The 67,104-nt window shown below is 41.3% G+C and overlaps 1 pseudogene across 1 annotated transcript; it reads right to left on the reverse strand.

The window, feature by feature from the left end:
• Positions 1-7,136: 7,136 nt before the first annotated feature.
• Positions 7,137-41,606, reverse strand: LOC308296519 (peroxisomal carnitine O-octanoyltransferase-like; annotated as a pseudogene). Its single transcript, XR_013963374.1, has 16 exons — positions 41,511-41,606; positions 40,777-40,887; positions 32,877-32,999; positions 27,032-27,213; positions 25,603-25,707; positions 24,801-24,894; positions 24,318-24,410; positions 23,843-23,944; positions 22,121-22,204; positions 20,694-20,801; positions 17,906-18,036; positions 17,101-17,224; positions 15,762-15,840; positions 10,944-11,037; positions 10,337-10,456; positions 7,137-8,151 (listed from the first exon to the last, which is right to left on the reverse strand). The product of XR_013963374.1 is annotated as a peroxisomal carnitine O-octanoyltransferase-like (transcript).
• Between the last annotated feature and the right edge of the window lie 25,498 nt (positions 41,607-67,104).

Below are 67,104 nucleotides of genomic sequence, written 5' to 3' on the forward strand. Positions count from 1 at the left end.
GTGAATGTAATGCACAATCTATGTAAAGCGCTTTGGATTAAAAGCGCTATATAAATGCACCATTTACCATTTACCATTTACTTTTACCATATAAATGAAAGAAAACACTGTTGTAACTTGCTTGATCTTGGAAATGTTACAACTGCAACACAACAGTGGGTGGGGTCCATGAGCCAACTCAAGGTTGTTGACTGATTTACCACTGTTAAGCCAATCAGAATCCAGTATCTGAACATGTGACCACAAAAAGTGGTAGAATTTACAATTCGCCCTTTGTCAGCCTTCTGTTTGGTCCCTGACTGACCAACCAGCAGACTCTTTCTGCCTTGTCCCACAGCCTTTTTTATGTTGAACTAGCTAAAACATAATTTTTGGAGAAATAAAAACGTTTAAAAAAACATGCCCAGTCACTATAATGCACCTGAGAGGCTCCTTTTTACTGAAACAAAATGAGAATTGAACACACCAAATAACAATAAGAAGCAACTGAATTTCAATGGTAGTGGATGGAGAGAAAGGACTTTTGTCACACCAAGACACAGCAACCAATGGGTGCGAAGAGGGACAGGACAATGCAGGGCTGGGGTTGACAAAGGGTGAATTAATGATTGCCATTGAAGTCTGTCATACATTATGCAGTGGTGCGTGAGAAAAGGACAACCAAGGACAAATCTGCAGAGTCCATTGTATGCTGTGTTAAGTGAAACAAGATCTGTCTTTGAGGCCACGTCACAATAATCAAACAGCGGAAGTATTAACCGTGTAGCCAGTTTCTTACGGACATTAAGTGAAAAGCAGTCTCTGGATATAAATGATTATATTATAAAATAAATTAATCTAGTTTAGCCCTATTTTATACCTGGGTATTTGAAAATAGCCAATCTACAATGCAACGCGTTCTGAGCTTGTAGATCTGCTATTTTCAAACATTTTGTACTTTTACTTTTGGTGCTTTAAAGACCGGCTGACACGCCCAGAAGTTTTTTGTGTTTTGGCCGTGTCAGCCGGTCTTTAAATACATTTTGATGCCAATACTTTAATGTGAAGAACTCCTCACTGAGATCTAACATAGCCTACAAGCAATTACTGTATACACGCAGGAGACATCCTCACAAAGACAAGATAGAACATACAAATCTAAAACGGGTAGCCGTGACAGCAGTATTCACAACTCACAGGCTTCCATAGAATCCGCCCGTGGGTTTGCATCTGTCTGAATTCAGATGCAAACTGCATTAAATGTGGTTGACTAGACAGTGCAATTATGTGAATATTGTTTTTCTGTATGCATGGGGTTCAGAAACCAATATGACTTTTCAAAATGTTAACCTTACAGTTCCCCTCAACCGTTCTCCCAATGGGCTGACGTGCTACACTTGCCAAGGCAACGACGACTGCTCCCACGCTCTGCAATGTTCTGGGCAAGAGGATCGCTGCATGTCTGGAAAAGGTAAGAACTGTGGGCTTTATATAATTGCATCACCCGTTTACCCAAATATTTCATATTTCTCAGCCAGCGGCGCCGGAACAAATTTTGAATTGGAGGCCTAGGGGCCTATAGAGAGAAAACAAAAGATTGTGACATGGTGATGTTCACCATTTTTGTATTAGCAAATTAAATTAAGCCACTTTGCTGTGGTTAGAAAGCCCAAAACTATTTCTGCGTGGAGTGGCAGAAAAACCTTGGATTCGAGGTTCGAGGCCTGGGGTGTCTAGAAATAACATGCAGATAACCATCTGACCTAGTCACAAGATAGATGAGAAGACGAGGAGGAGAAACCTAATGCCTTCTGACTGATTATTTTGTGCATTGCTTGCTATTATATGCTACTTGCAAACTGCACTAAATAAATATCTTTATTGTGAAAAAGAATCCTTGGTCAACAGATATCTACTGTACTTCATATGCATACTTACCTTAAATTGCTTGGTAAATGCACATGAAAGTGGGGACTGTGGAAGCCAAAAGCCTGAGAGAAAATATGCGGTTGTGCATATTTCACAGGCTCATGTCATGTTCGGACGTTACACCTGAGCCTTTATAGAAAGCCATACTGTAGGGCAGGGATACTCAAATAGCTACCAAAAATGGCAAAGGGCCAGTTGATAAAATGTTTAATGTTTTGTGTTCACAGCACTAGTCAGAGGCTACAATATGACCCTGAAGGGCTACAATATGACCCTGAAGGGCTGTGCCTCAAGGAGCTTGTGTATGTCATTGGCCAACATACCCGGAGTCATCGATGCTGAAACAACCTGCTGCGAAGGTGAATTTTGCAACGGTCCCCCACATACAAGCAGCGCCACGAGCACTGCTGTTAGCTTCTTGTTCCTGGTAGCACCAGTGGTCTCTGTTATTCTGTTCAACTGAAGGGAGCCTCACTTTCCCACTGAGCATTTTTCGGGCTATTAGACATCTAAAATATGTCTGTACGACAAGGCTAAAATAATAGATATAAATGGTCTAAAAGTGAACTTTCTTTTAGAGGGCTAGGCATGAATGTAGACTTGTGAGCAGGATTTTTATATGTATCTTTTTCATATGTTTTACTATTGCTTAAAGCCTGTATTAGCTTGAGTTTTAAATAAAACTATTTTTCTACGAGAGAAGTTGTAAGAGGATTTATTTTATTCTTTACCATTCTTTAAAACGTTCTTGCTGGGGATGATTTGTGAACAGCACTGTATCAAATAAAAAGATCATTGTGGGAGTACCTACTGACAGAGGGATTGATAGTTACAACAGTAGTTAACTTGAATGTATCCTGTGTGGTGTATGCGTTATCTGGGTTAAAACTAACCCAATTTAAAGACATTTTGAAATCAATCTATTTTCCTTATTATACAATTTCAAGGTAACTCAAGGAAATCACAACAAATAGAAGACATCTTATTAATACATCCTATAAATAGAATAGTGTAATGTAATGTAACACATCTGCTTTTGTACCGACTGTGGGAAGCCACAGCAACCTGACCGTCGATGCTTACTAGCATCCACTGTGTTAAGAGAACTTACATGAACTTACTCAGCTACAGACCAAGAGTGTGACTCCGGACCAGGCCTCCATGAAGCACGCCTGTGGACCTGCCTGGATCTCCCTGTGTCTATCTCTTGCTCTCTCTTTGTTCCTTACTGTCCCCCCGACTCTGTCGAGACAGCACGGCTGTTCACCCCAGAGTCAGGATCTGCCTGACGTTTCCTCCTCCTTAAGAGGGGGGTTTTTGTTACCATTGTCGCAAATTGCTTGCTCAGGGTGGGGGCCTCAGACCTGTGAGGTATCCGCTCGGGTTCTCTCGAGGGGGTACCTCACGGGTACAGGTTCTGCTCGGGTTCTCTCTCTCCTCCCCCCCACCCTTACCTCCCCTTCCCCTCCCCTTCCCCTCCCCCTACATGCGCATGCAGCGCCTGTGTGTGTGTGTGTGCGTTCGTTTGTTCGTTCGTTCTTGTACATACGCATGCAGGACCTGTGTATGTGTGTGCGTGTGCCCCTTGTTTGTCTTTCCCTTGTCTCTCCCTTGTTTCTCCCTCTCTCCTCTCTCTCTCTCATGGCTCTTTAGCCTTTGTAAAGTGTCTTGAGATAACTTGTTATGATTTGACACTTAAATAAAATTGAATTGAATTGAATTGAATTGAACTTCACCTGTGACCAGAACATAATGAAACTGGACATACGGTGTGTGCTGTATGTACTGTAAATGTTTTGTCAGACACATCTTTCTGCAAGGAAACACAATAGCACAATAATTTAGTGGCTGGAAAAGGGAAAACACTACATAATATTTGTATACATACGTACATAGGGGCCTATATTAAAAATAGTCTTAAAGTTACCTGGTGACTCTACCTTTTAACTAAAACATGACCATCATATAGGCTTGGCCTTTGCATTGCTTTCCAACAGACTAGAAAACAAACAAACAATTAAAAACCTAGCAGCGGAGAGTCAGGAAGTTGGTCATTTTGATGCCAGCTGCTCTCGCTTATGTAACCTGTTGACATGAACTGCTGTGAAGACGAGAGATAAGGCTGATACTGTACAGATACAATATGCAGGGACTTGTTAGTGGCCAGAAGAGTGGAAGAGACAGTTTAGTGGCAACTCAGCCCAGCTTGGCCTGAAAACTGGAAGGTTTTCAATAATACCATTTATTCGTTTTGTAAAAAAGTTATTGAAATTGTACACTATATAATTGTATTTTATAATAGCTTTGGGACAGGTATAAGTATCGTTTTAGCAGGCACTGCTGGAAGGTGGAGTTAACAGTCAGTCTTTTGCTGCCTCCTTCTGGTGAGAAGGTTTTACATTAGTCAGAAGACTATTCTGATAGCAATACTTACTATAGAATGTTTGTTCAGTAGGGGTCTCTGGGGGGGTTGTTTTAACCAAAATATAATACCTACTGTACAGCACCGTAACTCAATAGGCCTGACAATTCGTACAATTTCACATTCGGTCTTCAGCACATGTGCAATGGCAGTTTTGTTACCAACAACAGTGTCAATGAATTCCAAAGAATATTAATGATAATGAATATTGCCCGACTTGGAATGCTGGAGACTGATTGAGTAGACAGAGCATCATCTGCAGTGGTGCTGTATAATATGTGGGTCAGTGACGTGACGCCCCAAAAAATGTGTTTTTAAAAAAACTTTAAATTGCAGGCATAAAAGTTATTTACTTTTGTTCTACTCACTCTCAACCTTATGGAAATACATTTTGTTTTTAGATATTTTATTGGAATCAGACTTTATTCAGCAGTTTGTTGTACTTGTGCCTAAAATCGTCATATGGTGTGACATGAAAATAATTGTTCATAAAATGAAAATGGAGTACATCTTTCTTAAGTTACTCACTTTATCAAAGTCCTTTATCATAACTAACCAGTGATCCACTATAGTTTTTTGAAAATTAATTATATCTGTATATTTTTTTCATAATCGACACTCTGTGTGAGGCCCATGTTCATGATCTTACAACATATTTTAAATGTATTCTGTCAAAACTTTCTCTAAAATTACACAAATATTTGTGACTCTTCCTGATAATATTCTCTATGTAATCCATAAACATTTTTTTGGTTTAATCATTAATAAAGGTATGATTTTTCACTATTTGGAATGTCACACCAAATGATTTAGTGTCACACCGTATGATCATATCTTCATGTGTCAAAGCAAACTGTGTTTTAACCTACCCATTAGTGAGTACTGAACTTTACTGATTGATTAAACAATTACCCAGGATAACATGGCCTTAATATTTCTGAACAGGATATTATTGTAGGGCTTTAACATGGGATAATAAAGAATTGTAGTAGTAGATGGATGATGAGGATGTGCACAGGAATGCTATGCACACCTAAGTCTTCTGCCGGCCCACGGCAGAAGGATCCTAAAGAGACAATAAGGCGCATAGCCACACTTGGAGCCAAGGCAACATTTTATTAACACCAATTAGTGGAAACAGAACTCAGCATTCAGGTAAATTGCTTTTTTCCAAAGTCTCCTGAACTTGAACACAGCATTTTGTGTTGAACAAATGTAATTAGGAATCATGACATTACACCACATCTCCACTAGCTAAAGAGTGCTGGGTTGCGCAACTCCGAAAATAGCTGATCTACAAGCTCTCGCAGCACAACGTGTTGAGAGCTTGTAGATCAGCTATTTTCGCTAGTTTTGTCTCGGGTCCTACCTTAACACTGTCCACTGTCCAGTCCAGTGAGTGAAAGTACAAAAGTATTAGATCAGATTAGATTATACATTTAGACTGTATTGTACATCAGCCAGTCGTATTTGGTGAGGGTAGCAAACCGGCTGCCTTGTTGCGGTTCTGCTATGCCACAGACAACCTCCTGCTCTTCGTAGAAAATGCAGTCTCGCCCCTTTGGCTCCTCTCTCCTTGCTGGGTCATTGTTTAGTTTCTCCCTGTACTTTCTCGTTCTCTCAGCACTTGTCATTTTCCAGCTGACAAAAGAAAATGGAATGTATAGTTTAAGACAAAGAGAAAATATTGTTTAGATTGAAACAATATGTTAAGGTTTCTGTGAAGGGGTTTCTGCTCTGTCTGATGAATTTGAAGTATCACTGAATGAAGCTAAATTACATTTTATGTAAAAATGTTTAAAACAAATGTTTAAATGTACAAAAGAAACATGGAACTTTGTTATTTATTGTTATATCTGTAGTTAAATACAGTATAAATCATATGGTGTGACAATCAAGTCATATGGCGTGACAAGCAAACATGTCACACCATTATGATTAAGTGTCACACCATATTACGTTTTCTGCATTTAGGTTTACCTTGAGGCTACTATGTACACATTAGCATGCTAACAGCATGCTAGCTATAACAAAGCAACCTAGATCTACATGAAAATATGACCAAAACTTCAAATAACTTAAGCTTTTTTTAATGAAAAGGTGTCACACCAACAGACATCCAAAGTGGTGAGTGTGTCAAAGTTTCAACAAGATGGCATTTCATGAAAATGTTAAAATCATAACTCACCTCAGACACCTGTCTTGCAGTTGTGCTGGGAGTGCTGAATAGCCTTACAGAAGAAGGACCTCTCTAGCCAATAGGTGTCCAAATAATTGCCTGTTTAATTTGTCCAAACTAGTGTCACACCAAATGATTTTGGTTTGGGGGACAAAATGTTTTTGATCAGAAATGACTGAAAACATTATGCTTTGACTTTGAAAAGATATAGGCTCACAAATAGACATTTTTTTTAGCCTAAATTCATTTTCAAATGATTTTTAGCAATTCTTTTTCTTAGTTTTATTCAAGTTCCCACTTTGAGAAACAAGGTCAGGACAGTCACACCATATGAGTTTTGCCATGTTTGGTTGAAAATTCTGAAGAAATGAGGAATGAAATGTTTTAATCTTGAGTAAGTTCACATAAAGCTTAATGTCCTGCACAATATTCAGAAGGTTTTTGACAAATATATTTTTTATTTATACATGTTTAACACAGAGGACAGCGAAAACGTTACGTCACGTCACCCACGTCCAAGGTGTTACTCTACAAACAATAAAATCCAAGCTTTTCTGTAAAGAAATTGCCAACCTATACAGCAAATGTGACAAATTACAGAACACATGATGTATTGAAATGCATAGCTTTTATTTTTCCGATTTAAGTGTTTTATAAACATGAACAGGAAATCCGGAATGTCTAGTGCATAAATAAATGTGCCATTTCTATTTTTTTACTTTTTTGAAATTATCCTCTGCTTACGTGTGCAAATTAATTGTTTTATTTGTAGTGTTTAAGTGCATGCTTTCAGGTAAAGCTAGTTGTCAAGTCTGACCAAAAAGCCTTACTTCAGGTCCCTGTCCATGTCTCTAATCCTCACAAAACATCTCTATTCAGTATGTACATTAATAATCAATCAATGATTGTTATTCCTGAGGCAGTCAGTTACAGCTGTGAGGTGTTTTCTATAGGGCAGTGGTTCTCAACCTTTTCAGGCCGCGACCCCCAAAATAATCATATTTTAACTGGGGACCCCCCACCCTGACGAGCACTAAGAGTTGAGACATTACATTTTGTATAGCGCGGTTCTATTGTGAAAATAGCATTGCGAGGCGCTGTGAACATGTGTATTGGCTATTTTCACAATTTCGGCCTTTCCATATAAAAGAATAGAAAGGGATGTAAACAAAGTAAGCCTGAAAACAGCCAAAATGATTATTTTATCATTATTTTTCGCTTTTTGTGGTCATTTTTGAGAAGAAACACATATGAAGCTTAATTTTTTTATAACATATTTTCGAAACATTATTTGTATTTTAGCATCCGTTTTTCAAGAAAAAGTTGACTATATCTCCTTTAATTTGTCATTTTAGAAGAATTAACTAATTCCCTGCCATATCCCGGGTTTCCCGAGTTATATCCTATAGTCCTTAAATTGTCACTTTAGAAATGTGCAGATACCCTCTATCCACTTAAACTTTAACTTGGTTTGTTTACTGTTGAGAGAGAAAACAATGTTGCACATTAAGTTAATCATCTGAGGACCCCACAAGTGGAGAACCACTGCTATAGGGGTTCAGTAACATTACACAGGTTCTGGTAGAACTGCTCTGCGTCTGTCTGTGGGTGTGATTTCCATGCCATCACAGAAGCCACCATCCTGCAATCAAAGAAAGAGAAAATTACATATTTGCTCAGTCAGTTCTACTATGTTCTGAATCTAAAGCTTAACACCACTTTCAACGTGGTCAAACAGGAGATCTACAAACTGACACGTTGTAAGCATCAGTCCCATCCCAGCAAGCATGTTCAGGACCTGGACCATCATTGATGTTTCGATTGGGGCCAGATCAAGTCAAACCATGACTAGTCAGATCTGGCAAAGAATATCACCTGATTTCAACCAACAGAAAAGAAAAAAAAAAAGAAAAAAAAAGAAAAAAAAAATATATATATTTTTTTTCTAAAGATGTCAAAATGACCTGAGATCAGAGAGATGCTTTTCTCTGTTTGTGTGTTCGCTCCCTCGTTTAGCTGATTGAGAAAATGTGTGTTCATGTGTGTCCATTCTAGTGGATGGACACTTTTTTTCATTCAAACAGCTCTATCTCTGGAACCATTTGTCCGATTGCCATAATTCTTTTTGCCACTGAATCACAACAACTGTGTCTGTTTCTGTGGGGAAAAAAATTATAAAAAAAAAATCTTTTTTTTTTCATTGCATAGTAAAGAAAAACATACAAAATCTCGGCACAGCTACCTTGGAGCCATTTTGGCATCTGGCACAGAATGAGTCAGGGAGGGTCCGATCGAGGCCAGATAAATATCATAACTAGTCAAGATATGTCCCAGAATATTACATGCTCATATTTCGACTAACATTACAAACAATAACAATAATCCTATAGTCCATATGACGTCCTGGTAATGACGTCAAGGTCATCCCCATATATGGGATGTGATCTGGCCTAGTCCGTATCTCAGCGACGGACAGACGCGGTAACAATTTTTCTTTTCCGTGTGAAAACCTTGACCGATATCACAACATGGTGAATTTCCACAACATGGACAAGATAGTGGCTTCCGTGGGTTTGACTTCAGAATGAAGTGCAGTCAATGGCGGCACACAGTATCTAAATAATGAATTATTGCGTCCGAAGGTCGCATATACTCTGGAAAACCGTGTCGCTTGAGTGACCTTCCTTCCTTCCTTCCGTAACCTTCCTTCTGTAACCTTCCTTCTGTAAGGGAGTGATGTCAGTGTGATGTCAGGAAATGTCACGAAATGTGGATAACACTATATATGGAGATAGTCCAGTCCATCATGTCATATGGGACTACCGTCATAGACAGTAGCCAAAAGAGAAGGATAAACAAGATTAAGAAAGACAAAATAAGAGAAGGAAAAAAAAAGAAAAAAAAGGAGGAGGAGGATAAAGATACCAAAAGGAGAGAGAAGAAAGGGTGGATGAGGTACAATGTGTCTCAGAAAAGAAAATGTAACAAGGAGGTGGCAACGGGGCGGCTAGATAAAGTTATTAGGCCTGGATCCGACTTTAAGTCGACGCACAGGATTCCAGAAGTGTAGCGCTTATTCGCTCTTGTATCAAACTGGTACTCGAAACGTTCTTAGAATTTAATATATATTTTCTAAAGTAAATATGGGGGCGGCTGTGAAAAAAAGAGAAGAATAAAAAAGAAAAAAAGGAGGAGGAGGATAAAGATACCAAAAGGAGAGAGAAGAAAGGGTGGATGAGGTACAATGTGCGGTATCCTCCTTGTCAAGCTCGACGTTGGGCATTTGGACCTATACATGGAGCGAACCTGTTTGGCCTAAACATGGAGATGTGGTAAGGAATGACTCATATATGGGCATAAAAAGTATGTCATGTGACATCACTTCCTGTACAGACAGTCAGACAGACAGCCATTGACTCCGGCCTAACAATGGCTACTGTCTATGACGGTAGTCCCATATGACATAATGGACTGGACTATCTCCATATATAGTGTTCTCCACATCTCCATGTTTAGGCCCTATCGCTCACACCCTAGGTGGGGTTGGCGATAGGGCCTTTCTGTGTGGAGTTTGCATGTTCTCCCCGTGTCTCCTAGGGTTGATACCCTCACAAAAACATGAACAAACTCCCCCCAGAATGACAACAACTAGAATCGTCAGAGAAACGCTGTGGTTGGCCAGATAGTCAAGAATTGGCGCATGTCAACCTGAGGTCGCATTCCACCCTCAGGTGTCTTACTAGTACTGTACATAAAGTATAGAAAGTGTTAACATAGGTTCCAAGAGATGATGAAAAAATGTATAATAATAAAATCTGTCCACCCACCTGTCGTCTGTGATACGGTAGAAGACACCGTAGCCGTGGTGCACCATGGGAGCTCCAGCGCCCAGGACTGTAGTGTGACCCACAAGACTGGAGGACAGCACAAAGTTACCCCCTCCACCACTGGGGAAAAAACAAAGAAAACATGTCACATGCATAGTTTAAAGCAGGGGTCTTAAACGTTTTTCAGGTCAAGGACCCCTTAGCTGACGATGAGATGAAGCAGGAACCCCCAGTACATATTGGGTGCGTTCGGAAATGCACACCGGAACGCACCCAATGTATGAAATTGTGTTGCAGATGAAACTTTTTCACAGATTTCATAGACTTGTGTAGCGTTGTGTTGGATTCATGTGTATCTTCAGACAGTCAACCACTTAAACCCTCAATTATTAAAAAAAACAAAACCCTGTACTGGTCTGCTCTTTCCTCTTTGCCAAAAAATAGACGATCTACAAGCCCACAATGCCTAGATGCTTGTAGATGGCTATAAAACAATGAAAAGACTAATTGACGCCTTATAGCGGCCAATGTGTTAATTTTAACAGAAAGTTCACCTAAATGTTTTACTCAAGTGCAGTGACTCAGTAATGTATTTTCCACCACTGACCTCTTGGCGTACAGCGGGTCCAGGAACAGATCTGGCACAGGAAGTCCCTCCTCCATGGCAATCAGGGACAGGCCAAGCAGGTGTCTGTCAAACCCTGGGAACATCAACCAACAGAACGCAAGATTACTATATGAGTGGGGCGCCCGATGGCCTACTGGTCCAGGCACATACCACTTAGGCATGGATGCCTGGCGGCGTCGCAGGTTCGATTCCCGATCCGGACGACCTTTGCCGCATGCCACTCCCCATCTCTACCCCCGTTTCCTGTCAATCTACTGTCCTATCAATAAAGGCATAAAAGCCCAAAAAAAAGATTACTATATGAGCGACGTCATCCCTTTCTCACTGAACCGTTTGCCACAAATATCGTTGCTGTTGGGTGGAAACCTTATTTATTATTATTATTTTTATTTTTAACTTTTTAACACTTTGAGTGCCAGGGCGTCATATGACGTCAGACACGCACTTGGCAATGATGCCAGAAAATAATATTGGCGTCATATGACGCCAGATGCTTTTTTTTCATATTACAGTAGTACAGTGTTGGATCTATGCGGTAACCAAGATACAGCCCTTTTGGACGATGGGACGGTCGTCATGCATGACAATTCAGTGGCGTCAGTTCAGAACAAGCTAAGGTATGGCAACATGACTGGTGTCTGGTGAAGACACCAGTCATGTTGCCATACCTTAGCAACAGGCACGATGAAAAGTACATTTTTATTATTTCCCCCTGTCAAGGTATGGCAGCTGCATACCCCTGCCATACCCAATTGACGCCCCTGCATGACATCACACGCTTATGTGACCAAATTCAAGCATGCTGATTGGCCGGTTCCCCCCAGAAACAAGGGTCTCAAAGAGTTCAGTGACTTTTACCGTCCGGACACACAGCAATCAGAGGGAGAGAGAGATATATTGAGAGAATGAGCTAGAATTAGTTATAAAATCATTAGATGTAGTATTATTTAGAGAGATAGAGATAGAGAGAGAGATCGGAAGGTAGAGGTTTTACCTAGGAGGAGTGGGGGAAGGGAAGGGCTAGTTTCTTTGTAGGTTGGGGGCGTCCATTTTGTAAAAAAAGAAAACGCCGTCCCAGTTACCGGACCGTTGCTCCGCTGATCAGAGAGCAAGTCATGGCCGCACATGGAGACCAAGCAGGCAGCCGAACCATGCCCCGTGGCCGTGGACACCAAGCCCGCAGCTGCCCAGCGCCGCCACCGACCATAATCAAAACCCGAAGCACCAGTTGGACTTTCGTTTGTTGCTGCGCGGCTGCGTTTGGGACTTGACTGAGGCGACGCGTGAGGATGAACGGTGATGCCGTTGAACGCTGATGCCGGCGATTTGAAGAGAATTCTGTGTTTTTGCTGCTGTGTCGGGGGAGCCAAGGAACGTCGCCAGCCATCCACAGTGGACGGAGGAGCTACGGCGGTGATCCGGACCGGAGGCAGGCTGTTTGGAGCAGTGTATCATCTTACGGCGCCCACCGGCTGCACCGATAGGTATGGCCCCGGAGAGCGGAGTTGCAGCGGGCGCTAATACACCCAAATGAGGCCGTGCGTGGACTTAGCCAAGGAGGACGACCCGGTCGCTGCGGTGCTCTGTCTCCCCCTGCCCTGAAGGAAGCACTGCTGAGGTGTGCTGCGATCAGCGAACCGGGTAAGCATTATAAAGCTATGCTTTTTACGTTTCAATATGTTCTATACGTCTGTCTGTCTTTCAATGTTATATGAGATCAGTGCTGTGTTCTGGGGACTCACCGGGGACTACCCTCCACACCTCGCCCGACTTGGGACACCCTCGCAGGCACGGCGCCGCCAGGCGCCGGCCTCTATACCTCCGTGATGGAGGAACAATAAAATATGAACGGCGTCTGCCCTCGTGAACCTTTCAAAGTAGCGTATTTGATAGGGATTATGTACTATAGCGTCTGCCCTGGCCAAACGAATAGTAGCTGATCGTATGCCCTCAAAAAAAGTCTAGAACACACCACTGTATGATATGCATAAAGTGTGTTCCTGTGGAAATGAGCCATGAATCTGTAGGTCTACTCTAATGCAAGCTTGTAATACATTCTTCAATCAATCAATAACCGATGTCAATAAGCCTGACCTGCTATTGTTTTTTTTCCACGTAGGGTGCATTTGGTAATATACAATTCAATTCAAAGGAGCGTTATTGGCATGAGAAAACATACGTTTACATTGCCAAAGCAAGTATCACACATACAATAAAAAAAACAGTTGAAAATATACAGTTGGAGGGGGTACAGCATTGTTCAAACAGAGCTATGTTGCATTGTCATTTTATATATATACAGGGTACAAATAGCAGCATTATTTTCCTCATAGTACATAAAGGTATCAGCTCTGTTTCATACTGTATGTGCAGTAGGTCTAGATGTCAATCCATGGTTTGTAGTAGGTGTATGAAGTTCCTCCAACTTCTTCCAGTAAGAATACATTTCTTTATAGTTTAGTTTTTTATTGTGTGTGTATACCTAGATAGATAGTTTAGTAATACAATCAGTGTGTGTGTGTGTGTGTGTGTGTGTGTGTGTGTGTGTGTGTGTGTGTGTGTGTGTGTGTGTGTGTGTGTGTGTGTGTGACATAATAATCTATCAAATCGATCTCAAATCTGTATCAAATTTGTATCAAAGCAGAGCCTATAGAATTCAGTGGCCACGTATATATACATACATTTGAAATTATTTAGACTAGTGAAAACAGCCGATCTACAAGCACACAACGCCTCGCTTGTAGATCTGCTGTTTTCACTACTTTTGTGAGACAGCCTTTGCTAAAGAACATACAAATTATACAGAAGCACGTTCATTTAGTATTTTGTATTTATTTCTATCATATACAGGGCCCGTGGAGTCTGACTGGATGGAGGAAGGATGGGAGCCCGATCTGCAACCAGACCAATGACAACGCAGAGGACAGTATGATGGCGGAGATAGCGAGAGCGGAGGAGTCAGGCATAGGTCATACACACTGTAGGTTCGCTGCCTGGACCAATGTCACTCTAGGGGAGCTGAAGAACTTTCTGGGACTTCTCTTCCTCACAGCTATCGTTCACAAGCCGGAGATTGCCATGCAGTGGTCAAAAAAACATTGCCATGCCGTACTTTCCCAGAACAATGGCAAGGAACAGGTACCAGGCCATTTTGAGGCACCTGAGGTACACACACACGCACGCGCGCACACACACACACACACACACACACACACACACACACACACACACACACACACACACACACACACACACACACACACACACACACACACACACACACACACACACACACGGTGAACAGTACCATCTTTGACCTTGATTTGTGGTGCCTTTGACTCCTGAATGTTGGCTTGTTGAATGCCTTTTTTTTGACTTTTATATTATTTTATTTATTCTTTACTTGCTGCACATTTATTTTATTTTACTTTTATCCAGTTATATTTTATTTTTGTGAAGTCATATTTGTGATTTTTTTTTTGGAAATATTTGTAAATATTGTTGAACATAAATATGTTCATGCTGGATGTGTGAGGTACTCACCAGGGTTAGGGTTCGATGTTGCCATAAAATAAAAGGTTGACATCGCTTTTCTGACTTTTTGTCTTCCTGACCTTCTAGACCAGGTAAAAACACAGTGAATTCACAGTGCATAGTTCTATCAAAATGTAAGGCAATTTCCACCTTCTGAGTCATTTCATACTTTTTCACTTTGCCCCCTTGAAACTAGACGATGGTACAATATTTTTTTCACTTTTTTTGCAGAAAATAAAGTAGGCATGCTATTCTTTCTGTCAAGGGTACTTGTGTTCCGTTACCATTTACCAATTTGTCGCTATGGCTTCCTAAAGTTTTTTTTCTTTGAACTCAAATATCTCAGAATCTAGATTTCTGAGGTTATTGACTGGTTTGCGCAGTGCGCACTCTCGAGCACCTATCTCCAAAACCGCTCACCGAAATCACTCCAAAAATTTTTTGGTAAAAAAAAAAATCCTCTTTTACCAAACCTCCCATTTTTGTTCCGATGTGAATATCGGATCATTTTCAATATATTCCCTGGAATCGGGGCAGAATGAATGGGACCTAATGGTGGCACTGGTAAGGGACGGGGGCCAGGGGGGGCTGGCACTCAAAGTGTTAAAATTGTGAAAATAGCCGATCTACAAGCACACATAGCTTGGCTTATTTCACTACTGTGCGACACTGTTGTCTTGTGTGATGAAGTACGGCATTCATTTGCAAAAAAAATATATAAAAAGTATACTTGGAGATACAAGGTTTCTGCCCTAGTCCTAGTCCTAATGCATGTATGTCTATTGAAGCAGGTCTCTCCACAATGAAAACCATCATAGCTCGCTGAATTCTCGACCGATCTTCTCGACTGACTACTTCATCTTGCAAAGAATAAGAAAGTAAAAGGTAAAATGCCCAGACTCTAGTGGGGTCCGGGGACCCCCATAATACATCCTTGAGGCAGGAAATCAGTTCAGCATAACTGGGTGGGGCATGCATTCCAAAATCAATGTAACCAGTTTAACCCTATGTAATCATTTGTCTATTCGAAAAACGCCGATCTACAAGCTCATAACGCGTTGCATTGTGGCACGTTGTGGGCTTGTACATAAGCCAATTCAAAATATATTAGAAAAATAATGTTGAAAATATTGTTTTAAATGTACACAAATCCTCTCTTATGGGGATCGAACTAGTTTCAGATGGGGGTCCGTGGCCTATCAGTTTGGGGGTCCTTGACATGAACCAACGCTCTACAGAGACATACAGTAACACATAACTGACCCAGTCCATTGCGGGCTTCAGCCATCAGCTTGTTGTGTTTGTGGACGGCCAGCAGCAGAGCTCTCCTCCTGACATCCATCTGACACAAAGACATCAACACAATGGATCTGTTTTAACAATCATTAGTGTTCATTTAACTCAGAGGGTGTACAAGTGGAACCAAACGGATCCTTACAAGAGTTAAAGATGGGGTGCCATGATTTTCCCCTCTATAAAACATGATTATCTACTATTATGATTATACTAGGAGGAAGAACGTTTCCAAAAAAGTGTACAGAAAGAGTTAAAATGATGTTTTTATGTGGCCACACCCACCAGTTCATTGGTATGCGTGGTTGTCATGGTAGGTGGTGACCCAGCTGAAGTTAGCCACACCCACATGTGTTGGGTGAATGGTAAGAGGGGAGGGGTTGATTCTATGATGTAATAAGTATGGGTGTTTTTGGAACGGCACGTCTGACCCAGCAGGTGGCATCCTCCAGCTAAAAACCCAAATAAAAAGAGAATGCATAATTGCTCATAACAACCACACCAGGGGGTCTAATGAAGTCAACCTCCTAGACACATGAAAACCAGAAAAAGTACAAAACTATGGCACCACCTCTTTAAAGGGATATTTCACTCTCAAACATGTGTGGGGTCATTTTAACGTCCACTCAGGCGTTTGTGTTTCACCCCAGACAGTTCTTATGTTGCTTGATTCAGACATTTGATATTTGGTTCATTGTATCAGACATGGCCCCATCCTATACAAACCCATTGTTAAATCAAACTCCATTTTAACCATGTTAGTTCCTGAAAACACACATCCATGGTTTTGGTGACTGATATTGTCCTTCTAATACATCTAATAATGTTTTTTCAATTACTTTTTTTCATTCATTTTATATAATTATTTTGGTTGAAAAGAAAGAGGCTGCACAGCTCTTCAGTCACAATGCATATCATTTATTTAGATAGACAACATTTTGACTATAACAGCCTTCCTCAGGGTTTTGATATATAATTAAATTAATTAATTCTAAAATCAGTCACCAGAACAATTAAAGGCCAGGTGTTTTCAATGGGTCTATCATGCTTACAATGGGTTTGTATAGGAAGGGGGCATGTTGAGTAAAATGAAAGTCAAAAATCGAAATATTGAATCAAGGGACGTGAAAACTACACATGAAATGTCTGGTCAACCGTTATAGAGCACTGACGTCTGATGTAATTTGGGACCCAGGGAGACATCAACATTCTCTTTTGGGTCTCAAGCTAAATGCTTTGGGAACCACTGCTCTATGCTTCTTTCCTTGTTGCTCTGTCAAAGTTCGCCTTCACAACCCTTGGTACTTACAGTGCAGGTGGGGTCCAGCATGGCCTGGCACCACCTCACAGCCTCCAGGGTGCAAGGCCTCATGGTCTCAGTCCTCCCATGGTAAAACCTACGGGTCATGGCCGTCTCATAGCAGCTTCCAGGTCTGAGAGAAGAAGCAGGGAACGGGTGGTTTATACCATGGTTGGAATTCAATAGAAAATCAATGTCCTTTTATATACTATAATTTATATAGTCATTTTGGGGGTGAACTACTCCTTTAAGATCGGGAAAGCATTTAGATCGTAGCTATTATTTGAACCATTTTAACCACTTTCACCATCCTTTTATACTTTTTGCAGGTCAGTGGCTTTGTGGTTAGAGTGTCTGCCCTGAGACTAGGAGCTCGGGGTCATACCAAAGATAGGCTCTATACTATAGGCTCCTATGGGCCTCATGGCTCGGCAAGGCCTACTTACTATTCAAAAAAGCATATCTAACAAGCTCATAGTGTGTCACTTCATGCCACACATGAAATTTGTGAAAATCTTTGATATATATTATTTTAAAGTGGATATTTTTAACTAAAATCTTAGCTTCTGGGGGTCCCTGGAACAACATTTTGATACACATACAGTAACACATATCATTTTGTGGGCCCTTGACAGGAAAAAGTTTGAGAACCATGCACTGATATAGAAACATGTTTTTTTTTTTTTAAGAAAACTGTTAACATTGTAGAATCTGCCTCATGTCTTAATGGGTTAATGTGCATTGTAAAGCAGATGTATACTAAAAAGACATGAGAAAGGAGCGTTGACAGCAAAGCTACTATACTGTCCAGTACCTTCCATGCATGGTGTAGTAGGCCAGCTGCATGACCAGCTGGATAAAGGTGTCTGGATGGAGCTTCCTCTGAGTGATGGCAGCTCTGCCGAAGTAGGTGAAAGCGTAGCACACAACCTGCAGGTCCTGGCTCTGTTCAAACACACAGAGAAACACTGTCAGGTTCAAGTTACGGATATACTCTCGTTCAGAGTGGATAATGTACTGCAGGCAGTGTCACTAAGGCTTGCCCACCTGCCCAGGTAAATAAAACCTTCGGGCAGGTGAAGTTTGCTTTAAGGTTGCGCGACCGGACAAGTGCTCATTTGAGAGCACTGTTTAGTGCTGTTTTTACTGTTGCTAAACATAAAAATATAAAATAAAAAGTGTAGGTACTGTATTTGGTATTTGGAGGTATTGAGGTATAAGATGTTTTTTATGCACAGCCCCAGAAAGTAATAAAAATCTTACCTATCATTTTATAATGGACACTTTACTTTTCAGGCAAGTGGGCGTGACCTTTGGGCAAGTAGAACATGACCTGTACTTGCCTGACGGGCAAGTACCTTTGAGACCTTAGTGTCAACCCCTGTATTGTATATAGCCTACATAACCGTTCTGAATGCAAGTGGCATTGGTCACATACTGTAGGTCACTCCATATGTTATTTCTAAATTCAACCATTTCATCCACTAGAGGGCAGGATAGGGCAACAAAACAATCACACATGGACTGACATGTGTCTTGCATAGTTCTTATTCACTGTGTAGACGGCCTGGAATTTCATCATTTTATAGACAAGGCCCTTGAGCCCTGGTAATGGTATAAGTTGTTTTGGGGGCACAAAGACCATCACATAAAACAATGATTTGTTTGAGGAGCAGAAGGCCAAACTGAGGCGCCAGAGTGGCATGGCCTCCATGACATTCCTGCCCTGCTATATGTACTGTTTGGCATGTCAGTCTTAGCCTCTCAACAGCTAGCTCTGGTCCATCGCTTTCACCTCCCGCATTGCTCCCGGTGAAGCTCTGACAGACCCGTCGGGAAACGCATGGACTCGAGATTGTCGGCCCCGCCGAGCGCTCAATACTAGTGAAAATAAACAAAACCGTTTCACTACTCACCAAACCAAAGGTCGTTTTGCGCTGTTGAAAGTCTATTCTCTGCGGTGGTGAACCCCTCAGCACCCCACCTACTCTGTAAAATACATTATTTTTGGCATGAAATAAAGTGCATCCAACTCGACCGCCGCTTATTTCCGGGTTGTGAACCATTGTATCTGCGGTGGCCGCTAGGTGGCCTGAGGTGTGTGCGTTTTATTTCATGACAAAAATAATGTATTTTACAGAGTAGGTGGGGTGCTGAGAGGTTTACCACCGCGGAGAATAGACTTTCAACAACGCTAAACTACCTTTGGTTTGGTGAGTAGTGAAACGGTTTTGTTTATTTTCACTAGTATTGCGCGCTCGGCGGGGCCGACAATCTCGAGTCCATGCGTTTCCCGACGGGTCTGTCAGAGCTTCACCGGGAGCAATACGGGAGGTGAAAGCGATGGACCAGAGCTACTCAACAGCCAGACTCTCCAAAAGGAGAGTCTGGGAGTTCTCCATAGACGATGCATTACGTGATGACGTAGTTACTCACTTTGACTGACAGGTCCATTCAGTAGTCATCAGCGCATCAAAACATTGTCGGGAGAACATCAAATACGTCTTTTCCAGACAGAAATTCCAAAGGTGCAAACTGTTGTTCGTTTTTAAGTTATGAGATGCCGTTGATTTCAGATAAAACTTCGCTTAATGCAGCTTTTATTTGCGATTTGTGAACTCGCATCGGACATGGGGTCCGCCATGTTTGTTTACAAAATGCGAGAGCTGTAGCAGCCGCTCGACCAGTCAGGAGCGGTGGGAGGCGGGTTCGCTCGAAATGCAGCCTTTTGATTGGAAATTGAGAACCTAATTCTCATAAAGAGACTCGATGGGAGGGACACCAGACCGAGAAAGGAAGCACATTGGTGATGACGTAACTCGGGATGGCTTGCGAGGCTATGTCAGTCTTGCAGGGATACTGACTCTACAGTTCTAAGTAACAAGAAATCATGTGGAATAAAATGTCGGATACATCAATTTATTATTTCAGAAAACACGCAGAATAAGGACTACGGTCCTTATTCTGCGTGTTTTCATGAAGCCTTTACATGAATACACAGCAGTGATACGTAAGGTACTGCTGTATATATGCAGCTTCTTTTTCAACTTTTGATTATACAACTTTAATTATAATGTGTCCTGGGTCATTGTTCAATTAATTTGCTCAAAACATGCTGGGACACTGCTGGTCTATAGCACATTTTTACCAATTCATTTCCAAAACTTTTCCAGAATATTTAACCCGATTTCCAGGACTATATAACAATAATTCAGCTCAATAACAAGTCGCTTACTCCTATGCGCAATGCCCAAAGACAGGTAGTGTATGCCAGTGGTTCTCAACCTTTTCAGGCTGTGACCCCTGAAATAATCATTATTTGAAGAGAGTTGAGGAATTTTGTATAACACGGTTTTATTGTGAAAATAGCCGATCTACATGCTCACAACGTGAGCATGTAGATCGGCTATTTTCAAAATTTCTGCCTCTAATATTTGACAATTTTGGACAATGTTTAATTTGTCATTTCAGAGGTATTTTCCAGGACCCTTGATCAATTCCAAAACTTTTCCAGCACTGGAAAAAAAAATCTAATTTCAAAATATTTCCAGGAATTTCATGACCGTGGGAACCCTGTTAACACTGTGGACATTGATCCATACCGTGTCCAGGTAATGTTGTTTAGCCTGGCTGATGTCCCTCCTTACTGCGTCGTCCACAGTGAACACCAACTCCTCTGGGGAAGACATGGGCCTCACCGTGTCTGTGCCCTGGGAACACACACACACACACACACACACACACACACACACACACACACACACACACACACACACACACACACACACACACACACACACACACACACACACACAGTTGTACAACAAGTGTAAAGGCCCTTTCCCACTGGGCGCGATAACGATAAAGATAACGATATGTCTGTGTTCAGGGATATTATGACGGCTTTATCGTTGTGGTGTGGACATCCACTTCAACTGAAAACAATATTTGTTATCGCTATCGTTATCGTTATCGGATAGGGGCTTAACCCTTGTTAAGTTCTGTTCGGGTCATTTTGACCCGTTTTACATTTTCAAAAAAAATACTAATAATAAGTTTACATTTTTCCACCTGAAACTCACTGGCATTAAAGATTCTTCTGTGATTAACATTCGCTACACCCATGCTACAGTTGTTCCAATTCCAATACCAGGATAAGAAATGCTTCCGATACTGCCTAAAATGCTGGTATCAGTATTGCCGCAAGTCTATCCACCGATCCGATACCACGGAATTTATCACATTATATCTAATTTACGCCGAACATAATATGGTTTGTTTTGAATGTTCAACCGGACAAGCTTAGTCTGTATCAACTGGAGAGTCTTGCCCATTTCTCAATGCGCTAGACCTCTAGGAGATGGAATGCTGAGGTAGAACGCAACAGCTACCATCAGCTCCCAGTACTTACAGCATGACTTGCCACATCCAAGCTGTGCTACGTGTACGCCTGGTGCTGAAACTTGCCAAACCAACTCGAGCTACGGTTCAGGATAGTGTTTTCATACTCTCGCGTAGCCAGACAACTATTCCACAATCCCTGAATGCTATATAGTCTGGAACGGCAGCTAGGTGAGTATCGGAAGTAGCCACTGCTGCACTGAACTGTAGTCCCATTGGAAACATAACAGAACACAATAGCTCAGACAAAGTCATTCGAGTGGCCTATTCATGTTATGGGTGTATAATTTAAGAAAACGTTTGAAAACATCATGGAAGTAACACCAACAACACCAGACAAAGACGGAATAACGCCCCCAGAAATATTGAAAGGAGACATAACGCTTCCAGTAGGACATGTTATTGCTACTGCACCAAGGGAGCGGTTGCGTCACATCCGCTTTATCTCGCACTCATCATTTCTATTTCCGTTTGCCAGACTCTATGCCGGGAGCATTTGCCCAAATCGCGGAGGCAACAGTCTGGCCTTGCGAGACTAGTGTTTACATAATACTCAATAATGCACTAATACCAAGGGTGAACTGTGGCACATGTAAATATACAACACAAGCTGTGAGTTGGACCTTACCTTCCACAGTCCACCTGTTGCCTTCAGCTGCTTGTCAATATAATCATACAGAGACACCATCACCATGCCGTCATAGGGTGCATGCTGCAAAAATAATGTCACAAAATAGAACAATTTAGTTGAAGTAATATTCAATTCAAATTTCTTTTAAGTGTCAAATCACAACAAGTTATCTCAAGACACTTTACATGTAGAGCAGAGATCCGACATTGTCCCACCCTGTGAAAGCAATTCTGCGCAGGGGCGTCAATTGGGTATGGCAGGGGTATGCAGCTGCCATACCCTGGGAAAATATGCTAAATTTAACAAAATGGTCACTTCAACAAGGTATTGTGGCACATTTACTAACATGCCAAGTTTAGCTGCACTTGAACAACCGTTTCAGGCTGCCATATCCAGCCCAAGAAACTGTAGAAACGGGGGAAAAAAATAAAATGTACTTCTTAAAATAAATGTATCATGCCTGTTGCTAAAGTATGGCAACATGACTGGTGTCTTGCACGCGCGCCTTCGCGTGCAAGACAAATGATGTTGTTGACTTTCTGAAAGTCTGCGGAGACTGAAAACCTATCTGCGATCCACAATGGGACAAGGAAGACTAAACCACCTTACTCTGCTGAACTGTCACACGGAGGCGGCACTGAAACTTGACATGGATGTCATAGCCAACGACTTCATATCCCGTGCACCTATAAGGAGTAGCACCTTCCTCAAGAAGTAAATACATTGTTTTGGTTTTGTTTTGCTGCTTGTAGCCTACTTGTATGCGGTGTTCACTTTATAGGCCTAATAGGCTGTTGCAATAGCGTGGCCATGGTTTTAATACTATTTTGTCTTTCTTTGCATTTTATTTTTTATTACTACTACTTACTATTTTTTATGACTACTGCACGATGCACGAATTCAAGGGCGAGACGGCACAGTGTCTTCTCTAATCAATACAATGCCATGGCATGTCATTAGCTAGTTTTTTGTTTGATACTTTGATACTATGGTGCTTAACTGTTGAAACATGCTGAACTTTCATTGTAAAAATGTACCCAGTGTACTATTGACAAACTGTAAATAAAGTATCCATTTGAGAAAAAAAACGCCCTTTTTTTGCGACGGGGGGGGGGGGGGGGGGGGCGCTCGATGCTTCGGCACCCAGCGGCAGGGACAAAACTCGGCGCCTATGTGTAAACGTGTATGGTGTTACAATATCCAAACTACAAGCTCACAACGCATACTGTACACAAGGGGTCTTCAACAATGTTCAGGCTAATCTATCTCCGCTTAGCGGAGAGAGAGATGAAGCAGGGACCCCCACTGCATATTGTAAAATTATGTTGCAGATTCAACTTTTTCATAGATTTCATAGATAGCTGGGTTCATGTTAATGTGTATTTTCAGACAGTTAACCTTTTAAACCCTAAATATTTAGTCAACTTGACCATTGGCTCTGTACTCTGGTCTTTCCTTTTTTCCCTCCACACCAACTCTCCGAAAATAGCTGATCTACAAGCCGAGGCGTTTTGAGCTTGTAGATCTTCGGGGACCTTTTCCGGCTAATGTTCCCCATCGCACAAAGATTTGACATGGGGTAACTCTGAGGACCCCCTAGGGGTCCCGGACCCCCTGTTGAAGACCCCTGTTGTACACACAAACACACCACATGCGTCAAACACATGCATAGTGTCCATCCGTCCATACATGCACACAGAACACGGATCACGGACTCACGTCACAGTTGCATCCAAATGTACCGTTAGAGAAGCAGAGGCTGTTGAAGGACTTATCTCCCCATCGGATGGTAGGGTCGCCTGTCAGTGATTGGTGGATTATCTGGGGGGAGGGGTCAAAGTTTAACAGTCATACATACAGTCAACACACAAAACTAACTAAAACAAAGTCAGAAGTATTTTCAGTTGTAGTCACAGACTCTTCCTCCAAGAGGTGTTCCTACAACAGTGTAGTTTCTCAGGATATTTGGATGTGATTCATTTTGGTTTAGTTGTAACTTACTTCGATCAATAACTTGAAGCTAAGTCCTAAAAGCCATGGTCAAACCAAGACCAATGATGAAGGATGAAGGGTGTGTGAGTGTGTGAGTGTGTGTGTGTGTGTGTGATTGTGTGTGTGTGTGCGTGCGTGCGTGCGTGCGTGCGTGCGTGCGTGCGTGCGTGCACGCGTGCGTGCGTGCTTGCGTGTAGTGTACCTGTGTGTAGTCCAGCGGGGTGGCAGAAGGCTGTGATTGATCCAGAGAGATGATGAACAGGCTGCTCTGAATGGTCTCCAGGAGCTTCTTATTCTGTGGGGACAACACAGTACAGTACACTACAGGCTGTGTAGACTAAAGCAGTGGTTCTCAAACTTTTTCATCTAAGGACCCCAAATGAATATATATTTTTTGACCGACAAGTAGGGAACCTCTGCCGTAGGGTAAACAGTGATCTATTCTATTGTACACAGTGAGAGGTCGTTTTTTGATTGATTGATTATTTTCTTAGACAAAAATGGAGAACAGTACAAGTACAGTTAAACACCCTGCCTAAAAGGAACATCCCAAATAAGACCTTCTACAGGGTTTTTTTTTTTTTACGTTGGAAGCCCTCTGTATTTAATTCATGAACATAATAAATAGCAAGCAAAGAAAACATTCAATAATATTGCAGTTATAAAAACACTATGTACGTGTGACCTTGGCCCATGGCGTCCTGTCCTCTGAGGTGAGGGCAGCCACCCCATCTCCCTCTGGATGCCTGTCACAATACTCCTTCACATAGCTCAGCTGTCTGGAGGGAGGGAGGGAGGGAGGGAGAGAGAAAGAGAGAGAGAGAAAGAGAGAGAGAGAGAGAGAGAGAGAGAGAGAGAGAGAGAGAGAGATTAGCACTCAGGATTGAGCCCATGTGGTCTGTTTATTTGCAGTCTCTTGTTTGTCATTTAGAACGTGTACACATCATTGTGTATCATTATTTTATGCTTTAACTATTGAAAAATAGCAGATATACAAGCTCACAGCGCGGCACCGAGTGCCGCGCTGCAAGCTTGTAGATCTGCTATTTTTGAAAAATCATGACAATTTGGATTTTGAACCGATTCTATAAGTGTCTTTTGAATCCTTCTAAGGTTTTTTGAAAAACCTATGTTTCTATGTCAGCAATCTGGCCAGCCATCGTCAAAGAAAAGGTCCTTTCCACTTAACTGGAGCTCAGTTAGTCTGTTCTTGAGAGACTACTATGTCAGTGGTTCTCAAACATTTTCATGTGAAGGACCCCCAAAATGATATATATTTGGCCACGGACCCCCATCTCAAAATATTTCGTTCCAGGGACCACCCAGAAGCAAAATTTGAGTTACAAATGTTCGCTTTTGCGCGGCACCCGGTGCCACGCTGCAGGCTTGTATAACTGCTATTTTTCAATAGCTAAAGCATTCAATAATTCTAGGCCTAAATGGGTTAATTCCATCATGACGGTGAAGCCAAATAGGTTTTTTTCTACCTGTATATTTGTGGTGGAGTGAGGATGTGACCTTCACAGAGAGCGTTGAAGGTGAAGATGCGTCCTCGAAACATGACCACCACGAGAGAGGGACACACACCTTCACTCTCTGGAAAACACACACACAACAACAACATTTGGAACACACACAATGCTTTCATATGGGGTATGGCGGCACCTGTCTCTTATGAGACAATATGGTAGGCTATGTATGCAGATACTCAGGCTACGATGCAATCCAGGTATGAATCACAATACATTTTAATACAAAAGGATTTATTGTGACTTTATTCAATGTGATAAGACGCAATTCATTACAGATTTTGACATTTGTTGCATCATTTCAATTAGCCAAAGAAAAATGAAATTGGCACAACTCTAGTGAGTCTTTTGATTCTGTGTGTGTGTGTGTGTGTGTGTGTGTGTGTGTGTGTGTGTCACACAAAGATTTGGAGGACCCCCTGTAGTAACTCTGAGGACCCCCTAGGGGTCCCGGACCCCCTGTTGACGACCCCTGATCTAAAACATACACGGGCAACTGGCGACCCACATGCAGCCCTCACCTGCACTTAATGCGGCCCTCAAGTTAATATCTGAATACTGATATATTATTGATTTCAATTTACAATTGCATATGCAAACATGAACCGCTTTAATTACTTCAGTCTATAGTAGCTTAAAGACAAGTATTAAAATAGTATTTTTATGTCCAATGTATTTGTCTTTAAGTTCATAAGTTAACATAATTATAAATAAATGCATTTGAAATTAAATAAAGATTTTGCTTTTCTGGATTCCAATGAAATAATTTTCTAAAGTAAATATTGGGCATACAACGTTGGGCATTTGGACCTATACATGGAGAAATGGAGCGAATCTGTTTGGCCTAAACATGGAGATGTGGATAACACTATATATGGAGATAGTCTAGTACATCATGTCATATGGGACTACCGTCATAGACAGTAGCCATTGTTAGGCCGGAGTCAATGGCTGTCTGTCTGACTGTCTGTACAGGAAGTGATGTCACATGACATACTTTTTATGCCCATATATGAGTCCTTCTGTACCACATCTCCATGTTTAGGCAAACTCCACACAGAAAGGCCCTATCGCCAACCCAACCTAGGGTGTGAGCGATAGGGCCTTTCTGTGTGGAGTTTGCGTGTTCTCCCCGTGTCTCCTAGGGTTGATACCCTCACAAAAACATGAACAAACTCCCCCCAGAATGACAACAACTAGAATCGTCAGAGAAACGCTGTGGTTGGCCATATTGTCAAGAATTGGCGCGACCTCGCCCTTTAGGGCGAGGTTGCATGTCACCCTGAGGTTGCATTCCACCCTCGGGTGTCTTACTAGTAGGTGTGTACTGTACTGTATGTCTGCGTATGTGCGTGTGTGTGCATGCATGCGTGTGTCCGTGTCTTACGTGCGGATCAGCTCCCAGTACTGCAGTGTGTGCCAGGTGTTGATGCTGGTCCTGTGCAGCTGGGTTCCCTCCTGGGGGGGCCAGCAGTGTTCCAGGAAGGGAGCGGGACCCCCGAAGTTCACATTGAGCTGAGAGGCCGAGCGCACCTTCAGATACGCAGTGTCCAACCACCACTCCTCCAGCTGGGGAAAACACAGACTGCGTCAAATCACCTGTTCACTGTTGTTATCTCAACAAAGTCAATATTACAATCATTTTAAATAGTCAATTTGGACCCTCTGGTCAAAATGTTGAGTGATAGGGATCACGCCCATATGACATTTCTGGCCAATATCGATATCTCATATCTGTATTAAAACAAATATAATATACTGTATATATTGTGTCCATTCTAAAAAAAATGCACAGAATTTCAAAAGGCAATGTAGAATTTGTATTTAAAAATGTTCCAACTTGTTGAGCCTTGAGCTTCCCCAGAAAACACTGATAGTAATAATAATAATAATAATAAACTTTATTTGTATAGCGCTTTTTAAGACAGAGTCACAAAGTGCTTGACAGTAAAAACCAAGGTGCAGCAAAGAAAACAAAACAAATCAACAATATCGTTACAGTAACATCATATCAGAAATAGGAAAAGCAAAAATAAGAAGATATAAAAAGCATACAAGGAACAATAAAAACAACGGTGAAATCACATGTACTAGGGGTTGAAGGCAGCTCTATAGAGGTGGGTTTTTAGCAGTGTTTTAAAGCGGGGCAAAGAATCAGCAAGTCTTATATGTTCCGGTAGGGCATTCCAAAGCGTTGGGGCTCTGAAAGAAAAGGCCCGTTCACCTCTTGTAATGTAATTACAGGTAGGAATGATCAGCAGTCCTTTGCCTGAGGATCTAAGAGCACGAGACGGTTCATAGGGGACGAGTAGATCAGATATATAAGAGGGTGCGAGGCCGGACAGGGCCTTGTACGTGATGAGTGAGATTTTAAAGTCTATTCTAAATGAGATAGGTAACCAGTGCAGGGAGGCTAAAATAGGTGTGATGTGGTCAAATTTTCTGGTGCCAGTTAAAAGTCTTGCAGCTGCGTTCTGAATGAGTTGGAGGCGATGAATTGATTTTTTAGAAAGGCAGGAGTAGAGGGAATTGCAGTAGTCTAGGCGTGAATAAATAAATGCATGGATGACCTTTGTCAGATCAGGGGTAGACAGAAAGGGTTTAATTTTAACTATATTCCTGAGATGGTAGAAGGCAATTTGGACAACCTTTTTTATGTGCGTTTCAAGGGAGAGGTCCGAGTCGAGGAATACACCCAGGTTTCTGACTGTGGGTTGTAGGTTGGGTAGCAGTGGCCCGAGGTTATTTATTATGGGAGCTGGGTCTTTGGGCGGGTTAAATACTATAATTTCGCATTTGGTGTTGTTTAATTGGAGAAAGTTAACGGTCAGCCAATTTTTTATGTCGGCTAAGCAGGAATGGAGATTGGCAGTGGAAAGGTTGTCGTCGGGACTGATGGGTAAGTATAACTGAGTGTCGTCTGCATAGCAGTGGAAGTTAATGTTATGTGCCCGTATAATGTTTCCCAGAGGAAGTAAGTAGAGGGAGAAGAGGATGGGACCTAGAATTGATCCCTGGGGGACGCCACAGTGTAGGTGGGCCTTAGACGAAGTCGACTCGCCGATGCAAACTGAGAAGTGTCTATCGCTCAGATAGGAGTGGAACCATTTAAGGGCGGAACCAGAGATGCCCACACAGTTCTCCAGGCGGTTGATGAGGACAGCGTGGTCAATAGTGTCGAAGGCTGCAGTCAGATCTAAGAGGACAAGAACGGAGGAGTTGCCTAAATCTGCTGCCATGAGGAGGTCATTTACGACTTTCAGGAGGGCCGTTTCAGTGCTGTGGAGTGCACGAAAACCTGATTGGAATTTCTCGAAGAGATTGTTTCCACTCAGGTAGTCGACCAGCTGGGTGAAAACCACCTTCTCTAGGACTTTCGAGAGGAAGGGAAGCTTAGATATGGGTCTGTAGCTAGTCAGCGCGGAGGGGTCAAGGTTGGGCTTTTTTAGAAATGGGGAGACCAGAGCCATTTTGAAATAAGAAGGGACAGTGCTAGAGGACAGGGAGCTATTGACAACAGACAGGATGTGGGGGGCGACAGTGGGCAAAATCTCTTTGAGGAGGGAGGTGGGGATGATGTCTAGGGGACAGGAGGAGGGTTTCATGTGCCTAATGATGTCTAGGAGAGTAGCAAGAGATATTTGAGTGAAGGAGGCAAATGAGAAGGCAACTTCTGTAGCATTTGAGATGGGCACTACTGCTACAGACTGTGTGTTAGTCAACTGAGACCTGATGGAATTAATTTTATTGGTGAAGAAGCTGAGAAATTGATCACAGCGTTCTGGGGAGGCTTGTAGGTTAGGATTTTGGGGGGCTCCTACTGCCTGTTCAATAGTCCTAAATAGGGTGCGTGAGTTCTGGTAGTTGTTGGAGATGAGATTGGAGAAATATAGAGCTCTTGCAGCTGAGACTGCCTCGTTGTAGCCTTTTAGAAGGTCTTTTAAACTTTCATAGAAAACAATTAGTTTGGAGGTCTTCCATTTACGTTCTGTTTTCCTCAGTTCTCTTCGCAGGGTCCGAGTGTGGTCATTGAGCCATGGTGACACTGGCTTAGACAGGTGGGACTTTGTTTTGAATGGGGCAACAGAATCAAGGGTGGTTTGGCAAATGGTGTTGAAGTAGTTAAGCTGAGTGTCAGTAGTGTCAAATGCAGCTGGAGCGGTGGCAGAAGAAATAAAAACAGACCTAAATTTACTGGCGGTTAGGGGGTTAATAATGCGAGAGTATGTAGGGGCTGGGGGTGGCATGGGGGGAGGGGGATTCAGTGCATTAAAAACAATGGTGTAATGATCCGATACGCCCAAACGGCTGGTTTCTAGGTTTGAGATGTTAACCCCAGAGGACAATACCAAGTCGAGTGTATGTCCCCTGTCGTGTGTAGGGCCAGTAGGGTGAAGATAGAAATCAAAAGATTCCACGAGAGTGGTGAAATCTTCGGCTAAGGTGTTATTGGGGCAGCAAATATGAATGTTGAAGTCACCCAACAGAATTACTCGCTCAAATTTAGGCATGGCGAGTAAAAGATCTGAAAATTCTGTGATAAAAGATGTGTTGGGTTTAGGAGGACGATAAACTAGAATACACAGCGTTGACTGTTGCTTGAAGCAGATGGCCAGGTGCTCAAATGAATTAAAATCTCCAAATGAGATGGGAGTGCAGGAGAAAATTGAATTATAAATAATGGCCACACCACCTCCACGACCACGACGTCCACTGCTGGAGGGCCTGGATTTCTGAAGGTAGGTATGGGTGGGGGGAGAGGCTGCATTCAGTAAGCTAAAGTCGTTTTTTAGCCAGGTCTCGGTGAGGAAAAGGATGTCAATATTGTTTGTAGTTATAAAGTCATTGCAGACGAATTGTTTATTATTAAGCGACCTGACGTTCAGCAGTGCAAGTTTGGCATTGTTTGAGGGTCTTTGTGATGTTAGGGGGGCTAAAATCAATTCTCTAAGGATTCTGGGAACCGTAACATGGAGCAGGTGGGAGTGTGTTTTTCTGGAATGCTGAGTGATTAAAACGGGGATAGATGAAGGAGTTGGATCTATGATGGTAAAAACGTGAGTGGGTCTAATATGGGAATTAACAGTGGAAATAACGGAGGACGGTCCGCCCGACCATAGGGGGGCAGTGTAGCGACGTTTGGCGCTTGGGTGGAGCTGGCCGGATGTGGCCAGGGAGGGGGTGTGGACAGCCTGGTCAGACGGAGCAGAGAGTCAGGTTTGTTGTGATCGGTGAGCGGCCACAGATCTGCGTAAATTGTTCATTAAAAGTTTGCAGCCTAGGCTGTTTGGGTGTAGGCCGTCGGATAAAAATAAAGAGGAGCGATCCCAAAAAAGAAAAAAGTTTTGGATGTAGTGGAGGTTGGTAAAGAGACATACGGATTGAAGCCAGTAGTGGAGTGACGTAACGCGGCTGAGACCAATATCGCCTCGATTAAGCGTGGGAAGTGGACCGGAGATGTGGACCGTTAAACCAGAGTTATTGAGGAGCGTGAAAATCTTTGTGAAATTGGACCTGCATTCCTCTGAGCGGCGATCATTTGTACCAATATGGAGGAGGATACTGGTGATTGTGGATGGGAGTGAAACCAATATGCCAGGGAGTTTCGTGAGGATATCAGTGGTGGTCGCGCCAGGAAAACAGAGGGTTTGTGCGTTTGCGAATTGGACATGTTTTGTGATCGAGTCCCCGACGATGGCCATGGTGGGTGAAAACAGAGGGAGAGGAGTGGGCAGCGAGGGGGGTGTGTGTGGAGTACTATCCATCGGGAGCAGCGGGTCTATGGTGAAAGGCAGTGATTGAACAGCCGCTTGGATAGCAGTGGCAGGTTGTGCAGCGGGGCTGTCGACGGCCTTCGGCGAGGGAGAGGAGATGGCGGGCGAGGACCTCCCCGAACGTCTTCTGATAGCTGACCGTAGCAGCTGGCCACGGTTGGAGGTGGGGGGGACTCGTCAGAGCGTTTCAGGCAAAAATCGTGCACTTTATGAAAGAAGCATGACATTTGGCACACAGTTAGAACATGCCATATGGAAAGTTTTTGGCTATAGGGGCATCGCAGATTTGTCTTGGGAAACTTGTGGGAGCCAATCAAAGTTGGGCTCTCATAGACTTTACTGTAGAGAAAAATAATACAAAACATAAATATGCTTTAAGTAGCATGTGAGGGGTCAAACTAGGTGTTTTTCGGGATTCTGAATCCAATGCAAGCATTTGTTTTGCACGAAAAACATTCCTTTCCAAGAAACGTCCGCCACAGAACTGTGAAAAGTGATGACTCATCACTAAATCATAGTTTTATTGCCAAATTATGGGGTCAGTTTTTAGCTCAAGGAATGTTTTTCCTGCAAAACAAATGTTTGCATTGGATTCAGAATCCCGAAAAACACCTAGTTTGACCCCTCAACATGCTACTTAAAGCATATTTATTTTTTGTATTATTTTACTCTATAGTAAAGTCTATGAGAGCCCAACTTTGATTGGCTCCCACAAGTTTCCCATGAAAAATCTGCGATGCCCCTATAGCCAAAAAGTTTCCATATGGCATGTTCTAACTGTGTGTCAAATGTCATGCTTCTTTCATAAAGTGCACGATTCCATCAAAATACTGCCCGAAACGCCTGGACTATAGAATCTGCATCCATCATCATCACAAAAGGCTTTTACAGCATCACATTCAAACATATTATAAAATAAAATATTGGCTAAAACCAATATTATTTTGATATCGGTTCCGTACCAATATTGCATTTTAAGGCCAACAATTAGGGCTGTCACAATATGAGATTTTACATGACGATTAATTGTCACTCAAATAACTATTTAATTGTGTTTCTGTTGTTGACAATTACATTCCTGTTTGGCTTGTAGCCTTTGAAGTTGCACATGGCAGATATGACACATAACCTAAATACAAATAAATGCCTTACATGTTTGACAACTTTATTCTTGAAAAAAAAAAAACATTTACAGTGGAAATAGCCAATCTACAAGCTCACAACATGTCGCATCACGACGCGTTGTGAGCTTGTAGATCTGCTATTTCCACTATTTTTAAAAATATAAATATGAAAAATGTTCCACATGTTTACGATTATGACGATTATGAACAAAATAATTGCGATTAGACGATTATGTAATAAGCCCTACCAACAATGGCCGATACCGATATGATGATGATGACATGACCAATTAATTGTCCATCTCTAGTTGAGTAACACTGGTTTAATTCCTACCCAGTTCCTCTTGCTCCTGGCTCTGTGCAGCAGTTCCTGGTGCAGCTGTTCCCCCACATCCTTTAAAGCGCCTCACTGTGGCCTCTGTAGACTGGTACTCCTCCTCTGATGCAAAGGGTCCAACTGGAGAGAAGAAACATGGTGGACACCCTTTAAAAGACCTGGAATCGTTTTATACTTTAGCCATTGAAAAATAGCAGATATACAAGCTCACAGCGCTGCACCGAGTGCCACGCTGCGGGCTTGTATATCTGCAATTCTTTTAATCGTGATAAGTTTAGCAAATTGTTGAATGTATATTTTTTAAAACAAACTTAACTAAAATCTCTGCTTTTGGGGGTCCCTGGAACAATGTATTTTGACATGGGGGCCTGTGGCCAAATACATGTAATTTTGGGGGTGCTTGACATGAAAATGTTTGAGAACCACCGATTTAGGAGAAAGATTTAGAAGACATTAATAGAATCGGGTCAAAATATTCAAAGATGTTCACAATTTTTCAAAAATGGCTGCTCTACAATCTCCCAGCATGGCACTCAGTGCTGCGCTGTGAGCTTGTATATCTGCTATTTTATTAATAGTTAAAGCATGTCACAATTTTTCAAAAATGGCAGATCTACAAGCTTACAGCACGGCACTCGGTGCCGCGCTGGGAGCTTGTATATCTGCTATTTTATTTAATAGTTAAAGCATAACATAATGGTTAGTATTAACGCGTAATAATGCATTCCAGGTCTTAATGGGCATAAGAACCACTGGAGACTAAGGCCCCGGCTACACGGAGCTGGATTGTTGCTGGATTGTTGATATCTAGACACTTTTTTGTGCTGTTGGGGCATGTAGCCACACGAAGCTGGATAGTTTGGCAGTGAATCTGGATAGTTTTCAATCCGGATAAATAAGTGGAGACACTGAAAACTATCCGCTTCACTGGATCCGTGTAGTCAAGATAGGCGGATAGTTCTGAAGACAATGACATCACCGTAATCTTCGCGCATGCCCATTGATTCTTTTGGCATTCGCTGTAGTGTTCTTCCAGAACAGAAGATGGCAGCAATGCACCAAAAAGATGGGTGCCAACCGTCCTCAAAAAAGAAGCTCTTGTCAGTGAGCATGCGCCAACAACAGCAGCAACAACTTCAAAACAAATAACCTCGCGTTTTGAAGAGTTTATTAGAAGTTTGCATAGGAAAAAGGTACAGTTTCATGACGGTACAGTTCACTGGTACAAGGTCAACTAAGGAGATCCTAGAAAAGCACTTGGCTTATTTCCAACCATCATCAGGCAGAACGTCACAACAACGCAGAGTCGCCGCCGACTCATCATCATCACAACAAACATGACGCCTTCCAAGCTTTTTACTTTTTTCCTTTCCCTTCTGGGACTTTTGGGAGTGCTCCAAATTAACATGGCACTGCTGCACCAACTCCACCACTTCAATGGGACGAGAAGGCGTATGATGCGCACCATATTGCTGAACACCGGTCCACAGCGTCCGCGGTTCAAAGCCCGCAAGCGGCGGCAGTTTTGGGTCAGACCTGGTCGAACCAGCCTCTGGTGGGACAATTTCGTGGCAGGGTTAGTGGTTGAGGAGGAGTGGAAGGAAAACTTCCGCATGTCGAAACCATCACTCGTTGCTTTGGCAGAGTGTCTCCGTCCTTACATCGAAGGTAGGCTATGCCTTACACACAGTAGGCCTATGTCTCTGTATGTTTTCACTATTGTTTGTATTTCTTTAGCTGATAAAGTCTGTATATGGGTCTTCCCCATGCTAGCTTGCAGTGGATATTTGTTGTCTCAATGCCATATTTGCCACGGACAAATGAAACTCATAAATAGCTAGTACTGAATGACCATAACAGGTATATATCACTCTGAGAGTGTACAAATGCAACCAAAAAGGGTAAATTTTGTTCCATTTATACCCCCATAACTGTCTCAGAGTGACTCTCAGAGTTATGGGGGTACAAATGAAACCAAATGGACCCCCATAACTCTTGCGTGTACAAATGGGTATTTGTACCCCCATAACTAGGGGTCTATTTGGTTCCATTTGTACCCCCATAACTATGGATAAAGTTATGGGGGTACAAATGGAACCAAATCCATTTGGAGGGTCCGTTTGGTTCCATAGAGTTATGGGGGTACAAATGGAACCTATTTGTACACTCTCAAGAGTTATGGGGGTCTTTGCAAATAAAACATTTGAGAACCACTAGTTATAGATAGATACCTTTATTATCCCAAGGGGGAAAATGTGTTGCTCAGAGGCAGCACAGCAGTATAATGTTATTTACAAAGTTACAGAGAAGTATGAAAAAGAAAACAACAAGAACAGAGTACAGTAAGTACAGTAAGAGCAAGGTACAACAGGAAAGGGAACGAATAATATATATAGTATATACATAGTGTCTTAAAGCATAAACTATCAAAATAATACAGTGCCCAAATCAAAGTGACCATAACAGTCAATACTAAAAAACTAACACAACCTAATAGTGCAAAAAACTAGCAACTAGCAAAATAGAATAAAAATAAACAAGAAAAGGTGATGCATGGGATTCCTAATATGCCATAGTGTCATACATGCACACGTGTGTATGGAAATATTGATGACCCCTGCTGTATAGCATTTTGGTTGTTTTTAAAATGTGTTTTATAAATAAATGTGATTTGATTTTGATTTGAAGGGGAAACAACGGTGATGAGAGCTCCAGTGGACGTGTTGAAGAAGGTGGCCTGTACCTTGTACTACCTGAGTGACCAAGGGAGGCAGCGGAAGACGGCAAACTCCTTCGGCTTGTCGAAACAGTGCGTCTCCAACATCGTGAGGGAGGTCTGTACAGCCATAACTGTCCATCTAGGCCCCCAGTACATCAGGCTGCCCTTCACAGAACCTGAAGCTGAAGAACTTGTTAGCCAGTTTCAACATGCCCATGGTATACCACAGTGCTTGGGAGCAGTTGATGGCACACACATCGAGATCAGACAGCCCATGGACAACTCTGTGGAATATATCAACAGAAAAGGGAGATACACCCTCAACGTACAAGGCACGTGTAATTATAATTTCCAGTTTATGGATGTGGTTGTCAAATGGCCTGGGAGCGTTCACGATGCTCGTGTGTTTGCGAATTCAAAATTAAATTATTATTTCAAGACTGGTCGCATCCCTGCCCTGAAAAAGAGGATTGTGGAGGAGGAAGACCCCATCCCTATATTCCTACTTGGGGACCCGGCCTACCCATTAATGCCTTTCCTCATGAAGGAATATGCCAGCGGTGGGTGCAACCCTCAACAACAGTACTTTGGCATGTGTCTTTGCAGCGGACGAATGGTCATTGAATGTGCTTTTGGGCGATTGAAGGCCAGGTTTGGAGCGCTTCAGAAGAAACTGGACATCAACCTGAATGACCTCCCTTACGTCATCTATGCTTGTTTTGTTCTCCATAACTATTGTGAGGTCTGCAAGGAGACCATTGATGACCACAGTGTGACGTTAGCTCGCGAATCTGACAGTGCATTCCAGCCTCCCATGCAGAACAACCAGTACAGAACAGACTGCAATGAGGCTGAGGGAAAGAGGGTCAGGAGGGTCTTGACAAAATACCTTGATCCTTAAAACCTTTATTTTATTTTTTATTTTTTTTTTCATTTCATTTTTTCAATATAAATGTTATTATTTACTTTGTAAGGACAAAACATCTCTTCTGGGATGGCAACTGGCCCCTGGCAACAAACTTATTTCAGATGGATTATGGCCAAATTATAATAATTTTGGGGGTCCTTTACATGAAAAGGTTTGAGAACCACTGAAGGCTGTAGGAACAGCCTTTTTTTTTTATTTTATTTTACTATTACTACTTCTTTACTACTTCTTCTGAGGAGCCGAATCAAACAAAATGGAATGCCTCAGCTCCTACTGTACTTTACAAGTGTTTATCAGGGTGTGAGGTCCCACTATTTTTTACTATTACTACTTACTTATTATTACTACTTACTATTACTACTTACTACTACTTACTACTTAATATTACTACTTTTACTATTACTACTTAATGCACACTAATGTGTGCATTGCAAGAATGTTTTCTCACTCAACAGTAAACAAACCAACATAAAATTTAAGTGTATAGAGGGTATCTGCACATTTCTTAAGTAACAATTTAAGGACTTTTTAATCCCTCTAAAATGACAAATTAAAATTGTCTAAAATTAGAGGCAGAAGTTGTGAAAATAGCCGATCTACATGCTCACAACGCCTTCTTCTGAGGAGCCGAATCAAACAAAATGGAATGCCTCAGCTCCTACTGTACTTTACAAGTGTTTATCAGGGTGTGAGGTCCCACTATTTTTTACTATTACTACTTACTTATTATTACTACTTACTATTACTACTTACTACTACTTACTACTTAATATTACTACTTTTACTATTACTACTTAATGCACACTAATGTGTGCATTGCAAGAATGTTTTCTCACTCAACAGTAAACAAACCAACATAAAATTTAAGTGTATAGAGGGTATCTGCACATTTCTTAAGTAACAATTTAAGGACTTTTTAATCCCTCTAAAATGACAAATTAAAATTGTCTAAAATTAGAGGCAGAAGTTGTGAAAATAGCCGATCTACATGCTCACAACGCCTCGCAACACGAGACGTTGTGAGCATGCAGATCTGCTATTTTCACAATAGAAACGGTGGTATAAAATATGTAATGCCTCAACTCATCACGGTGGGGGGGTCCCTGGTTAAAATATGATTATTTTGGGGGTTGCGAGCCGAATCAAACAAAATGGAATGCCTCAGCTCCTACTGTACATTACAAGTGTTGTGCTGAATGTTATGATACATGTCCGTTTTTTCTTTTCTGATGTTTTCACACAGATGTGAAAGTATTGTAATGCTACACTATAATATACATTTTTCCTTGTAACTTCTCTGAACAGTTTTTCCAAGGCAACTTATTTGTGATTGAAACAAAATAAAGTAAATTTGGCATTGAAAACCCTTTTTTTATTCGTGTGTACAGACTGTCAACTGTTGTGGTAATAGCAATGCAACAAAACTAAACAGGCATTTAGTGCAAAATGACTTATAACAGTCTCACTCTCCATCCACATGGGATAGGCTATGTAAACAGTACATTTTACTTTAACACTATATATTCAATGCAACAAAACTAAACAGGCATTTAGTGCAAAATGACTTATAACAGTCTCACTCTCCATCCACATGGGATAGGCTATGTAAACAGTACATTTTACTTTAACACTATATATTCAATGCAGTCTTTGTTCAACGCAAGTGCAACTGAAGTTTTATTCCAAAGAACTGTAAACATCCACATAGGATATGTATACACTATACAATCAATGTGGTATTATGTGCAACAAATATGCCAAAACCATTACAAAGTATGCCTCCAGAGCAATATTATCTAAAATAACAAATGGCCTAAAATGAAGGCTTAACAAAAACATTAGGCTGCAACAAAAAACTGAAATGTAACGGAAACTGTTATTTTTACAAATTTTCAAATTGGTCATTCTGGTCATCTTGGAACAGAGCCTGCCTGTAGGAAAACGGAGTAGGATGTTGGGTGCTATTTGGCTGAGGAGGTGACACGCTGTGTGATCGTGATGGGTTAGGGGATGGTGTGTTGGAAATGAACGGATCAGGATGTTGTGGTGTGTTTGACTGAGGAGGTGACACGCTGTGTGATCGTGATGGTGTGTTGAAAATGAACGGATCAGGATGTTGTGGTGTGTTTGACTGAGGAGGTGACACGCTGTGTGATCGTGATGGTGTGTTGAAAATGAACGGATCAGGATGTTGTGGTGTGTTTGGCTGTGGAGGTGACATGTTGTGTGATCGTGATGGGTTATGGGATGGTGGGGTGAAAATGAACGGATCGGGATGTTGTGGTGTGTTATTTGGCTGTGGAGGTGAGATGTGTGATGGGTTATGTAGGTATGGAGGGTAAGGGTTATGCATGTGCATGTAAGTGCCACTTTGAGGTTGTGTGTAATATGGATGCTGAGTAGGCAGGGGCATCATTTGGGTCAAAAGATGAATTCCACCAGTGATTGCGGATGTGAGCTGTGCAATGTTGGAGGTTATTTTGTTGAGATTCTCTGTGTTTTGTGTTTCTGCTTTTTCCATGAGTTTCAGCATGCTCCTCTTCACCTCTAGGTCTTCTTGGGCAGCGTTCTCCAATGGAACCCTTCTCTTGAGTTTGTCGTATCTGTAGCCCTTAAGTTTGTCCTTGAATAGAAGAATAAAATACTTTAGTTACATGGAAAATAAATTTCAAAACAAGCAGATAGAACTGTAATAGTCTATAACTGTATATCCTATGTCTGTAAAAACAACCAACAAAGAGCAAAATGCAATAGCATATTGTATTCCATATTTTAGAATATATATGTTTTAATCAACCAATAAAGGATAGGTGGGCACTAGTGACATCTGGGCACCTTGATGCGAAATTGCCTATTTTGTCCAAAATGTTAAAAAATATATATTTTAAAAATGATCTTAAGTAATGTAAAGTATACATGATGTGAACATTCACAGTACATCATTATCAGACTTAACTTTAACCTTCAAATTCTTGTTTATGCGCCAAAATGACTGGATATACTTTTTTTTTCTTTTAGCAATTGTAGAAATATTAGACCGTATTGTCGAAATGTTTCAGCATGTTCTAATCAGATATACTTTACATACAATAGTAAAGTAGAGTAAATCATTATAGTAATTCGGTATTAGGACCACAAACATACTTGAAGTAGGTTCCTTCGGTCCTTCACGGTCGAGGCAGACACTCCTGGAGTGTCTGCAGCAGACCCATTTCCATCACTAGACGTGCCAGCAGTAGACCCATCTCCATCAATAGACGTGCCATCCGTAACGTGTCCTGTATCAGGAGGACCCTCGCTGGCAGATGATCCGTCGGTCTGGTCCACGTCAATGTCTGAAGACTCGATGCCAGAAGATATTGAACATGTAGCTGGAGAGCCACCCCAAAGCAGCGCACAGAGCTCGTAGTACAGCATCACCACTCTACCGTGTCCACTTCGGCGCCCGTTGTCAACGGCTTCGCGGTACTTTGATCTGATGTTCTTGAGCTTGGTCGATATTATTGACTTGATCGCCATTATTGACTTGGTCAACATGTCCTGTGAATGAGGAAAGTCTTTCCCAACCTTTTTAGCTTCCTCTGGATCAGGATACTGTTCCCGAAACTCTTCTGTGATGTCGTTATATTTTGTGTAACACGAATCCCAGTCAACACTCTCTTGTGCTCTCATGGCCTTGTATTGTACGGCGATATTAAGCAGCAACTCAACCTCATCGTCGGTCCATATAAAAATTTTATCACTTTTTTCACTTTTATCTTTTTTCTTCTTGCTCTCCATGACTTCACTCACGTGTTTTCAGTAGCTGTTTGTTTTTGTTTTTGATTCACTGCCGGTGTTCCGGCTTAGTACTGCGCATGCTGAGATGCTGAGCCTATTCTTCTATGGTAGAGCACTCTGGGTATTACTTATCCCTTACCACCACGGCGCCACCTACTGGCCTGGCATGCTTGTTGGAGCCTATAATTATAGACCTCCCTCCATGCCTCCCTCTAGTGGAGGTCTGGGGACTCATATTTTAGACCTAGATATCCAGCTCCGTGTGGACCTAGATAGTTTTCTATCTGGATATCAACAATCTATCTGGATATCAACCATCCAGCTCCGTGTAGCCAGGGCCTAAAAAGCTTCAGACTCGGACGGACACTCGACTAGCAACTCGCTCCGAAGCGCTGCGCAGGGCTCACCCTCAGGCCCTTTTCTTCTTTTCGTCCATTAAGAAAATAAATAAATGGACCTATCTTTGCTACCTGCATCCAGGTACTTGGACAGAGTGTCATCCAAGCAGGGGACAGGGAGCGGTGGCAGGCTGTCCTGGTACTGAAATGTCCTGTCTGTCCCCTGGCTCCTCATGTCCTCTCCTAGAGGGAGGACACATGACACCAAGACACGTCATACACACAGAATCACACACATAATTTGTTTGTTTTTCTTTGATTGACGAACAAACTACTTTATCGGACAATGGTGTCATGCAATAACAGTGAAAATAGCTCACAACGCGTGGACGTGTGAGCTTGTAGATTGTGTAGTTTCTCTGTATTTTATATTTTGTTTACAGTTTTGAAAGTTTAGTTAGTAATTATATTATTATTAAATGTACAGATTACTGATTATTTGTCATTATCAATACATATTAATTGATTAGTTCAATTAATTACTGTAACTGTTGAGCCCCTGTACAGATCTATGTTTCTATTGAACTAATGCACTTTTATTGAATTGACTAAAAAAGCAAACATTTCCTTTAAGTTGAGTATTTCTAGATGTAGTACAAAACAAACCACACAAAACAAAAGTTGAGGCTATGCTGTTATGTAACAATGTCACCATAGTATTCAATCCTACAAGTAGACTGTTATTATTATTTATAGTAATTAATTTATATTAGTAGCCTAATTAACTTTTACTCTGCATGACTCTGTTTTGTATGAAGCAAGGAGGCAACATGTATCAACATCAACAACATTACAGAAACACTCACCTTATGGACATAGAACGTTGAAACTGTGTTGTTTATTCTCTGTGTTGTTGTTAACAGACAGTAAGCTTTGCCCCAGCCAGCTGTTCCTGTTCCTGCTGCCAACACTAACTTGTAACCCATGGCCCGGAGGGACACTCTCGCTATGATTGGCTGGTTCACATGTCTCTATGGAAACCATGTAACAACGGAGACACGGCTCACCTCAAATGAACTGTGCTGTGCTGTACTGGCCTCATAGTTATAAAGGCCCATTCCCACTGTGCCAGATAACAGATAAAAAAATCTCTTTCTCCAGATAGTTTTCCATTCAAAGTGGATGGTAGATACAGATAAAAAAAAATATTTGCCACAGATAAAAAAGTATCTGTGGCAAATATCTGTGGTAGATATTTTCTTTATCTGTATCTACCATCCACTTTGAATGGAAAAATATCTGGAGAAAGAGATTTTTTTATCCTTTCTTTAAAAAAATCCTTTCTTTCCCTTGTGCAGATACCTGAACTATTCATGGGTTACATTTAGGCTATAGTCCTACACCGGCCATGTTGAGGACCATCACAGGTGTTCTGATTGCCATAGAACAGGGGTAGGCAACATTAGGCACGGGTGCCAACATTGGCACAGGGGAGAGTGCCAGTCACACTGGCAGAAGTGTGGGAGAGAAGAGTTATATTTTAAAATCAAATATTGTTTTAAACGTGGTGAATTAAATTAAATCATCTAATTTGCAACAAATTACATCCTGCACATAATTCAACATTCATTAAAATTCAGAACTTTGACTGGGGAGGGAGTCGGGGAGATATTGCGGGGTTATTGCTGAGTCTAATGATCGTTATAACAATGTCCTGCCAATCAAAATATGTCAGAATGTTTGTTGTGGGTCATTAAAATGTATGTTGACATGGCACACTGACTATCTAAAAAATAAAACATGGCACTTCATTTCAAAAAGGTTGCTGACCCCTCGACCCCTGCCATAGAACATTAGTTCTATGGCAATCAGACAAATTGAAACACCTGTGTTGGTCCTCAACATGACTACAAATGCAACCCATTTTGGATTTTGTCACAATGTTTATTTACAAAACACAAAATGTATCAATGAACAAGCTGTTCGCCTGTCATAAATGACCAGCACAGACAGGGTAACGTCTCACGCCTGTCTCCAGAGTCATATTTGTCGCGTGTGTTTTTTGGCCTACTGGTGACTCTATAATAGGCCAAAGTGAAAAGGGTGCCATGCGTTCTTGGGCCTTTCACGGCAATCGGACGCTGCATGCGGGATTTGAGGCATTTTTTTCCAAAAGTGTGTTTTGCAAAAGTTGACCCGCTGGTGGCGCTATAACAGGCCAATGTGAGAAGGGTGGCATCTGTTCTAGTAGGAATGTGTGTGCAAAATCTCACACACACAGCAGGTTGCGTTCATGATTTGAGACATTTTGTTCAAAAAGGAGCAATCCTGCAAACCTTGGAATTCAATGTTACCCAATTAGATAGAACTAGCTCTTACCCGTTCAAAGATATGAGCTCTGAAATGATGTGCAGTGTGTGGGTTATGGGGTGTGCACTGTGCACACAGTATATGAGGGATGGAAAGTAACTTTAACTAGTGCTTACATGATAATATGTAGGAGCATCAATGTAAGAAATACCCGTTTCGTTTAATGGCTACAGAGATACTGTGTACCGATCTGCATGATTTTTGGACAACATCTATAACGGGGCCAGACAACCCCCCCACCCGCGTGCGCGCACACACACACACACACACACACACACACACACACACACACACACACACACACACACACACACACACAGCTGGTTAAACATGTTGCCTCATGCTAGATGCAGAATAGATAAGCCTCATGCTAGATGCAGAATAGATAGTAGATACACCATAAAAATGCTAATATACAGCATATGATTTGTGAAAGTGACAAACGGGCTTCACAGTTATGTCAGGTGTGTTCATATGCTTATGGTGATGCGATTTCAGATCAATTGCTCCAGCCATTGAGGAGAAACGCTGTGACAGACACTCAGACACTCAGACAGACACTCACTCAGACATTCCGAAAATTATATGTTAGATATGATATCGGACAAATCTGTCATGATTACATCACTGTAGAGATACTGTGTACTGATTTGTGTAATTTTCAGATAAAATCTGAAGGAGTGTGTTTTACATACTGTAAGTCGGCCTTCTGGTGGTGCTATAAATGGCAGATGTGAAAAATGCAGGGCACAGGCTTTTCCTTGGCCTCTGGGAAGTGTGCATACAAAGTTTTACACTAATTGGTGGAGTTATAGGTAAAAGCACAAATTGGCCTCTACACAACATGTATGCAAAAGACTGTATAACAGACATAAAATACTGTGATACTATTCACCTGGACAGTTTATGATGCTGTAAATAGTAAGTAAGTAAGCCTTGCCGAGCCATGAGGCCCATATGACTCGGCCGAGCCATGAGTCTCATAGGGGAGGAGCGCAGGAGCCTATTTCCTGTTTCTGTAGCGTGAGGTAGCTTGATGTGCAAGAACACCCCCTGGACATGACACTAGTATGTCGCAGGGACTTACCCCCAATCCAACCCTTGATGCTGAGTGCCAATCAGGACGGCACCGGGTCCCATTTTTTAGAGTCTTTGGTATGATCCAACCGGGGTTTGAACCCGGATCTCCCAGTCTCAGGGCAGACACTCAAACCTTGCCTGGTTAATAAACCAGACCGAACACAACAACACCCCCTGGCGGTAGTGGTGTTGTAGTACAGTCTGGCACCGATCCATTGAGATTCTATTTCCTCAACCAGCTTCAAGGGTTGGCCAATCAGGGTTGTATGCTTGGGGCATGTGGTTTCTGTAGGCTTGGGACACATGGTTTGGGGCAAACCCCAGAAATGAAAACTCTTCCTGAAATCCCAGACTCTCTTCCCAAAACGAAGTGTGAGATAGAGGCTGGCAACGCCAGGCAAACTCAAACCACTAGGCCACTGAGATGGTACATGATATCATTGCAATCCTTGACCATCACTAGGTGTAGACATCACAGTTTGTATTATAATGATTGGTTCAGGAGTTATGATGCGAAATTCATTATTTAGTAATGGTGGATATTAAAATACGCATCAAGGAGGGGCATTTTTGGGAAGGCTCCATATCAGACATTGTTCAAGGACCCAAACTGTACAAGTCTACCAAATTTCATGGTTTTATGCTTATATCAACCCCAGGCAGGATTCGAACCAACGACTTTCTGCATGAAAGGCATATGCCCTGACCACTACACTGCCACAGGTTCTGTTAATCATATTTGTTAAAAAAAAAGTTAAATGTAGGCTGAGTGCCTTGATTTTATTGAATTTATTTGTTTCATATTTTGGAGGCTTGGGGTGAAATCAATCTGAGTAAATGTAATCTGAGTATTTCTGAAATTTTCGAGTGATCATATTTTCTTGTGCACGTGACCCCATATTGGAGACCATATTGCTTAAAGACATTGTACGCAGGGTTGTGTGGAGATAATAAAAAAGTTCCCCCCCTTCTGTGTTGCCTAGAACTGGAGGATTGATTTTGGAGCCGGATTGGCCGTCGGGAACGCCGGGCCGATTCCCGGTGTTTTTTTTTTTTTAAAGAAAATTCCCCTAGCCTCAGGCCAGCTACAGCCAGTGCAGTGCATCGCTTGATTGCGCTTTACTTGTGCAAAAACTCAGTTAATTAAATTCACACAGTGGCTCTGTGTGGCAGCAGAGCCGAGCTCTGCGCTAGCTGGCCTGGCTCAGTAACATGACACCAGTGACAAGGGAAATACTATTGATGACCTCTGACCAAAATGAATAGAGAAGTTAATTAACTAATGTTTTAACCTTTGTTTTTACTGGTAATGAAAATGTAAATTGCTAATCTTACTGCACAACATATTTGGTTGGTCTGGCCAAAAATACATCCACAGGTTGCAGCCTTGCATGCAGCCTGAAAAGCTTTGAGACTGCCACTTGAGGTATGATAGTCTGGATGTTATCATTCTAAAAACACCCCAAATAAGTCCTTTTACAGTCATGTTTACTTTGGAGGTCCTTGGTATTCAATTCATGGATTGTTTGACAGAATATAGGACAGGACACACTATGATGAGGGTAGAGAATGATTAGAGAAAAGTACTGGAATGTAGGACTGTGTGGGGCAGTCTGTTGTCATGGTGGTTTTGAGTGTTGTTGTGTGACTGTCATTTTAATAGTGTTGTTTTGTGACTGTCATTTTAAACGTGTTATTGTGTGACTCAGTTTAAGAGTGCTGTCGTGTGACTGTCAGTCTATATGCAATAACAAACTTCGCTCGCGCACACCGTCACGCCCTCGAGCAAATGTGGCCTGGCGAGCAAATGTGGCCTGGGTGGGTGTATATGATTCCCGGTCAGATTTTGGGTCCCAGTCCGGCCCTGTATTGTAAAGTACAATGTGTGATGTCATCAAGTTGTAATTTGCAATACAAACCCCAAAATCAATCCTCCAGTTCTAGGCAACACAGAAGAGGGGGAACTTTTTATTTATTTACACACAACTCCTCTAAGGTATATTAATGACATAGTTCAATATTGAAAATGGGTGGTCTTCCCCTTTAAATTGTCACTTTAGAAATGTGCATAAACCCTAGTCTATACACTTGAACTTTATGTTGGTTTGTTTACTGTTTAGTGAGAAAACAATGTTGCACATTAAAGGAGCTATAGTCAACTTTTTTATTGTAGGGCCGACACTTTGTTTACATCCTCGTCTATAGACTAGAATGTAAACAAAGTGTCGGTCTGACAATGGCCAAAATGATTCTTTTATCATTATTTTACGCTTTTTGTGGCCATTTTGGAATAGAAACACATATATGAAGCTTATTTCTTTATAAAATATTTTCGAAACATTATTTTTATTTTAGCATCCATTTTTCAAGAAAAAGATGACTATAGCTCCTTTAAGCTAATCATCTGGGGACCCCCCAAAATAATTTGGGGAACCCCCTGGGGGTCCCGAGCCACAGGTTGCGAACCACTGGCCTAGGGTGCCCGGTAAAGAGGACCCTACCTGTTAGGCTTGTCACAATTATAACATAACCGCGATTATTCGAGATCGTCACCATTATAACGTAAAACATTTTCAAAAACAGCAGATGGATGTTATCTGTCATATCTACCCTGTGCAACTTTTGTTTTACGACGCCTAAAAACCAAAAAGACCTACGTCTCAAGTATACTATGAAAACACGCACATATTGTCCACGTATCTGTCACGCCTGACAATGTGGTTCTATGGGTTTGTCTGTGGTTCTATGGGTTTGCCGCTCTGACATCACGCTCTGGCTTGATGTCCCTTTTATGCCCATATGTGGAGATCCCTGTCCCAATGTCATCAATATTAAGGGCATATCTGGGAATGCCCATATTTGGTAATGCCCATATATGGGCATGTTCTGACATCACATTGTTGACTATCATGCTGGTCCGATATACATAACTGGCCAAAAGGCAGATAATTGGTCGCATGTCGCCCTGAGGCGTCTTACTAGTACATAATGTTCCAATGTTCAATAACAAAAAGAGACAAATGCAATAAAATCGCTAAGTCGCAATTGTTTTGTTATGACAATGAACGGTCAACTTTAAAATGTGGTGATGGTGACGGCGCCCCCTACCTACCTGTAGTTGTAATGTTCCCTGGGTGGCCCTCCTCTTCCTCTGCTCATAGCGCAGGAGGCGGGGGAGGGGGGAAGGTTATGTCCCCTGGATGCGCGCCGGTAGTGTGTGTGTGCGTGCACGGTGTCCTGTCGGCCTTGGCAAAGACGCCCCGGAAGAAGAGGAGGAGAGACAGACAGAGGTGATGGCAGCGACGCGGCACCTGTAGACAAGACAGGACAACAAGGACGCACGGCACACAGCTAGAGAGCTGCAAGGGCCCTTTCCATGGGCCTAGCCTAGTGCAGTGTTTGTTATTTTTTCCTTTATCTTGAGTTTTGCCCTTAGTTCTATTTTTTTATTTTTGTCCAAGTTTATTTTTGCTATTTTAGAATTTTGGGTTTCACTGTAGGCTACAAAACTGCATGGTGGAGGCTGGAGAAATAAAAATCGCCCATCTTGAGCTGTTCTTTGGAGCCTAGGCCATCGGCCAACTTCACACACTGGTTTAAAAATATTAGAAAGTAAGCCAAATAAGCAACTATAGTATTTTTAGAGACACAAATTGCTTATCATAAGCAGACATGGCAACCTAGGTACATTCAGAGCCCAAAGCCTAGAACGCTAACTACTGACACTTTAATGAAAGGACAACAGGAAACCAAATGATGTTTTTCAGGCCAGCTTTTTCAGCCTCCGCCTCTTTCAGGATATGAACAGGCCAGGAGTAACGTGAACATATAGAGAGAAATACTTGAATAAAAGTACAAAGGTATTGGCATCAACTTGATGTTAAAAATAGCAGATCTACAAGCTCACAATGCAATGCAACGCGTGAGCATGTACTGGAGTAGCCTAGAAGTAAGAGTATACAAGTGAACTATAAAATACCTCAAAATTGTACTAAGGATAGTACTTGAGTAAATGTACTCAGTTACTTTTAAAACACTGGCATTGTAGACCCAGATGCTTGTGAAACATGATAAAGAAATAGTCATGCAAAAGTATGAATTTCAGTTTATTTACACAAAGGATTTGCAATTGCAAAATATAATAGCAGCATTATTTTCTGTAAGTGGCTAGCAGAGTCAGACTTAACTAAACTTAAATTGTCTTTATTGAAAAACGTTGAGGGGAAGGGGGCTGGGGGTCAAAACGTGGAACTTTGGGAGCTCACATGGGGCTCTGCTGTCCTGTGGGCAGAGCAGAGAACAGTGACTACGGATTCCAATTGGGGGGTGTTGGAGCCCAGCCAGCCTATATGGGGGAGGGAGAGAGAAATGAGGTGAGCTTCAGAATAATTACAAAGTCAGTTGAGCCACAAGGTAGTGAAGAGGTGTTCAATCTGCTCGTTCCACACAGTTCAGAATAATGAACTCCACTTGCACTGCCTTTCTTTGGCTCCAAATAAGCAACCTGGGAGCTGGTACTGATTGTCAGCTGATTGCCAGATGGGCTGCAGGTGTGACCACACCCAGTCACTGGCATGTGAGGCTGAGCTTCCCCTGGTTTGCAACAATAAATCAATAAATGAATGCACTCAAACATCATTACTTTATAAAGAAACTCAAAGTCATTACTTCAAAATCAAATCAAATACTTCAAAACAAACTCAAAATACATTCACTTTAGTGAATAATCAAAACTCAAGCAGTGGATCTGCATTTATTTACTCTGCTAGCATGCCTTTTTGCTAAATCAAACTAACAGACCCATTTCAACATATTTTAGCAAAACCAACCAATCAAGCCATTGACAATAAACCATCACACTGTTAACTCACCGCTGAGTAGATAGGCACAGAATGTAGCACTGAAGGCAGCAACCAGCAGCATGGACCATGCGGCTTCCAAACAAACCGAGTGAGGAGGGAGTGACATCAACTCAACCATTATTTATACTCTTGCTTAACACATGGGATGCTCAGGTTTCTAACATTTCTAGCTGTTGCTGCTGCCGCCGTTCACTCACGCTTTATTTTGAAGAGCCTCGGAAGCTTTGTGCGTGTACACGTGAGTGTCCGCTGACGATTGAGGAAGAAAATCCATTTGTTTACAAACGCTCGCGAAACTAAAATCCAAACCGCGGCCGACCATCGCGGTAAAGTGTCGCCGTGAAAACAATCAGATCTCTGCTTCCCTGGCGTTCTTTTCACCTCATTCATAGATAAAGCCCTTTTTATGTTTCAGGCTAGAATGGAAATCAATGCAGCCTAGAGCATCCATTTTCTCTCTCTCTCTCTGAGCTACGGGGTGACGTATGGACTAGGGTCATTCACAGGTCACAGCATGCACGCAGAGTTGCACCAGTTAACCCCTTGTTGTCTCGTTCATGAACGAGACAACTCCTTTTGGCAGGGTGACCCCTAGTGGCCTTAACTCGTTACTGAACGAGTTTGGCACCCAAGTTGTTAACAAGGTTGCCATGTTTGGTTAGGTTGCCATGTTAGGTTGCAATACTAGGGTTTTCATGGCTATATTTTGTGAAATGCATGTTAAATGCATGAGGCAAGGCTTGAACCGGGGACCTCTGGAATGATAGACAAAGGCCTTACCAGGTGAGCTATGCACAGCTCCGCACAGTGAGAAAATATTACTTTGAATCTTTGTTTTAGAGGCAGAAGAATAATTTGCATAAAACTACAATATTCATTGAATTATTAAAAAAGAATGTTTCAATTTAAAAAAAATCCGATCTGACAGATCTTTAGATATTGGTCCAAAGTTCATGTAAAAAATTTCCGTGCACGTGACGCGAAAATTCCAGAATAAAAGCGTGTTTAAGCGTTTTACAAACTGCTCAAAATGGCGGAAAGTCTAAGGACGGAGCTTATTTAACAAAGACACAGATGGCTTCCGCTTGAGTCAAGGCACGCGTGTATGCAAGTCTTCAAACGAAACGAGGCATGACTTATGCCCGTTTAAAGTTTGAATTTTCAAACGCTTCGTATTAGGGTTCTTCGATGTGGCCTAAAAATAAAATCTCGATTTATTTCTCAGAAAAGTCGATTTTCAATTCCGATTTCGATCTTTTTGGTAAAAGAATTACCAATTATGTTGTTTGAAAGGAAATGATTTTTTTATTGTTTTTTTTTCTTTTTTTTTATATGGTCAAATAGCAACATTTTATAAAATAATAATAATAATAATAACTTTAGTTGCACAACAATCACATACAGAAGTTAACTTAGAGTCCTTAGTGTTTCATTAGCAATAGTGAGTGACAAAACAGCTTGCCGTGGCAACAGAGGAACGTTAGTGACAAGTTGCAAGTTGAACAAGGCTTGCTGGCCAGCTCTTGGAGGCTGGTGAAACGGGTGAAAAAATAGCTAAGGCCGCCCCTGCACCGCCCATGCACGCCACGGAGATGTTGATTGATTGTAAATGGAGGCAAAGTGCTTCGCTTCCCGACGCAAAATTAACACAGTGACAGGGACAGTAGGAGTAGGACTACAGTAGGTGGGTAACAGAATTAATAAGCTTCTTTCAAACTACAACAACAAGTTTACCAGCTCAGCAGCGTTTGTTCTGTTTGCTGCCTGTACCAGCACAAGTGAGCACACATCATAGTGCTGTGGTGAGCTCTGCCACAGCACACAGTACACATCAGAGATTAAATTAATTTGGTGTCGGACCTTGAACTGTGTACTTTTTTCCCCGTGCAAGCCTCCAATGAGTAAGAATTACCCTAATTAAAGTGAAACTCGATTTGACGATTTTATTATTTTTTAAATCGTCCAAAGGAAAAACCCGGATTTCGATTAAAAATCGATTAATCGAAAAACCCTACTTCGTATAGTGCCCCCCTTTGGCCAATTGGAATAAGATTGGTTTCAGTGATATTCGACTAACCTTCTACATCTTTGCCAAATGCCATGAACGTGTCACTTTGCATGTATGATTTAAAGGCAGAAGAATAATTTGCATGAAACTGCAATATTCAGTGAATTATTACAAAATAATGTTTCACTTTTGTAAAAAAGGTTTTGTGCACGTGACGCGAAAATCCCAAGAGGAGATAGATTTTTTTTTTTTTTTAGTGGCCTTTGCCACTGCGTGGCTTGGCCACTAATAATAATAATAATACTTTACTTTATTATTGATCCCCATATAGCACTTGCCTAAGCATGGCTATTCTTTCTGGGGTCCATCACACCACATACACATCATGCACAGCAACATACAGATGCAACACAGACAAAGGTTAAGACATACATTTCAGAATTTTGCAATTTTACCAAATTGTACTTTTCACAATCAAATTATTTGTGTGTAATTTATAGGAAAATAAGTAATGTTTTGGGTGAACTACTCCTTTAACTTTTTTTGTGAAAGATGTTATTGTATACTGTAGCCTATGTAAATTCATCTTGATGTGCAAACAAATACATAACATAAATAACACAAATAAGTGTACATAATAGATGACACCTCCATGATATCATCAAGAAACCGGTTGAACTGCAGTTGCACCATGAGACTGATGTGTGCAATCTGCAAATAAATATGCTATGCTTGGCTAAACACATTCATTTGTGTTCTGAGGGTAACCTGTGACTGTTGCTACAGCAAATAAAAATAAAATAAAAAAGAGATACTCAACATGTGAGTGAAGTTGTTGTTTTGAACGTCCTTTGATCTTCACATTTTATAGTTTGACAACTTGACCTAACTAGACCCGAACAGTTTATGTGTAATAAGATACTGTGTAATAAGAACTAATTAAACTTTATAATATGTACTCTTTTATTAGGGGCCAAGCACAAAGTGCTTAGCCCTTTATTAAGGTTAGGGTTTACTATTATTCCGCAGTTTTGATAACAATCTACAAAGTAACTAGTAACTAAAGTTATCATATAATTGTAGTAGAGTAACAGTACAATATTTGCCTCTAAGATGTAGGCTAGTGGAGTAGAAGTAAAATCATTGCAAATTGTAAAAACTACCCACTACTAAGTACAAATACCTAAACATTTTACACATGTGCTACTTTACACCACTGGTCAAGTATAGAGCCAAGGTCAAGTAACTAAATATCTGAAAATACATGAATCCAACTTATTAAACAGATACCGGTATGTTAAATGAAGTGATCTATGAAATATATGAAAAGGTTAAATCTGCAACACAATTATGCATTATGTAGTGGGGTCCCCGCTTAATGTCTCTCTCACAGCTAAGGGGTCCTTGTCCCAAACACCATGTAGTATACCGTAACACACCACACCAACAGGTATATAAAATACACTGTAACTCTCTCTGGAATTGTCAAAATATTCTGGCAATGGTGGTGCAACTGTGAGAGAGTGATGACAAGTTTGTGACTCAGGTGGAGGAATGTGACTGAGGAAAACACAAAAACAACACAGGCCCTGACAGGCCAGGCCAAGGTGCCGTGACAACAGGTTGCCAAGACTGCAGATATTTGTTCCTTGTGTGACAGGGAGGTATAACTTAAAGCCAGACTAATCCACCTGGGGAATTGCGCCCCAGGAAATATTCATCTTAAAGGACTAATTTAGCTATACACCCTTGTACAATAATAACTCATTAACTCACAGTTTGTTCACAATAAATCAAGGCAGAAACGTTTTAGCCAAAAGTACAAAATAGGCTTTATTTAACAGACATTTAAATAGTTGTTTCATTATTATTTCACTTAACAATAAAAACTAAAATGTATCAAATGGAGATCAATGTACTGTAATCAATGATGAGTCAACAATAAAATGTACTGGGCATCTAATGCCAGTGCCAGTGCTGAGGACAGCACCAGGCCTGTAACAGAAACAATCACATTAGGACTCAGTGGAATATGGTTACCAAAATAACATGGCCTATTTAAAGGAGCTGTAGTCAACTTTTTCTTGAAAAACGGATGCTAAAATAAAAATAATGTTTCGAGTCAGACCGACACTTTGTTTACATTGTAGTCTATAGACTAGGATGTAAACAAAGTGTCGGCCCTACAATGAAAAAGTTGACTATAGCTCCTTTAAGTATACAGGATATAATGAATAAAGGTAAAACAGGGGCTAGGATGAAACCACACGAGGACTGCAGTTCATTTATAGGGGGTTCAGAGTTGTGTGAACCAGGAGTGGTGAAGCCACGTTAAAACCACAGTAAAACAGCAGATTGTCACTAAAGTATAGTTCAGATACTTGAAAGAAATATATATATATATATATATATATATATATATATATATATATATTAGGGCTGTCAAATGATTACAAATTTTAATCAGATTAATCACAGCTTAAAAAAGCGAATTAATCATGATTAATCACGAATCGAACTATGTCCAAAATATGCCATTTCTGTCTGTATATTGTCGTGGAAATGGAAAGATAAAGGCAGAATAAGGTGGATACATTTATACAGTATGTACTGTATGTATGTATGTTTATTATATAATAATTAGTATTGCTTATTTCAATTATTATTATTAAGGAACTCTAGAAATCTCATTTGGAACTGTTACCCCTGCGACCCGATGCCAGATAAGCGGTTGAAGATGGATGGATGGATTATTTTTTATGTAGAGTAGGCTACCTTATTTACCATTTATTGTGTAGCAATAAACACTGGCTTATAGTTTAATTATTGGAAACTAAAGAGCCTAAATGCAACAATAGGCTTGTCATTCATTCAGGCTGGAAAATACATTTTGGGGAGAAGTGGAACTTAAAAGTCAGTTTAGCATGAGGGGTAGAGGATTACTAGATATCTGGCGGGGCTACAGATAATGCATTCAGTTGACACACGCTGCACAACACAAGCCTGTGCTGATTGCCTAGGTCAAATCCCAGTCAAATCAGGGTCAACAAGCCTTGTTAACCTATGTTACACAGCCTAGGATAGCTGGCAAATATGCGCAGTGTTGAAGACGCATAATCACGCATCCATCGCGACAGTTTTTCTGGATCTTTCTTTCTGACAACCACCTAAATATTGTCCAATTACCGTGATATCAGACGCAATTTATATCCGACACAAATTCATTTGACGTTTTCCCTGCCGGGACCCAAACTAGTGAAAACAGCAGATCTACAAGCTCGCAATGCGTCTCTTCATTTGCTGTGAGCTTGTAGATCGGCTATTTTCACTAGGCCTAGCCTACTTCTTCTTATTTTTATATGTAATTTGTTAGATGTGTTTGCTTGTTTGAAAGAAATATGAATACATAATCATGTAGGATAGGCCTAGGGTATGCGGTCGGTCGGTGAAATGAAAGGGAAGGCATAATATAGGCCGATAGCCTACACTGGACCCATATAGCCTACTGTAGCTTTTTATAGTCTTGAAATAAAAGATAATTTGACAGACAACACTATAGCCTGCATGCAGGCCTACTGACCACTGTTATTGCAATTGGGGTTATATTTCTTGCAAAAGATTATAAAGACAAGGGTATGTCCATGGCGCGCCAGAGTGCCACAGCCACAGGCGTGATTTTTTATTTATAGCATGAATAGAAAGGGAGTTACTATCACATGTCATACAAGAAAATAAATAGAGAGTCCACAGAATAAATACAAATTTGAATAAGAGCAATCCCTTGAGAAATGACCATATAGGGTCTGGGAATCGAAGCAGCTATGGGGCGATCAACATTAACCTCCAACCCACATTTACTCTATAGCTTTTTATTGCCTTGGTAGGCTGTCAGCCTAAATTTTTGTTTGGTTTATATAGGCCTACTGTTACATTTCATAATGTAATGTTAGGATATGGTTAATCCATGGCGTGATCATTTGCATTTGTTGCGTTGTATTATAGCCTAATAAAAACAATATTTCTGTCAGAGGCCGTTGTCATTGATTGTTCTTTAGATTCAGGAAACATCTATGAAGTGTCTTACCAGCTCAGAAATAAATCAAATAGTCTATGAAGTGTTTTGTAGTATTCTATAGGTATTATTAACCGCAATCTGCTTGCATTCTGGAGTCATTCAATGAAATGTCTGGTTGATGCGCTGCCGTCTCCAATCTCTCCATGTGTCCAACATAACATGATGCATAAGCTGTCGACACGCCATGACGCAATGCGTTGATATCTTGTAACTCTGTTTTTTTGGTGTGGTGCGCCGTGCATCATGCACAATCGCGCATCTATAGGGAGCAAAAGAAAAGACACCATCGTTTGATTCAAAGCGATAATTCTTATTCTTTGGAAAGCCCAGCCGCCCGATGACTGTGTCCCGTTTGTAATCAGGTCTTTATTTGCTGTGCAATTAAAGGGCCATTTCACCTCTGGGACAACCCAATCTTATTTTATTGTTGTTTGGGAGACGATCAACACAATCATATGATGCAAAACGCATCACTAGTACATGCTGAAATACTAAAATATCTCAAAACACAGATTGAACACAAAAAAGAACTCAGGATTGTGTTGATCGACTACTATGCATTGAAGGAAGCATGAGGTCAGTCCGTTGTCTCCCCAGGCGTGGCAGAGGGAGAGCAGAGATCAGGATTACATAGCTTAGGGAATTGGCACTGGGTGAAAAAAAAAGGGTTACAAAATCGTGGAATAAAAACTATTTAAAAAAAATGATGTATGGCCGAATGAAAACCCAAACACAACACAGGCCCTCACAGGCCTGGCCACGGTGCTGTGAGAACAGCTTGCCAAGACCGTATAGTGTTCATTGTGACAGGAGCATTAAAACAGGAGCCAAACAGGACAAATTCAAACTTGCCTTCATTCAGCTGTATAAAGTGTTGTGCCAACTTGATGCACTCAAGACGCTGGTTTGGTTTCAGGCTTCATCGTCTACTCATCAGGTATCTGTTTTGAACATTGCTGACATAACTTGATCTCATCCTGTCCTCACGTAACTCTGGGTCAGACTGGGGTGCCAGTGCAAGAACTTTGCGAACGGCAGCCCTGTAATCGGGGGATATCTTTAGAAATAGTGTCAAATCCTGGAATAAATTCCTTACCAAAAAAAATCTTCACCAATGTGTTTGTAAAGGTGTCTAGTAACACATCTCACAAAGACTGAAATTCAGTTTCCCTAGGAAAATCTTTGACAGCTAGGGTAATTCTGGGTCTCATTCACTCACTATACACTATACTATAGGGGAAAAAATCACTCCCAAAAAATATGCTTTAAGTGGGATGTGAGGGGTCTAACTAGGTGTTTTTAATTATTCTGAATCCATTGCAAGCATTTGTTTTGCACCAAAAACATTCCTTGGGCTAGAAATGGACCCCCATACTACTGTGATAAGTGATGACTCATCACTAAACCATCATTTTATGGTCTGTTTTTAGCCCAATGAATGTTTTTTTTGTGCAAAACAAATGCTTGTAATGGATTCAGAATAATTAAAAACACCTAGTTAGACGCCTCACATCCCACTTAGGCATATTTTTTGGGAGTGATTTTTTCCCCTATAGTATTGTGTATAGTGAGTGAATGAGACCCAGAATTACCCTAGCTGTCAAAGATTTTCCTAGGGAAACTGAATTTCAGTCTTTGTGAGATGTGTTACTAGACACCTTTACAAACACATTGGTGAAGAAATGTTTTGGTAAGGAATTTATTCCAGGACTTTTTAAGATATCCCCCGATTACTGGCCCTTGTCTACTCAACTAGCGAGTACTGTGCTCCAGTGTGGAATCACAGTGCTCATACTCAGCAACAACAAGCAACATTGATTTTCTTACCTTAATGAAAGGACTACTTTGTTTTTTTTAGTGGTGTCCAACGATTAAATATTTTAATCGCGATTAATCGCATGATTTATGTAGTTAATCGCGCGATTAATCGCAAATAAGTCATCAGCTTTTATCAGGTCACAATGTAACTTAGAGGGATATCTTTCAAGTCTTTTGTGGCCCTATTAACTTGGAAGTGTAAATATTTGCTGGATTTATGCAAAAGTATGTTAATCTTTTATTCGAAATCAATTAAAAACCTGAATAAATCATAATGGTATTGCATTAAACAGACTTCAGCTGATGGGTATAAGGATCTGCTAAATGATTACTGTTGTGTCCACCTTTATGCTTTAATTATACTTTGTATTTTTTGTTACATCAACAGGGATGGACCTTGTAGCCAATATAGCCGATATTGTAGTAATGTTTGTAAATATGCGATTAATTGCGATTCAAATAATTAATCGCGATTAACATAACGGTGAGTTAATTGCGATTAATTTAGTTAACTCGGACAGCACTAGTTTTTTTACAACAAAGGTTCATATTTTAGATTGTAATTAGAGAAGAGAAAAGATGAGTGTTAAAATGTTTTCATTTACTGCTTTCTATTGTTTTAGCGATTTTAGTATTTTGATTTCATTAGGTGGGGGCATGCGTACAACAAGTGGCTAAATATTATAATATCATTATAATTTAATAAAACACATCACAGTGATTGAAAGAAGACTTTAAACTAGTGACCGGAAGCATAAAGTATTATATATATAGGATTATTGTTATTGTTTGCAATGTTAGTTGAAATATGAGCATGTAAGGTTATATTCTGGGACATATCTGACTAGTTATGATATTTATCTTGCCTCGATCGGACCCTCTCTGATTAATCCAGGATGTCCGTTTTCGTGGGCAGGATTTATGTTGGTTGAAATCAGGTTCTATATTCTAGGCCAGATCTGACTAGTCACAGGTTAGGGTTAGGGTACACATGGATACACAGGCTACAGACCCACACACACGGCCATGCTATGGAGCGGTCTACCACCGCTCAAAAATATTTATAAATAGACCAGTCAATTGCAATAGTGTTCCCAATAAGGGGACATTGAGGACCGTCTGAAAATAGCAGATCTACAAGCTCACAACGCCTTGCGTTGCGAGGTGGTGTGAGCTTATAGATCTGCTATTTTCATAATATTTATCTGTGGAAAAGAGTCAAACTAAATATAATGTCTCAACTCATACATTCCAAGTGCTTGTCAGGGTTCAAATATGTTTCTTTTTGGGGGTCACGGCCTGAAAAGGTTGCTACACATTTAATTTAAAAAGTAAACCAGTAAGACTCCCTAATCGGGAGATAAGTGACCGTCAGGTCGCATACACAAACGTTGGAAGGCAATGGTAGCCAATCAGGAGGGAATATGGGAAATGGGACAGATCCATGTTGATGACATGACTGTAGAGATACTGTGTACCGCTTTGCGTGATTTTAAGGTAAAAAATCTGTAGGAGCAGTGTCCGAAAATGTGTCTTGCAAGAATCGGCCTCATGGTGGCGCTAGAAGAGGGTCATGTGAGAAATGAGGGGTGGGGGTTGTGGTTTGGCAGCCACGGAGTGTGTGTGCAAAGTTTGGCATGGATAGGGCCAACGGTGGTGGATATATGAGTAGGGGAAAAGTGTAACATGTGACGGTCGGACGGACGGACGGACGGACGGACGGATGGACGGACGGACTGACTGACTGACAGCCGGTGGAGGTTTTGATAGTAACTGCGACCTGACGGTCGCAATGAAAGGATGACACAAAAAGCCAGACAGAGGGCTTTTATGCTGTAAAATACATTCAAGCCCATCCAGTAATAATACTGTGAATTCATATTACAAAGTGAGTTTTTTTGGAGCTGTGTGAAACACAGGCTCCCTATACGTGGCTGTGTGGGTCTGTCTGTGTGTGTGTGTGTCTGTCTGTCTGTGTGTATGTAGCCTGAACTTCCTAAACTTCGGCACGCCACTAGTCCCACAGTTTTTGCACCACACACTCGCGCCATATGTCAAATTGACCGGCTTCATCGGGAATCGTGTGCTATTACTTTTCTAAGAGAAAAGTTGTATCGTTTAATTGATATTAATTTATTAGTGAATTAATTTTCCCCATTGACTTATAATGGGAATGGCAAAAACTCACATTCAATTATTTTTTTTCTCGCAAACCATAGGGGCTACAGTTACAAAACTTGGAGAGGAGATTTATAATGATATCAAGGATTAAATAAAAAAAGAATTCGTCACTCGGCCTCATGGTGGCGCTATAACAGTCCACTTTACGTTTCGGCCTGTAACTCTTGAACCGTAGGTCGCCATCTTGAATTTTCTCCAAAACACACTTTTTGCTCCTTTTCCTACATATTTTCTTCAAATGTCACAAAAATCGGTACACATGATCTACACACACACACACACACACACACACACACACACACACACACACACACACACACACACACACACACACACACACAGCTCCACTTCACACGGGTGTGATTTTTTGAGCAGTGAGGACGGAACCTTTGTTTTTAGCCCAGTTTCTTTGAGGTCCCTGTAAAAAGAAGTGCCCCAACCCCTTCAGCCTATCCTCAGATGCATTCTGGAAAAGGTCATTGAGTCAATAATGTGATGTCACAACAGGTCAGCTATAAACATTGAGGCATATTACCTATACTGACTGACTGACTGACTGACTGACTGACTGACTGACTGTCTGTCTGACTGACAGTAAACTGAAACCTACTGTACAGTCGCAACAAGAGTCTGAAATCTGCCGTTATAAGCAACATAATAAGGACATGCATTTTAATATCTACAATCCCTGAAAAATCTGCACAGCTTTTTCCAATGCTCATTGTGCATATTGCAATATATATATATATATATATATATATATATATATATATACATTGTTTTTCTTTTCCTGTATAGTGAAGCCAAACTAATAGATGAAACAGAAATAAAAAGTATGGCATGACATCACATCACAGGTCATCTCACATTGACCAATCAGATGTCATCAAGCTGTGTGCCACAGCACCTCCACGCTGTACTGATTTGATAGGCAAGCTGTGACAACAACCTTGTACTGCATGAGCGCAAGGAATTTTTTTTAGGTGACACAGGACAAATTCAAACTTGCCTTCATTCAGCTGTATAAAGTGTTGTGCCAACTTGATGCCCTCAAGACATTGTTTGGTTTCAGGCTTCAACGAATCACTCCATCAGGTATCTGTTTTGACTATTATTATGTTCCATTTCAACATTGCTGACATAACTTGATCTCATCCTGTCCTCACGTAACACTGGGGTGCCAGTGCAAGAACTTTGCGAACGGCAGCCCTGGCCCTTATCTACACAACTAGCAAGTACTGTGCTCCAGTGTGGAATCGCAGTGCTCATACTCACCTCATCGATAAGCCCATCAACGAAGCCTTGTGTATTGTGACAGGATGCCTGCGTCCCACTCTTGTGGACAACCTCCCCGAACTGGTCATAAATCATCCATTTCGTGCACTTGGTGCAGAGTTTTAGATTTTTGGCATTGTGTTATAATGGGTATAAGGTTTTCAAAAACTATCGCAAACAAGTTGGGCTAGTGGTCTGTTTGGGCACACCCCCTAGTGGTCTGTATACCTTCTGGGGGTCCAGGCAGGTTAACCTGCATTAGTTTTACTGAGGTTAGGGTTAGGGTTAGGGTTAGGGGTAGGTTTAGGTGGTAAGAAAGTGGGGAACATAGAACCTGGGGAACATAGAACCTGGGGAACACATTACAGAAGGTAAATGAAGCTTATTTAGCAAGCGTGTGCATGCTGTCATCTTTCTACATCCTGTCCAGAAAAGGGAAATGGTACCAGGATCCTATTGGTTGGGACCAGGGGGCCAGTTGTCCGGATTTAAAATGAATTAAGCAAACACGGAACTAAAAGTTCCTATGATTGGCCGCTAGTTGCGCTGTTCTGGTACCAAAAGCAACATTGATTTTTTACCTTAATGAAAGGACTACTTTGTTTTTTTACAACAAAGGTTCATATTTTAGATGGTAATTAGATGAGTGTTAAAATGTTTTCATTTACTGCTTTCTATTGTTTTAGCGATTTTAGTATTTTGATTTCAGTAGGTGGGGGCATGCGTACAAGTGGCTAAATATTATAATATTATTATAATTTAATAACACATATTTAATTTAATTAACGCATCACAGGAAAGAAGACTTTAAACTAGTAACCGGAAGCATAAAGTATTATATATAGGATTATTGTTATTGTTTGCAATGTTAGTTGAAATAATGAGCATGTAAGTTTATATTCTGGGACATATCTGACTAGTTATGATATTTATCTCGCCTCGATCGGACCCTCTCTGATTAATCCAGGATGTCCGTTTTCGTGGGCAGGATTTATGTTGGTTGAAATCAGGTGATATTCTAGGCCAGATCTGACTAGCCATGGTTTGACTTGATCTGGCCCCAATCGAGACGTCACTAGCCCCGTTTATATGGACGCTTCTAATCGTATTAAAAACAAGATTTTAGATAAACCCGATCTAATTCTCCATGCATACACCTAAATAAACCCGATCAAAACCAACACGATTTAAATTCTGATCGGATGCAGAGGGGTGGTCTAGACTTTTTTACGACCCGATCAAAAGGAAAATCCTTCCATGTATACGCCTAACCCGATTAGAATGTGACATGTTCTTTCAGCGCATGCTTCCTGGCCATTGAGGCACTTTTTGTGATGTTTCACTACATTAGTCTATTTAGTTTATAAATGCATTTTTTAATCAATCTATAAATGTGCAGAATATCTGTGTAGCCTACGTGTCCCAAGACTCCTGTCTCGATTGAGAACCGTACGACCGATCGATTATAAAACTCATGAAGCATAATTGCTGAGGAGCGCGACACAGGGGAGAGACAACGCTGCGCGCACGCACACACACTGACACAAAAAATCATGAGAGAGAGAGAGAGAGAGAGAGAGAGAGAGAGAGAGAGAGAGAGAGAGAGAGAGAGAGAGAGAGACCCAAAAACTTCACGAGCGCAAATGCACTACATGGACCTGTACTCTGTGGTGTGTGAGCGTGCGCGTGTGTGCGTGAGAGAAAGAGATTCTAGTGTGACTGGACGCTACCCTGTCCTTGTTCATCTATCCTCCTGTTTTAAAAGTATTTAACTATAGGAGACCTTTTGTTTATTATCGTGAATGCACTTGTCCATGAAGCCTATTATGTTCTATGGGCCGTCGGGTGCAAATATGGATTGTGACGTGATGATGATTATAATAATGATAGTATATTATACATGTATACAGAACAACGCACATCCCCAATAATCTAATTAAAAGAGCATTGCATTAGTTGTTCACTTTGGTGGGGCAGTGCATTTGCATTAAGCTCCATTATTATTGTTATTATTATTAATGTATATAGGGAAATGCGATCTATTTAATCATTTGCGTCACAACACGATTTAAAAGTGGGCACATATAAACACCAGATCGGATTGATCTCACCCCATGTAAACACTTGATCCAATACCTTCAATCGGGTTTATTTAGATCAGATTGGAATGAAGCTGTCATGTAAACGCATCTACTGATTGGTCCAGGTGCTTGCTGGGTTAGCTACATAGCTTAACTACATTTCTAAGAAACATGACGGTATTGCTGCATTTGTCTGGGGATAGCTTCCGTTGTAGTTGAGTGTAGATTACTATATTTTACAAGTAGCTTGTCCATCACGGTCAGACAAAACATATTTATAAATAGACCAGTCAATCGCAATAGTGTTCCCAATAAGGGGACATTCAGGACCGTCTGAAAATAGCTGATCTACAAGCTCACACCGCCTTGCGTTGCGAGGTGGTGTGAGCTTATAGATCCGCTATTTTCATAATATTCATCTGTGGAAAAGAGTCAAACTAAATATAATGTCTCAACTCTCATTCCAAGTGCTTGTCAGGGTGGGGAGTCCCCAGTTCAAATATGTTTCTTTTTGGGGGTCACAGCCTGAAAAGGTACACACTTAATTTAAAAAGTAAACCAGTGAGACTACCTAATCGGGAGATAAGTGACCGTCAGGTCGCATACACAAACTTTGGAAGGCAATGGTAGCCAATCTGGAAGGAATATGGTAAATGGGACAGATCCATGTTGATGACATGACTGTAGAGATACTGTGTACCGCTTTGCGTGATTTTAAGGTAAAAAATCTGTAGGAGCAGTGTCCAAAAATGTGCCTTGCAAGAATCAGCCTGATGTTGGCGCTAGAAGAGGGCCTTCTTTTTTCTTGACCAACAAATGTGGCATTTAGAAGCAAGGGCCACATCTGTGCCAGTCCAGACTTGCTCTGCACTCGGTGCGGCCATTTTACTGATGTCACCATACAGTCACCTCTCTCTTAAGAGGTCAGTCAGTCAGCCCATTTCTCAGAAATGGATTTAATTTCAACAAGTTGAAAGTAAAAGGAGAAACATTTATTAGTTTATTTTTGTCAAGCTTTGCACACTGTTGTTTCTGCAATAAACCAGCAGATAAGATAACACGCCAACATTGTGGATGTCCCCAAAACAAAGAAACACATCTGTGGTGACAGGGCTTTCTCAGTTGCAGCCCCCTCCCTTTTATACTCACTCCCAACTCCCATCTCACATCAAAGCTGCCCCCACCCTTGCCCTGTTCAAAGCCTACCTCAAAACCTACCTTTTCAGACTTGCTTTCCCTTCCTAATTCTAATTCTTGCCTTTATACCTGTTCCTCAATGTTTTTCTTTACTTAGTTTTTAGCCCTCTAATAAAGTGTTTTCTTTTAATTGACCAGTTTTGAGCACAGGAGGATAGGTCATTCAGAGATGCTGGAACCACCCTGTCTGGTACTAACCATCATGTTTAAAGTCACAGTCTGTTCGGGGGAGTAGGTTATTGTTATGACTTGTCACTGTGATGTATAAATAAAAAAAGTATTGTTGATTGATTGATTGATTGATTGATTGATTGATTGATTGATTGATTGATTGATTGATTTAAAACAGGTCAATATGTAGAAAGCGTTAACGTTAAATTGTTTTATTGTCAAAATCCACTTACACGGGAGTGAGAGCTGTCTCAAGGATGTGTGACAACACAAATTCAAGATTATTCAAAATTGTTACAATAATGGGAAAATAGTCTTTGGACAGATGAAAGATGTTAAATATGTTTTGTGTTATTGGACCTTGCGCGTCCCCCCCCCCCCCCCCCCCCTCGATCTATCCATTAGAATCACAAAACTAATGTTAAACACACAATACTGTATGCAACAATTACATCCAGAATTGTTTGAATTAAAACATTTTTTCTAAATGAATGGCCTGCCCAACATCAGCGGCCCTTAGCAGGAACATTTCACAAATAATTATAATTTCACTACCATAATTATTAAATATAATTTAATTGAGTTGGCTGCCATCAGTCTGTTTTAGTTTCAACTTTCACCTGATGCAAAGATATCAAGTGCCCTCTGTTAACCTTGCAGCTGCAAAACATTTTTTATTTGAGACAGGCAGCAAGCATGGCAAGTTCACCGTACAACATTTCTGGTGTGAAATAGCACAAGGGCCCCCACAAAAAGACCACCCCAAAAATTGTCGTGTGCAGATATGCAAACGCCAATTTTATGCTATAGAGAATTTCGAATTAAAAAAGTAGCTTGATAATAATGTACAGTATAATGTTTATAAGGCAGAGTGCTCTTGGCTTTCTTTTCATGGGCTCTCTGCGCCTGTTGCTCGCCAATGTTTGATTTTTGCTTGACATTGTTTAATAGGGAGACTATAAGGTCATGGCTGATACAACAAATGAAAACATAGACTTCCCAATAAATACAGAGAATTTTGAATTTAAAAAAAATCAACTGTCAAATTGTGGTGTCCTTACAACCAAACATTTATTTTTGCGCTCAAGACATGCTCTAACCAGTTCTAAACGTATGTGGTACCTTTTTTTCTTTCTTTTTTTTCCACTAGAAGAAGTGGCGTCGCTTTGATTTGGTTCCCTCCTCAATAAATACAGAGAATTTTGAACTGAGAATTTACTGAACTATGAGTCAAATTGCGGTGTCCTTACAACCAAACATTTATATTTGCGCTCAAGACATGCTCTAACCAGTTCTAAACGTATGTGGTACCATTTTTTCTTTCTTTTTTTTCCACTAGAAGAAGTAGCGTCGCTTTGATTTGGTTCCCTCCGTTTGTTTCCCCAATCCCTATTAAAATGTTCAAGTAGCCTAGTGTAGTCTTGCCAGTCGCTACGAGTTGGACTAAAAGATGCATATACCAAAAAAAAAATCAAAAGCAAAACTACTCCGCGTCAAGTTTATTAGGTAGGCCCTAAAAGTATGTCTTGAGCGCAGGGGAATTATTTTGGGTTAAAACTGTTTCCCGTTGGATAGTTCCGGGCCAAATTCCACATCAAGTTTATTAGGTAGGCCCTAAAAGTATGTCCTTGAGCACAGGGGAATTATTTTGGGTTAAAACTATTTCCGGTTGGATAGTTCCAGCCAAATTGTAGTCTTTGAGTACTACAACATGACGGGTTGTGGTTTCCGCTCCCGACCAGATACAACCCCGAAAAGTGAAGTGATACCAGACTAATATAAAACAATATTAATTATAGGGCACGTCACACCGAACTAATGGAATGCAAAGAGCAAATATGTATAGTGGCGCCAAATATTTATTTTCTACCCAGAAACTAAAGTACACAGATACAGTATAGCTACAGAGACAGCAGAAAGCTCTGAATCCACAAGCCTATGGGCAAATTGAACCAAATCATTGCTCCCTATCACAAGTGACTCATTTATATAATATTCTATTTATAGAAAAAGTGATTTTGTGTTTCATGACACTTTAAGTGTTCAAATAGAACCAAATGGACCGGTAAGGTACCCTCTTGGACCCAATGTTGATATCAATATAAAAACGAGAAAATAATTGCGACCGTAGGTCGCATTTACTACCAAAACCTCCACCGGCTGTCTGTGAGTGAGTGAGTCAGTCACACGTCACACGTCACACTTTTGCCCTGCTCATATCTCCACAACCGTTGCCCCGATCCATGCCACATTTTGCACACACACTCCTTGACTGCCAAACTACAACCTCCAAGGACCCCCGGGCCCCCAGATGTAAAAAATGCCCAAATGTGCTCACACGTCACACGTCACACTTTTTCCCTGCTTATATCTCCGCACCCGTTGACCCGATCCATGCCAGATTTTACACACACACTCCTTGCCTGCCAAACTACAACCTCCAAGGACCCCCAGAGCCCGACCCCCAGATGTAAAAAATGACCAAATGTGCAAAAATGACCAAATGACCACCCCAACGGGGCTGCTCACGGGGAATTCCCGGGGACCACCGACTCCTGGTGCTCCAGAACGGATGCAAAAGTGGTGGCGCCCCCAGTGGAGGACCCCCTGCCACTGCAGCGCACATAAAATGCCGTAACTCGGGCTAGGAGCGTCCGGGGGAGCCGGGGCCGGTACCTATTCGTCCGCCAAGGCAACGCGGAGACCCCACCCCTCATTTCTCACATGGCCCTATTCTAGCGCCACCTTCAGGCCGATTTTTACAACACATTTTTGGACACTGCTCCTACAGTTTTTGCCCTAAAATCACGAATATCACTACACAGCATGTCTACACTCATGTCATCAACATGGATCAGGAAGATTTTGGAAAAACACATTTTTGCCCTATTTGTGGAGATAAGCCACCTACGGTCGCTTATCTCCCGATTAGGGAGTCTTACTGGTCTGTAGTATACCGGGGACTTATTAGTTACTGACAAAACTGATTTCCTGAAATCACATGACCTACAGTGGGTTGGGTGGTTTGTGAAGAGGGAGGTGACGCCAGAGTTGCTATATAAAACTTCACCATGATCACAACACCACTCTCCTCCTGACTGATCTGGAAAATCATCCTAACACCACTCTCCTCCTGACTGACAGGTAGTGATCTCTTATTATTACAGTTTTATACAACCTTCATGGTACAGTATGTGATTAATATAGCAACGCTGCAATCATTGGTATTGTTGAAGCTTCATGTTCTTGTTATCATTTGTAAGTGATAGCTTCTCTGTTTCAAAAGTGTATTCTTACACTAGTAATTCATATTATGCCTTCGAGACAATAGCTCTGTCTAAG

This window comes from Nannobrachium achirus, assembly GCF_963921795.1.
Source record: "Nannobrachium achirus genome assembly, chromosome: 2".
Classification (NCBI taxonomy): Eukaryota; Metazoa; Chordata; class Actinopteri; order Myctophiformes; family Myctophidae; genus Nannobrachium; species Nannobrachium achirus.